The sequence below is a fragment of the Pyrus communis genome, chromosome 9 (genome assembly GCF_041283825.1).
Source record: "Pyrus communis isolate YQ-2024b chromosome 9, ASM4128382v1, whole genome shotgun sequence".
Lineage (NCBI taxonomy): Eukaryota > Viridiplantae > Streptophyta > Magnoliopsida > Rosales > Rosaceae > Pyrus > Pyrus communis.
This window is the reverse complement of record NC_142573.1, coordinates 22,674,741-22,746,829: the sequence shown is the minus strand read 5'-3', so window position 1 is coordinate 22,746,829 and position 72,089 is coordinate 22,674,741. Positions and strand designations below refer to the sequence as shown.

The following is a 72,089-nucleotide window of genomic DNA, read 5'->3' as shown; positions in this document are numbered from 1 at the left end:
CGTTCGCCTTCGATCTCTAACAACAACAATTCCAATCAAATTTTCCATGGGTTGAAAGAAGAAGATGAAAATTCGAATTCTTCTGGACAATTGAAAGCAAAATTAATGGGGTGGGATGGTAATTCGGTGGGCTTTGCAAAGGATGATGGGGACGAGGAAGAGGAAGGGAGCTTGACTGTACCTAATGAGGACGAAGATGTTTTGAGCCTGGGTTCGCATTTGTGGGGATTGATTTGGAATTGAAATTTGTGCTAGATGTTTGATCGATGTGTGGATTGTTTTTTGTTGATCTGTGTGTGGATTTGTTTTATAAGATCCTAAAAGTTGGATTTTACCTCAAATTTCTGTAATTTTTGGATTTTTTCCAGAAATTTTTGTATTAATTATATTCAAGCAATGTTGTATACCGGAAGAGGATCCTCTCCAAATTCACTTTGTGGGGATGCTAGGGGATCCTCACATCCTAGCTATTCATCATATATCGTGTGGCTAGTTTTCGTCAGCTACTACTTGTGTTTAATTTTAAATTAAAAAAGTCAAATGATTTATGATCGCATAATACACGATGAATGACTAAGATATGGGGATCCCTAGTACCCCCATAAAGTGGATACGGATGGGATCTAATCCCCTGTATAGCAAACACAATATAAATAATACGGTCCATAGTATGATATTGTACCTAGTGTCTGATTAATTTAGTCAGTACTATTCGATGACTATTTATTCTATTTGATTGAAATAGTCAGTACAGTTCGAACTATCAAACGAGACCTCCTTGTTTTTGAAGCTACAAAACATTTGCCCACTAGAAATTGTTCATTGTGATCGGAATACGAATGTTACACCATGTATTTTAATATAAGTGGTGAGAAATTTCATTTTTTATGTTATTAACTTTTTACATATATATCCCATAATTTGTATAATAACATATACTGTATCATTCTGTGTTTTAGTGACATTGAAAATTTTTTCCGACAAAGAACATCAACTAATTGCCTTCTTTTTCATTCTTCATTCTATGCACACAATTGTCAAAATATAATTAATGTGGGGAAAGCGAACCCCACTTTTATCGACCCATGTTTCCCTCGTGTTTCGCAATCCCACCGAAAGACTACAAAAAATGGTAAAGTGTTCGATCACATCGCACAACCAAAACCAGCCACTTCTTATCCCCTTCACAGTCCAACAATCCATCCATTCAAATGGTAGATATCCTAATCTGCTACAATTCCAAACTTGAAACAATGGGCAACCACAATGCTAAACATACAGAAACAGTAAGCCTCCCTCTCCCGCCCACGACGACCATGGCCACCGATCAAGCAGTTGATCATTCAGCATGGGCGCAACTTCTCGGCTCAAACAGCTGGGACGGCCTCTTGGACCCTCTAGACCTCAATCTCCTAACCCTCATCCTCCGGTGCGGCGACTTCTGCCAGGCCACCTACGACGCCTTCAACAACGACCAAAACTCGAAGTACTGCGGATCCAGCCGCTACGGAAAGCACTCCTTCTTCGACAAGGTCATGCTCCAAGACGCCGCCAACTACCAAGTCTACTGCTTCCTTTACGCCACCGCACAAGTCAGCGTCCCCGAAGCCTTGCTTCTCCACTCTCTGTCTCGCGAGTCGTGGGACCGCGAGTCTAACTGGATCGGCTACATCGCCGTAACTTCCGACCAAGTCAGCCAAGCCATTGGACGACGTGAAATTTACGTAGGATGGCGCGGCACCACCACAAACTACGAATGGGTTAACGTGTTAGGAGTTGAGCTCGAGTCCGCGGCGTCTCTGTTGCGGCCTGATCCCACATCGGCAAAAGATCAAACTGATGGTGGACGTAGTAGTACCAGCAGTAGTGACGACGACGACAATGAGAAAGTGCCCAAAGTCATGAGGGGTTGGCTTTCTATGTACACTTCCAACGACCCCAAATCGCTATTCACGAAATTAAGCGCCAGAGACCAACTCCGGGCTAAAATCAAAGATCTCCGGAAAAAATACAAGAACGAAAACCTCAGCATATCGATCACCGGCCACAGCCTTGGAGCAAGTCTAGCAATTTTAAGCGCTTTCGATCTGGTGGAAAACGGGGTTTCTGATATCCCAGTTGCTGCTTTCGTATTCGGGAGTCCACAAGTCGGAAACAAAGCATTCAAAGCAAGGATCGAGAAGTACCCAAATCTGAAGATTCTGCACACAAAGAACACCATCGATCTCATACCTCTTTACCCAAGTCCACTACTGGGGTACGTGGACGTGGGGACGGAACTGGTGATAGATTCGAGGAAGTCGCCGTTCTTGAAGGAGTCGAAGGATACGGGGGACTGGCACAATTTGCAGGGGATGCTGCATGTGGTGGCGGGGTGGAATGGGGAGGAGGGGGAGTTTAAGCTGAGGGTGAAGAGGAGCGTGGCGTTGGTGAACAAGTCGAGTAATTTTCTGAAGAAGGAGTGTTTTGTGCCGGCGAGCTGGTGGGTGGAGAAGAACAAAGGGATGGTGCTTGATGAGAACAGTGGAGAGTGGGTGTTGGCTCCGCCGTCAGATGAGGACTTACCAGTCCCCGAGTTCTGACTCGTTTATTTTCTTCTTACATTTTACATTTGTTTTTGTTTTTGTTTTTTTTATCATATTTTCATACCATCTTATGTAATATTTGATGTGGACAGTCACATAATTTGAATTAATTAGATTTTTAAATTTAGTTCATTGTTTAATAAATTAATAATTAAAAAAAAAAACTAATTAATTAAATGATGATTATGGTATACGATGAGTCTTTCTCCTTCATTTCCTTAGGTTTTGCAAATTTTTCAAATGATGTAGTATAGAAATATAGTATAAAAATATGGTATGAATAGCATTACTTATAAAAAATTACTTGTGGAGATTTCTCGTTTTTACTTTCAAAAAATAATAATAATAATAATAACTACGAATAAAAAATAAAAGTAAAAAGAAGCCGAGAAAAAGATGTTTTAATAAGAAAATGTTTTTATTACCGCTTAGTACTATATTTAAAGATATTTCTCTTTACTTGACGCAAAAATCAAAAGTTAAAACTAAAAACTAAAAATTCTTTTGCTCTATTTTTTTGTCCAAACCACAAAAAAGGAAGATGATTTCATCCAATGAATGGTTAATCAATTCGACATTATTCTTTTGCCTTTGGCAATCCTAGCGAATAAGTAAATTTTGGAATTGACCCTGAAATCCTATGCTACAAAAAAATCTAATAATTAAGGTCTTTATTTGTCAAAATGTAGAGTTTTAGTGCTATACATTATTCGTTGACAATTATGGTAGTTTAATTATGTGACATATATATGGATCTTACATGCTAATTCTAGAAGAATAATACTTGGCTACTTAAAAAATGAGTATGAGTTCCTATTAAAAAATATTCGTTGTTGGTTCATAGAACTTTGTTTTATGATCAAAACCAATCATATTATAAATCACTCTACAGAGATCGCTTCCGCAAAAAAGCAATTAAATCTAAGGCCGTTCAATCATGAACTATTGTTGACCTTAAAAATTACAAAGCCTACGTGGCGCGCAGGCCGAGTAACTAATAAGCTAACTACGTCCTTCGGTTGAATGCGGGGCGTGACAACTCGTCGACCGAGGAGTAAAATTTGTTGATGTTGCATTGAGCGCGTTGCTGACTTCTTTATCTTGCGACTGCAGCCGAGGAATGAACAAATCTCAACCTTTGGATTCTCGAGTTTGAAGACAAGGCTGCTAGTTCTGCGAAGTTCATGAATCGTCGGCGTCGGATTCAGTCACGGTGATTATATTCGTGAAAGTATAAGAACGTCGAATTGACACTAGATTGTATAGACACAAGTATTCAAAGGTGATGTATGTCTTGATGGTGAATGTGGTTCGGCCGTCAGAATGCCGAACTCTGAAACTCACTCGTGAGTATCCAATCATAAAATCACTCGGCGTTCAATGTGCCAAATGTCGTAACTCGTAACACCTTACTTCGCCGAGAAGGGTAATAAGATGACATCTGCCAATAAGGATTTGGAAACCCTTCTTGACCAAGACTTAGATAGGTAACCAGTCGGCCTCGACGCAGTGCTGTTTATCCAAACTGAAGGTGCTCCTCGATCGGCTGATTCTACGGCAACAGTGTTGTTTATCCAAACTGAAGGTGTTCGCCGGTTGCCTTCACAGTGCTGTTTATCCAAACTGAAGATGTGTCGGCGGAGAAAAGAAAATGAAAAATCTCAAGATGTTGAGAGGTTTTGCGCAGGGCAATTGTGTGTTGAATTAGTGGTCCCTCAATTGTTGCATGATATCTTGTATTTATAGCACCAAACCCTCATTGAGATCGAGTCAAAATCATATCTGGATTGGGACTTCTTGTTCTGTTCTGACTCTATTTTGACCAATCCTACCCCTATTAGTACTTTGAACTCACCCCTTTTTTGAGGCTATATTCATTGTTGGTTGAGAATCCAAACTGCATTAGGACTTTTTCGACCCCTTTGCTTTTCCGAACTACTCTTTCTTGCGATAAGACTCGACCATCCCTTCTGAATGGCCCGGGATCACCAAGCAGCCCATAGTATATTTGAAAGAGAAATACCAGCGGCAGTGATTGGGGGATTGAATGGCGATACCAACACCAGCCGAGGTTGAGGTGCTGAAGTCGTCAAAATGCATCGTCCAGTGGTTGTCGCGGGTGTTGACTAAGCCGATGTTGACTTCGCTGCCCCCAAAGTCATAAGGAGAGTAAAGCTATTGTCAGGTACGAACTCTGATAAAGCTATTGGGGTACGAACTCTGATAAAGCTATTGTTCATTTCCCAATTCGGCCTTTGATGATAGGCCGAGTAAGCATGTAACGAATAACATTTGTTTGGGCAATGACTTATGTAACTGATGGGAGCATGTAGTGTCGAAGTTTTGAAGCGACAAAAAACAAAGCTAAGCAAAGTTTCTCGACGAGTGAATAATTGATCTCTGATGAATTCAGATTTCGGCTGAGATAAAAGATAGTTTGTTCACGCCTAGTATCGTTATCTTGCGCGAGGAGGCAACCGATGGACTCGTCAGCTGCCGAAATGTACAGCTTGAGAAGCTTACCACGACGAGGCGGTACTACTACTGGTGGCGTGGTAAAGGAGACCTTGATTTGCGTGAAAGCCGTTTGATGTTCTTCGCGCCACTTAAACTTGTCGGAGTCCTTAAGTTTGAGAAGTGTAGAGAATGCTTTCATCTTGCCTGCCGAATTACCTATGAAACGAAGGAGAAAATTTATCTTCCAAGCAACGACTAGAGTTGCTTCTTGGTCGTTGGGGGTGGAGCGTTAATGATTGCGCAAGCTTTTTTTTTGTCAACCTCAATGCCATGATGGTGCACCAGAAAGCCCAAAAAATTACTGGTCGATACACCGAAGGCATATTTGGCCGGGTTCATTTTGAGATTATGTTGACGCATACGAATGAATGCTTGTTGAAGATCATCCAGGTGCGTTCGGCGGCATTTTGATTTCACAACCATATCATCGATATAAACTTCTACGACTGTACTGATCAAATCACAGAATATCGTATTCATAGCTCGCTAGTATGTGGCGCCGTAGTTCTTGAGGCCGAATGGCATGACGACCCATTCGTAGGTACCGAGTGCCCCCAGGCAACGGAATGCGGTCTTGTGAACATTGGCTTCAGCGATAAAGATCTGGTTATAACCGGCATGGCCATCCATGAAGGACAACATTTCATGATTGGCGGCGGCATCAATTAGTAAATCCGAGATTGGCATTGTGTATTCATCCTTGGGAGTGGCTAGATTTAAATTAGGGAAATCGATGCAAATGCGGAGGGCTCTACTTTTCTTTAACACCGGGACGATATTGGCCAACCATTTAATGTACCGAGCGGTCAGAATAGACCCTGCTTTCAAAAGCTGAACTAATTCATCCTTTATGCCGAGCTGTACTTCTATTGAGAATCGGCGTGGGGGTTGTCAGAAAGGCTTACACCCCTCTTTGATGACTAACTCATGTTCGACGAGGTTTCGGTCAAGGCTTGGCATCTCATGGTAATTCCACGCGAAACAATCTTTAAATTCATGGAGCAGTTTACAAAGCTCGACCTTCATGGGGGTGGCAATAACGCATTGATAAACAATGGTCGAGGCTCATCGGCTGTACAAACATTTATTTCTTCCAATGGGTCATTGACCTGAGGCCGATTGTCTTCGAATTCAGCCGGTGCGGCCTGAACTTTGTCGAACGATAAAATAGGGCCGTTATCCGCTTCGGCCAAAAATTCTATTAAGTTTGTGCCTGATTGTGATTGCTTGGCAATGGCATACCAATGAGCCAGCAGACGTTCCATGGTGGATAAAACAGCGGCTCGACGCCTTTCTTGTTTGGCGATGTCACTCATCGGCGTTGGCAATTAGATCTGCCAAGCCGAGTCTCACCGAATCCTCCAGTATAGTCTCGGCGTCTACCTCGATAGCTTTCTGAACTGAAATTCTGGTCAGCCGTCCATCCTTGTTAAAACCTTGGAAGGTGATGTAGCCGACGTGATTGTCATAGTAACGAGCCTGGATCATGTTGCTTTCAAACGGCTGATTATCGGCTAGATGAACTACGACCGATTTGCTGTCCTAAAAGATAAGAACTTGATATAGCGATGAAGGAATGCAACTTGTTTGATGGATTCAATCACAGTCGAGCAATGCATTGTAGTCAGTCTTTGAGTCAATTATAAAGAATGTCGTCATGTGGTTACGACCTGCAACGCTGACTTCTAACTGGAGCACTCCTTTGGTTTGAGACTTGTCGCCGATGAAGCTACTCATCATTATCCCTGACGGTATAAGCTCGTCATTGGAACGGCGTAATGTCTTCATGATGGAAATCGGCATAATGTTGACTGTGGCTCCACAGTCGACAAACATTTTGGAAATGGGATATCCTTCAATATGAGCCGTGACGTATAATGGCTTTAGATGGTGGAGATTAACAGAAGGGGAGCGGGGAAACAATTTGGCCATGGCTGCCTTAAGGTTGTTGCCTTTACTGATTTCCCCATATTCTTCAATAATGATGAAATCCACTTGTGTTGCTTCTTCGGCAACCATGTCCACATCCAAAAAATTTGACCGATGGGTTCTCGGTTGAAACTCGGCCGGTAGGACATGGACTATATTGATCTCCATATGTTCGAGGACCGAATGAACCTTCCGATCTTGGTCGACATCTTCTAGAGTAATAGATGTAGTATCAGTCGTTGGAGTGTCTTCAATTGGATTATTTAGCGCTTCGGTATGTACCTGCTCCTGAAGCGCGTAGATTGAATCTATTTTATTCTAGTCATCTTCCTCGAGCGTGTTTAGTGCCAAAGATTAATTTTGTTCTTGTAGTGCTTTACGGGCTCGTTCTTCGTAGGCGATTCGAGCGTTCTTTATGTCCAAGTATGCGTCTAAACGCACCACACGATTTTCCTTATCGGCCGTAAGGCCGAAAAGAGATAAGCCGAGAAAACTTCGAAATGATATCGCAAATACTGAAGGTCTTCGAGTGAAAAGGGTAACTCGGCGGTGTTTATATCTGTGTATGGGTCGACCTCAAAGCTGAGGACTCGAGCCTCACGTATATGCTGGAACCTAGCTTTCATTGCTGGATCGGAAGGTTTCTAGATTATTTGCTCAGCATCAGGGCAAGTTAGTGCTAGGCCGAAGGCTTCCTGACATGCCTTGGGTAGTCCGTATAAGTCATTGGCGGAATATTTCTTATGAAATTCCTGCATGTACTCCAGGGATTCACCGAGGAATGGAGGGTGTAGATTGTGCCGTACTTTTACTAACGGTTCCTACGGTGGTAGCGGGGGAAGTTTACTTTCAGCCTCTTGTCTAAAATGCTCGAGACGAGCTCTCATCTCTCTGGGCCGAAGAAAGAGCTTGATACGTTTCTCGGACTCCTCAATGGTGGTCTTAAAGTTGCAATCAACTGCCTTTTTCTCTTGAAGTAATTCGGCCATGATGGTCGGGCTAGGTCAATCGTCGCCGCTTCCTACTGCCTCTTTTGGCTACCACCGGGTAGTCGAATTAGCCTGTGCTTCTTGTCGTTGAGCCATGCAATCTATCCATTGGCGACGACGTTTTTGAGACTTAAATAACGCCGTATACAGGCCAATTGGAGAATTGTAATTGTACCAACGTTGGTCATGTGGCCTTGGTGGCTTAAAGGTTTTTCAACTTACTGATGAACTTGAGCTGCCTGAGTTGTGTGAGTAATAGTCTTCATTACAGAATGGCGCGTCAAAGTCAAGACATCGTCTGACTGGGGCTGGGTCTTTTGCTTATTCCTGTGGGCCGAGTCTCTCAAACACTTGCCGTCGTGGGCCAGCACCGAGTTCTTTCAGCGATTTTGTTGCGACTGTGGATGGCAGACATGAAGTTGGCGCCAGAGATGCTCTTTTTTTAGGTTCAATTCGTGTTTTACAGTGGTCGCATAAAACCATTGATTCATCAGTTTCTTCGGAACTATAACCTGACATGGGTTCAACGATGGCCGGCCCTGAAGACTCCGTGGGTGGTGCATTTGAAAATAAATCAATCTTCAGTCTCGGTTGACCATTCTACTTACGGACATGTTGCACCGGGACGAATTCGGCCTTCCCTTTTCCTTTGTTTTTAGGGAGATGAGCATCCACCATACCAATTGTAGTCGAGAGGAAGGGATTGACGTCGACCGCAATCTGTTTCTCTGGGAATTTTAACTTATCCTTCTCAATCCAACTTTGAATCGCGTCATGGAACATAACGCAATTATTGGTAGCATGCTTGTTTGAATTATGGTACTTGCAATATGTTTTGCCCTTCAATTCTTCGGCCTTAGGGATGTTTTGTCCTGGCCGAAGTTTGATGATTTTTGCTACCAACAATTGGTCGAAAATTGCATCGGCTTTGGTGATATCGAAGGTGAAAACTTTTGATGTTTTAATCATCTCCTCGGAGGCCGAGCGGGTCTTGACATCTTTAGGACTTACTTGAGCTAATGCCTTGCAAACGTATGGTTTATCTATCACTATTTCAGCCGCGTCCACATTGGCGTATTGGGGGTCCTCGCTTTTGGCTAATACGTAACTGACTGCAGGATTCTTGTATATTGTTCCCTGGGATAGGGACTTTGATATTTTTACCTCTCGGAGCAAATAATCGTACTGCTCAATGTGCTGAGCAAGTTTGTACATATGTCGAATATTTTCCCCCTGGAATTTCTTTTTGTATTCCACGTCCAGGCCGTTTAAGGCAATTCTGACGAATTCAACTTCAGGAAGAGGTACTCGGCACCAATTCCTGGCCGACTTGAACCTTGTTAAGTATTCCATTGGCAATTCGTCTAAAGCTTGAGCCATCCTAGCCAACGATGAAATGGACATTTCCATCCCTGGTCGATAGAATTGTTCATGGAAATTCTCGACCAATTCCTCCCAACTCTGGACAGAGTTTGGTGGGAGATTAATGTACCAAGCAAAAGCTGAACCTGTCAGTGAAAAGTTGAATAGCCGTAGTTTATGGAAGTCGCTATTGACATCCCCACATTGCGCCGTGAACTGAGCTACATGTTCTAACGAGGATAATGACGATTCTCCGGCGAACAGACTGAAGTCGGGGATCTTGAAGCCTTTAGGGTATTTGAACTTTTCCACATAAGCCGGGTACGGATGGATGAATTTTGGGAACTTTGGGCCTTTATTTTAAGGCCGAGTCGATCATTCTTTGGACCTCGGTCATATTGACAGATGCTGCTTCTACTCCCTGGTCAGGTCCATCAGATCTACTGCTTGATCCGCCTCTTTTCTCCAAGTCAATTGGTTGTAGCTGAGCGGATCCTTTCTCGGCTTGTAATGGAACATTCTTAAAAGAAGGCTGTCGAGGTTGGCCGACGTGGCCATCCTCGAAGGCTTTACTGACCAATAGTTCAAGCATCTTTGTCTGTGTATCACTATTGCTTCGTATTGCGTCTAGTAAATCATTCATTTTCTGGCCAATCGACTGCTCGACCTACCGAGATTGTTCATCAAGTCGTCTTCAAGGAAACGACCTAGTTGGCTGATCAGAACCTTCCCCATCATCTTCGTCGCAATCTTCCACTATTCCTTCGACGAAAATGCCTGCTGTTTGGTTGGGAATTTCTGGGTTGCGAGGCTGTCCGCCGAGACAAATTTCCTTTTCTCGGCGTGTTGCACTTGTAACCTCGGGTGGTGCAACAATGATCGGATTTTGTGCCTAAGATAAATCTTGTCCAGGGCCTTGCACTGGTAAGTTAGTTGTTGACTTTCCGATGATTGTTTTCTTCTTTACGGACCGTGTCTCAATGGTCATGAACTCCGAAGGTCTAGCACAAGGTCCCACTGGGCGTGCCAAAATATTGACCCTAAAAATTACAAAGCCTACATGGCGTGCAGGCCGAGTAACTAATAAACTAACTACGCCCTTCGGTTGAATGCGAGGCGTGCCAACTCGTCGGCCAAGGAGTAAAATTTGTTGATGTTACGTTGAGCGCGTTGCTGACTTCTTTATCTTAAGACAGCAGCCGAGGAATGAACAAATCTCGACCTTTGGATTCTCGAGCCTGAAGACAAGGCTGCTAGTTCTGCGAAGTTCACGAATCGTCGGCGTCGGATTCAATCACGGTGATTATATTCGTGAAAGTATAAGCACGTTGAATCAACACTAGACTGTATAGACAAAAGTATTCAAAGGTGATGTATGTCTTGATGGTGAATGTGGTTCGGCTGTCAGAATGCCGAACTCTGAAACTCACTCATGAGTATCCAATCATAAAATCACTCGGCGTTCAATGCGCCAAATGTCGTAACTCGTAACACCTTACTTCGCCGAGAAGGGTAATAAGATGACCTCTGCCAATAAGAATTCGGAAACCCTTCTTGACCGAGACTTGGATAGGTAACCAGTCGGCCTCAATGTAGTGCTGTTTATCCAAACTGAAGGTGCTCCTCGGTCGGCTGATTCTACGACAACAGTATTGTTTATCCAAACTGAAGGTGTTCGCCGGTTGCCTTCACAATGTTGTTTATCCAAACTGAAGATGTGTCGGCGGAGAAAAGAAAATGAAAAATCTCAAGATGTTGAGAGGTTTTGTGCAGGGCAATTGTGTGTTGAATTGGTGGTCCCTTAATTGTTGCATGATATCTTGTATTTATAGCACCAAACCCTCTTTGAGATTGAGTCAAAATCATATCTGGATTAGGACTTCTTGTTCTGTTCCGACTCTATTTCGACCAATCCTACCCCTATTAGGACTTTGAACTCACATCCTTTTTTAGGCTATATTCATTGTTGATCGAGAATCCAAACTGCACTAGGACTTCTTCGACCCCTCTGCTTATCCAAACTACTCTTTCTTGCAATAGGACTCGACTATCCCTTCTGAATGGCCCGGGATCACCAAGCAGCCCATAGTATATTTGAAACAGCTTTGGGCAGAGCATAAACCTACACTCGGCCCAACAATTATATAAAAACATATTAACGTAATTGGTAAAGCATTATGAATTGTATGTGTATTTGCTATAATAGATTAACTAAACAACCTTAGTTTTAATTCATCTTTTGCAGAGATGATCTTTAGAGAAAACAAGAAAGATGTGTGGAAAAAACAGCATTTCATATTCTAACACCATGTTGAAAATTAAACAAATGTTGGATATTTCTCAACAATCAATGACAAATATATATGTATATATAGAAATAGATTCAATCACCAATCTAATCCATTTGGACGAATCGATTTTTTTTTATGTTGGATTTGATCATATTAGATCTTAGCTGTTAGATTCAATGAATTTATAAATATAAAAAGAAAAAAGTATACATATATGGTAGGCCAACCTTACTGACCTGGGGGAATCTTGGGCTAAATTTGCCCTAGAAATAAGTTTTGGTCAAAACTCATATTTGCCCCAAGGGTTGGAGCAAGTTGGAGTAAGTTTAGAACCTAAAGTTTGAGTTTTACTCTAAGAGTTGGATGAGGCCTTAGTGTAAATAACATCGTTTGTTACATAAAAAATAATAGAGAATCCCCCAATTTTTTAGGAGGGGTGTAATCAAACTCGGATTTGAGAGGATTTTAAAAGACTATAAAATCCTAGTATAGTCAACTAAAAGATTTTAAAGGATTTTAAAATCCATGCAAATCTAGGTGTAGTCCATTGAGATTTTATTAGAGATTTTAAAGTCCATCCAAATCTAAGTGTATTAAAAAAATTAAGATTTTGTAGGATTTCAATAAGTGGTGGATTTTGTGGGATTTGAGAGTAAGAAGTATATATAACCAAGACCAAAAAGAATCCAACCTCAATTCCTAGGATTTCAAATCTTATTCCATATGGGCAATCCTCAAATGCCTACCAATCCCATCCAAACACATAGTGACAAACCGACGAACACCAAATGCTACTGAAGACGTATATGCAGAGAATACATGGCCACATTCATCTAATAAGAATTTCAAAAATACTCATTCCATCATAAGAAAAAGGACTTATCCTAATAAATTCCCTAATGTCAGTAGCTCAAACGCATGCTCTACATTGAATAGTGATGGTGCTTAGAAATTTGAGGTACCAACAACAGAGACTTTGCAAATGGGAAGTTTGTTTCATTTTCTTTCTATCATAGGCCTCAAAATTCAATGACTGTTAAATCTTTGGGACGATGCCTAGAACATGAATTCAATGCAGAAAAAGATTTGGGTAGCGATCAATGTGGCCATGTATTCTCTGCATATGCGTCTCCAGATGTCGGTGTTGGTGCATAACCAGTTTTTCATCTAAATCTCCAGATGTTGATGAGAATGGGTTCGGTGTTCCTCCAAATGCTGCCAGAATTGCTAATGAAACAGATTTTGGCGACGAGGCTGATGAGGATGATTTTTCGAAGGTTGCTTCAATTGCCTGTGAAATAGAATATCTACTAAATAAATAAAAAATCAAATGATCAAAAGGCTAGTCATTGATGAGGGTTGCTGGTGGCGTAGCAGTGCTCAATTGAGAGAGAAATGGAGTTGTGATGGTGTGAAAGGGGACACAAAATAAGGAGGGGATAAAGTGGCTATCAAGTGCAGTATGGCAAGGGAAAAGATTTTCTTTCTTTTTTTTTTAATAAAAAAATTATATGAAAATCCACCAAAATTCATCAAATCTACAAACCAAATCCATTCAAATTCTTTAAAATCCATAAGGATTTTGTAGAAGTCTTAAATCTTCTTAGGCTTAAATGTCAACATGATCCCTGCGTTTTACTCTATCGGCTAATTTAGTCACTATTTTTTTAATTTGGCTTATGTTTATATCTGTTAGCCAATTCAAGATAATCAGTTAAAAGAAAGTTAAAATTGACATGTGATTGGCACATGAGAGGACAAAAATGTAATTTTGTTGTACACCCACTAAACTTGGTCACAAGTACATAAATAGAGAAAGTCATTCATTTAAATTTAAAATATGAGATTATTGTTGACTTCTTGTTCGCTTTCAGTATAAATGAGACTACATTTGTTCCAATTAAATTTGCACATAAACTTGATCACAAGTATATTCCTATCTGCACAAACGAAAACAAAAAGCAATTTCATATTTAACTCTAGCAAGATCACAAAAAAAACTAATTCCATGCTTTTATAAACGTAAAAAATAAAACTCATGCTATAAAATGAAGTTGCTTTGAACTCCACCAAAAACAAGTACTACATGGTCTTTCTCGTCACATAGATAAAACTTAATAGAATCGCTACTGCCAAAGAAAAACTAAAACAACTCAAATTACCATCAAATATTCTTTTTCTTTGATCTTGTAGTTGCTTTCATTTTATAAACAACTTTGCCAGGTGGTATAGATTGTACATCATTGGTAATCAATCAAGCAACATAAAAGTTTTTCATATAACTTTATATATACAACTCTTAACGTCAATAAATGATATAACGTTTTTTCTTTGTTGATCTAAAATAAAGGTCCACCCATGTTCACTAACTGGACCAAGGTCTTTAATCAAAAGTTGAAGAAACCAACACCATGACTCTTTAGTCTCCAATTCAACAACCGCATAAGCATTGGGATACATGTTATCACTTGCATCAATTCCCACTGCCACAAGTAATTGTCCTGCCAAGGTATTGAATTAATATGCATGTATAGATATATAGATGTTATATTAAATTAATACCACATCTACATGAGTTGATGTCAAATAAAACTACAAATTAATTATTTACCTTGGAATATTCCCTTAAGGTGGCAGCCATCTACACCGATCAAAGGTCTGCAACCAAATCCAAACCCATGTTTGCATGCATCTAAGCACGCATAAAGTCTTTGGAAATAAGGAGGATCCACCTTCATCATCATAGTGTTGCCTATATTTGTCTTTCTAACCTCTTCGCAATAGTCCCATACCTTTTCATATTGTTGAGCATAAGTCCCCTCAATCATAGTTATAGCCTTCCTCTTAGCTTTGTAACATTGGTATGTTGAGACTTTATTTCCCAAGTCTCTATATATCTCTAATTGAAGTTTTGTCTTCTTAATCTTAGGATCATCTTTAATCCTACCCATATATCTTTCAAAAAGAAAAGTTAAAGTTATGTTTTTGTTATAGAAACCTTTTGAACATGAATGCCTAGGAGTTTAGCTCTTGATTTGAAAAATATTTTCACCCTGCATCACAGAAGCAAACAACCTCCAATTGCAACCTTACTTGCACTTAGCAGACAACCTGATCGTATTATTCTTCCCTATCTTACATTCATATGACCCTAGGACTCCATATTTTTGTATAGCATGCTTTAACATCTTTTTACTTCGAAATTTCATCTCAACATCAAATTGTGGGTTTTCTATATCAGAGTCAACATTAAACTCTTTGCATCTACGACCATGTCTTTCTTCATCAAAGTTCAATGGCGAATGTAATTCATCTGAGTTATACTACTTCTCATCCATGTTCAAATCCTTAACCTGTATATCTGATTCCCATTTGTTTTTTTGTTTCTTACTGCATCCAATGAAACTCTTTTGTGCATCTACATTGTCATTGAAATTGTCATCTTCAATCATTGCATCATTATCCTCATCATATAAGGAACTGTCTGTATCAGAATCACCAATGTCACCATTATTATCACTTTCCTCATAAAGGAAATTCTCTATATCAGATTTTTGCTCACCATCACCATTATATTTACACTCCTCGGTTTTGTGTCGGTACATCATAATGATATTGAGGCTCACCATGATACAAAGCACTTCTCTCTTCTTGAAATAAGAATTCATTGATAAAACCATTTGGGCAATACATGTTTTCATCAACCTGACTAAACAATTCCGTAGGGAATTCATTGAATAATTCTTCATAATTTATTTGAGCTTGTGATAATGGTTGGGTTAAATCCTCAATAACTTGAGGAAAATTTGCACACATAAAATGAAATATGCATTATTATTAAAGAAAGGCATATGCCGATTACACAATACTATGGTTATTAGAAAAAAAAGCATCTAAATTCAAAGGAGCTAACTTTGGTAGTCATGATTTTATACAACAAGTTGCAACCAATAAAAATCAAAGTAAAGTGATATCCTTATTTTCTTACCCAGCTGTTGACCTTAAAAATTACAAAGCCTACGTGGTGCACAGGCCGAGTAACTAATGAGCTAACTACGTCATTCGGTTGATGCGAGGCGTGCCAACTCGTCGGCCGAGCTCAGCCGAAGAGTAAAATTTGTTGATGTTGCGTTGAACGCACTACTGACTTCTTGATCTTGCAACTGCGACCAAGGAAAGAATATGTCTCGGCCTCCAGGTTCTCGAGCCTGAAGACAAGGCTGCTAGTTTTACGAAGTTCACGAATCATCGACGCCGAGTTCGGTCATAGTGATTATATTTGTAAGAGTATAAGCACGTCGAACCGGCTCCAAACTATACAGACACAGGTACTCAAAAGAGATGTATGTCTTGATGGTAAATGTGGTTCGGCCGTCAGAATGCCGAACTCTGAAACTCACTTGTGAGTATCCTATCATAAAATCACTCGGCGTTCAATGTGCCGAATGTAGTAGCTTGTAACACCTTACTACTTGCCGAGAATGCTAATGCTAATAAGATGACCTCTGCCAATAAGGATTTAGAAACCCTTCTTGACCGAGACTTGGATAGGTAACCAGTCGGCCTTGACGCAGTGCTGTTTATCCAAACTGAATGTGCTCCTCGAGAGGTTGATTATACGACAATAGTGATGTTTATCCAAACTGAAGATGTTCGCCGGTTGCCTTTACAGTGTTGTTTATCCAAACTGAAGGTGTGTTGGATGAAAAAGAAAATAAAAAATCTTAAGATGTTTGAGAGGTTTGCGCAGGGCAATTTGTGTGTTGAATTAGAAGGGTCATCAAATGTTGTATGTGACTCTGCATTTATAGTAGCTATCTTTTGCTTGGCATGGCTTGATAACTTTGTAGAGTCCAATTGTTGCTCTAACTTTGTAGAACATCACCTTAGCCGTCCAATATCTCCAAGATATGATAAAGGCTATCTCTTAATTTTCCTTGAAAAGATTACATATATCTTCCCACATACGTGGCCTGACCAAATCAATGCATCCTATTCCAACAAAAACTTCTCTTTCTTCACTATATTGGTCCATGTGCAACCATGCATGCATGATAACTAAAATACCATGGTTGATAGTTTTGCATTATCTGTAAAACCACCCTGATTCCATCACATCACCTCATTTTGACTAATCCAAAAGGCATATCCACATGTTGATCATCCAATATTAATTGCATCCTTGTGGTATTGTTCCATGTGGTCCTGCATGCAAGATAGGACTCTAATGTTGCACGGCATTTTACATAACCTCTTCTGCATAGAGCTTTACGTGTATTACAACTCTGTACACTTTAAGGATATTTTCAAGATAATTACTATGATAAAAAAACAATAGTAATGTTAAGAAAAATCTCTAATCATCCGACGACCTCGATTATTTGAGCCGATGGTGTAATTTTGGGTCCAAACACCAGTCTACCAAACCATCTCAATTGATTATAAAAGCACACAACAAATCCAACAAATCAAACCCTAGCCCCCAACAATATTGAAAACCAAAGACGATCGTCACCTTGGTTGTTTTGTTCAGTTTGTTTACTTGTCATCTTCTCTGCAGTAGACCAAAATCTCAATCGGCAACCCCACAACTTCTGACCTAATGGATGTTGAAACCCTAAATCGCATAGTATTCAAGTGAACTGAACAAACAAAGCATGAGTTCTTAAATATATGCATTGTATCTGTTTAGTGGGTGTACAATAAAATTACGTTTTTGTCCTCTCACGTGCTTAGCACATGTCAATTTTAACAGGCATTTAACGAATTGTTTCGAATTGGCTATCAAATATAAACACAGGGACCAATTTGGCTGAATTGCAAACACAGGGACTAAATTAGCCGACAAAGTAAAACACAGGTACCATGTTGACATTTAAGCCATCTTCTTAAATTCTATCAAACCCATCACTTAAAATCCTTTAAAATCTTTCTAATATTAGTTTGACCACACCCTCCTTAAATAAATAAAAAACGGTTAATCTCAGTTTACTACCTTGAAGTTTCTTGGTTTTCAACATTTGATATATGAAGTTTTTTTTCGTCCCAGAGTGACACCTAAAGTTATAATTTTGGGACACTTTCATACATCCGTTAAGTTTTCTGTTAGAATCTCTGTTAACTGATGATGTGGTGCTTACATAGACAATGACTGGGCACCACATGGATATTAAAATAAAAAAATTTAATTAAAAAAACTAATAAAAATTAAAAATCTTGGCCTATTCCTAACCATCACTCGCTTCCACCCAGCCATCAATCCCTTATCTTTTCTTTCCTCTACGCCCACCCACCTCTTGCCTCATCTTCTCCTTCTCCTGCCCCGTTAGGGTCGCGTTGTTCTCGATCTCTCAGATCGCCGATAGCAGACCACTATCCACGTCGGTGTTTACGGTAGGGACATGCGTAGGAGTGTCGCTGGAGATCGATGTACAGTCGAGGCACTCCCACTGGAGAGTGGCGGCCAGGGACTTGGGCTTGGCCAAGAGTAAGGCAGCGTGCCAAGAGGTCACGTAGGTCTTACAGGTAAGCTTCTCGGTGTCGGGCGAAGTCACCTTACAAAGCATGCAGACGCCGTCTCCATCCCAAGGAAGCTGGCTAACCTTTCCTTATTTCTCTTTTCGTGGCCGCTGCCCACCCCACCCATCACTTACCTGTTTCTCAAAACTATCTCCCCGGTGAATTTGCCTCCACCATCGTCATCACTCCCTGCCTCGCTTTTAGCCTCTCCTGCTCCATCATCGGGAGTTTGTTTCACTCCTGCTTCCATGCGCACGATACCCGTGACCCACCAGAAACCCTTGGTTTCATCTATGAAAAATATAAACCTTTTTCTCTACAAAAAAATTGGGGGAAAAAAAATCTTTTTCCATCTGTTTGTTTTTCCTAATTTTGGAAGTCGATATCGAAAAAATAAATTGAATTTGCATAAAATTGAAGAAATCATATTGGGGTTTTGGTTTAGCAGGAGCAGAATTGGGTAAATGTGCGGTTGCCTCCGATGAGGGCTGGTGGTTTTAAGAGAGAGTTGCAGATTTTGGAGTTGTGGGGGAAAGGAGATGCCATGGCAGGGTTTGGGGTGGGTGCAAGGGAGATGAGAGAAGAGAGAAGGATGCAAGGAGGCCTAAGTGGGGTGGGTAGGATTGGCCCAGATTTTTTTTTTAATTTTTTCAAAATTTTTAATTTTTTTAATTTTTTTAAGTTTTTTAATATTTACGTGGCGGTTCAGTCATTGTCTATATAGGTGCCACATCATTAGTTAACAGAGATTCTAATGGAAAATTTAACAGATATATAAAAGTGTCCCAAAATTATAATTTTAGGTATCATTCTGGATTGAAAAAAATTTCATATATATCAAATGTTGAAAATCAATAAACTTCAAGTAGAAATTAACCTAAAAAAAATAAAACAGACGAAATTTTGAAAGGAAATAAAAAAATGAAACAGAGGAGAAATGGGAATTAGGGTTTACAGTGATAATAACGGCACCGATTACCCAACTCAATCGCAAAGCCTTGGAAGGGAAGGAAGCCTTATGACTCTTGTTCAGCTGATTTTCTGCTTATTCATGTGAACTGAATCGAAACATGGCTGTCGTTGATGTCACCAAATCTTGCCTCGATTCCATTAGCCAGGTGATTATCGTTTGTATATGAATTTTCAATTGGATCATGTTCCTTCACTGCGTTTTCGTACGAAATCGAATTATGTTCTTTCACTGCAAATTACTGTAATCGTCAGGCTTTCAGATTCTACCCAGTTTTGGCAACTGCAAATCTAATGTTAGGGCTTAAATATGACTTCTTTTGAAAAAAAAAAAAAAAAAAAAAATTAGGGATTGGAGGATGAATTCTTGGCTCACAACTCCTAAATTTTGCTTGAATTATTGACAGGGATTCATCCTCTCTAGTTGTTAAAATCCTACTATCCTAGTCCTTCACCAATCAGTTGTCTGTATTTGATTTCCCATTTTGACTTATTAGCGATTTTTTTTGGGGGTTTGTTTTTTATGAATTCTTGTAAAATGAGAATGTCTTAGAAGTTTAATGAAAAAATTGACCATCAGTAGATTGGATTCTGCCCAAAATGTGATTTCTGCTATATATAGTCCATTTGAATCTAACTTTTATGGCTGAGCAAAGAAGCTTTCGTTTCCCCTCTTATTTCCTTACTCTACGTAGAATCATTATGGTACAAGTTCTTATTATACTTGAGTTTTGGAGTAGAGGGGTTCCCGTCGAATTAGTTTGAATTAATTGCTCTCGTACTAGACATGTTGATGTTCAGTTGAATTTTATGTATATTTGATTTATAAGATTGTTAATTCTTCATCTTCTCATTTTAGATATCGGACCACATTGAAGGTTCTGTTCTTTACTTAGATGCTGGATGTACACAGAGCTTCCAGTACACGGGAGCGTTTCCCCTGTTACTGAACCATGGAGTACGTGCTGTATGTAGTTTGGAAAACATTTCTTTTCTTGATACGGTAAGTTGGTTTTTACAGGGTTACTATGAGCTGTGTTTTTTTCATACATTTTGTTAAATGTGAACAAGTTCAACATTTGGACAGAGATGCCATATAACATTAAAACTTAAAAAGTGTGGTGAATTATCTTTTTTGGTTTTTGAAGTAGAAACTTTCTTCCGATGGTCACTATAAGAAAATTTTTGCCTTCGTGTGTTTCATGTAAACTCTCTTGTGTTGATGGAAAATGATATTATCTAAGAAACTGTTCTTGGGAAAAATTATAGTCTTGTTTTGTTTGGATAAAGCATTAAAAGACCATTTTGGTGTATTGGAGTGGAGAATCGGTGAAAATAATTAGTTATGTTCTTGTTTTCCTCTTTCTTTACAGTGGGTATATTGATCACATTACAACGATGGCCACCCCAAACTGATGCCCATGAGTCACAACACAACCCTAAACTCAAGGACACATTAGACTTTGTCCGTCTCTGATACCCTATCGGTTCATATATCTCCTTTGTCATCAAAATCTGCTTATCTACTAATCTATTAAAAACAGCTCGACTGCCAAAAAAAATAAAAACCATTTTTAACAGGCATAAATTCTCTAGAACTCTAGTAATTGTAGCTCGACTACTAATCTATTAACATTAACAAAGTGCTTTGTTGTCCTTGACATAAATTCTCGAGAACTCTAGTAACTGTAGCACTCTAGAGGAAGTGCTTCAATGTCTTTCCATGATGCCCCAAACTTCTAGTCCTCTATTTTGTTTTAATTATGATTATGAGATGTGGATTAACATTTATATTTAAATTATCATTTATCCTTTTTGTATTTAACTGCCTATATGCCTTATTTTTCAGGTGGTTGATTGGAATGCAAATTCTCATCCTGTAACGAAAGTTGTGGTGATCACTTCTCGTCTACTAAGTGATGCACATCGATATATTTTACGTTGTCTTAGCACACATCAAGCTGTAGATTGTTGTACTGTGTTCACATCTGTTTCAGAGGTACTTCTGTGGAATTACCACTTCTAAATGGAATTTTAATGTTCGCCCTTTTCTTTAGATAATCAGTTTTTTTTTTTTTTATATTTTTTATCTCTTCTCCCATGGCTACATACTCCGCCCCCCTCTCTCTCCCCTCCTCCTTTTATCAAATTCACTTCTATGCTCAGATGAGTAGATATGGTCAGAAGCTTGTGTAGTTGATCTCATTCTTCTTTATGAAAATGTGCCCTTCAAGAATTAAGTTCGTGATCTGTAATTGTTCCGTTACTTTTTAGGCAGAACACTGAAATGTTAAATTAGGTTGCAGATTATTAGTTTTGAAAACCGAAGGAAGGTGTTGCAGAACTAGAAGATTGTGGATATAGTTAATTTAGTTACATCCTTTCTAGTCTTCAAAAGTTTCAGCTGCCTTATCTGAGCCAAATTTTGTTGTTCATTTGATAATAAAGTGTCAAAACCTCTTTTTTCTTTTTGGGAGCGGTGTTGGTAGTACTATTGATACCAGCATCAGCATTAGTAGCAGTGATTTGAGTTATCTTCCCATCCTTTATTCTCTGGACAATTCGATGGATGTTTCATCATCACAGTATTATTACTTTAGCTTTCCTAAATGTTGAATGCTTTACTGATTGCAGATAGCTCATTCAGCGTATCCTGATTCACCTCTGGGACCAGATGCATTTCATGAATATCAGTCCTTGCTTGTCCAAGATTATGAGGAGCTTGTTAAGAAAGAGAAGAAAAATTCCAGACGGACAGAAGGCAGCAACTTAAAGGACATATCTCAACATGAAACTAGTTTAAGTGCAAGAGATTTCATTGAAGACAAGTCAGTAGCTGATACAGAAGATGTAGGGAAAAAACTGGTTGTTTCTGTGCATCACTTCCCCATGATTTTGTGCCCCTTTTCACCAAGAGTATTTGTTTTACCTTCAGAGGGATCAGTTGGTGATGCATACCTATCAGTTAAACATGAGGATGCTCTTAGTCCAGGGTTGCCTCCCTTAAGTACTGGATTGCTTTCTGATGGTGACGATATTCCTGCCGGGGCAACGCTTACAGCAAATTTTCTTTATCATCTTGCTGCAAAGGTGCTCTACATGCTACCCTTTCCCCCAAGTCCAATTTTAGTTCTTTGCATTCATTTCTTTAGTTTTCAGCATATTTGAAATTTGATTATTTTCAAAAGTCTAGATTGCACTTATATTGTCATAGAGTTGGAAATGATAGCTTACTGTTTACAAGGTTGTACATGTAGAACAATCCAAAACCCTTGTATTTATGTTATCTAAAAGCTTTAGAAATTCCCAAAATTTCTACACTGTCGTTTTCCATGATATAGGCAGCACTTTAGACTCCGACAATGGTTCTTGCCAAAGTTCAGTTCCATTTCCTGTAAATGTATTTGATCTGTCGCATGGGAGTTGGGATACAATTGTTCTACGTTGTGTGGTGATATAATGTCAAGGCAAGGGAACATATGAAGGAATATGAAATAAAAAATACAAGAAGAATTTGAAATGTGTTGGTAGTTATTACCGCCAAGGTTAATTTGTTATGTTGTCCGTTCAGAGTGCTTTGTTTGATTAGTATACCCTGACTATGGTGTGTTTTATTTAATTATGCAGATGGACTTGAAGATGGAAATATTTTCACTTGGTGATCTCTCAAAAACTGTGGGGAAAATTATGACAGACATGTCAAGTCTTTATGATGTAGGTCGCCGTAAACGATCTGCAGGGCTATTACTCATTGATCGTACACTGGATCTTCTTACTCCATGCTGTCATGGAGATTCACTTGTTGATTGTATGTTTTCATCCCTGCCCCGCAGGGAAAAAACAACATCCTCCGCCCACCTAAAAAGCTCACAAAACCAACTCAAGCATGGCCCTTCTAACCTGGAACGTGCTTCTCTTGATGTTCAAATACCACTTGCCCTAGTTCTACGTGAAGAAGATAACAACACAGATAACTTTAGGCTTTTAGAAAGCATTGAAGCTTTTCTGTGCGGGTGGGATTCTGGGAACTCTGCCTCTCAGGTTTTGGATTTGATGAACCTAAAGAACAAAGTTCATAATGAGAAGCCACTTGAGTTCGAGAATGAGCTTCTTAGTGGGTCTTTTGTTTCTACAGAAAGTTTTCGTGGAACACCATACATGGAAGCTATACTAGACAGGAGAACGAAAGATGGAGCCGTACTGGTGAAGAAGTGGCTTCAAGAAGCTCTTCGTCGGGAAAATATAACTGTGAATGTCAAATCGCGTCCTGGTTTTGTTACAAAGTCAGAGTTGCAACTTATGGTAAAAGCCCTAGCTAAAACGCAGTCATCTTTACTGAGAAATAAGGGAATTATTCAATTAGCAGCAGCTGCTCTGGTTGCCCTTGACGAATCTAATTCGGCCAGATGGGAAGCATTTATGAGTGCAGAGAGAATATTGAGTGTTGTAAGTGCTGGAGACACAACCCAGAGTCTTTCTGCTCAAATTGATGATCTTATCAATAAGACGGCTCTGATGGGATTGCATGGACAGAAGAACAAGAAGTCGGAGGCCTCAAAAGGACAACTTTCTTTTCAGGATGCTTTGCTCCTTATGATTTCTGGATATATATTAGCAGGTGAGAATTTTCCGACATCTGGGTCTGATGGCCCTTTTTCTTGGCAAGAGGAGAAATTGTTGAAGGATTCTATTGTTGAAGCAATTCTTGAAAACCCATCAATAGCAAAACTCAAGTTTCTTCATGGTCTAATGGAAGAGCTCGAGACCAACTTAAGCAAAGAAACGTCTTCAGATCAAATAGACATCGATGATTTTGATGACGATCAGTGGGGTAAATGGGGTGATGAAGAAGTTGATAATAAAAATAACAGTAAAGAGCAAGTGTATAGTGACATGCAGCTGAAGTTGGAGCTGCGTGATAGGGTGGATAATCTTTTCAAATTCCTTCACAAGCTATCTAGTTTGAAGAGTAGGAACATACCATTGAAGGACGGGTCATTGTCTTCAGAAAATAATTTCAGCGGAGATCCATATGCAAGCAGAGGACTGCTCTATAAGCTTCTAACAAGGGTTTTGGCGAAGAACGACGTACCTGGTCTGGAGTATCACTCGTCTACTGTGGGACAACTTTTTAAAAGTGGTTTCAGAAGATTTGGCCTTGGGCAGGTAAGTTCCCATGTCCAGATTTTGGTTCAATGGGTCCATATATGCTTGATAACCAACCTTTTTTTTTTTTTTATTTCCGATTTTCAGGCGAAACCAAGTTTAGCCGACCAAAATATCATCCTGGTTTTTGTCATTGGAGGAATCAATAGTGTCGAGGTATGCATTTCTCAGATTCTCTTCCCCGTATGTTAACATTTCGCATGAAAACTGGTAGTTCCTTGGGAAAAAATTACTTATATTCACTTGCAAAAGAAACTTAACCCTGTTGTTTTTTATGTGTAATAAGGTTCGTGAAGCTCAAGAGGCATTATCCGAGAGTGGAAGGCCGGATATTGAATTGGTTCTTGGAGGAACAACTCTCCTTACTCCTGACGACATGCTCGACTTACTACTGGGCAAGTCTAGTTACTTCTGATTGTTTAACGATTGACAGTGGCCAATAGGTGAATCTCAAATATGTTTTGGTTAGCATTCAATTTACTCTCCGTGTCCCTGAATGCTTAACTGTGCTGAAACTTTCAGCCCCACTTTATGTACGCGTTTGATGAATGTAAGATCAAGGACTTGAGATCGTACAAATTAGGGTTTTGAATTTATCTCAAAGAGGGTGGGATGGAATTTGGCATGGAGATTTCGGTGCTTTGAGATCAAATTGGTTTGGGGGGAAAAGAGGTTGAGGGGTGGAGAATGACCAACGGTGGTTGGGGTTGGGGCATGTGAGTGGAGAGTTGGGTGCAACTTAGGTTGGGTCAACCCGAATTTGTCCATGTCCGATTAGATTTTAAACTTGATCGAGTGGGTCATTATGAAGTAAAAGGCCCGCTCATGTTAACCCAAATCCAACTCGAATTCTCTCATGCACATATTGAAGTTTGTTGTTAATTATTGTTTTGAACAATGAATAATAATGTTGCGTTCAGTTTCTTTGGATTGAAACTTTAGTATTCTCTTGTAATTTTATCAACTTTGCATAATTGAAACATTAGAAGTGGTCTCCCACCCTAACACTTGGTTTAAACTTTTGCGTGGATACTAACGTGTAAAATTGAATTTTAACGAATATATATTAACATTATTTGGTACAAAATTTGAAAAATCTTACAAAATAAGGTGTTATAAGATTGAACTCAATAAAGTGAGATAAACTCAAACACAACCCATGTAACTCCGAATTCAATTTACACCCGAACTTGAATAAACATGCATGAACTTGAACCTAACCCTAACTCGAATTGTGAATGTTGAGTTAAAGTTGGGTTGACCATCTAACATGCCTGAGTTCCACCTTTAGAAGAGAGAGAGAGAGTCCAATGGCTTGATATTACTTCAACAAAATTCTAAAACCTGTCAAATTTTAAACATAAAATTTAGATTTTACGGCCTATGTGGCACTTTGACATCTTTCAAAGTTTTGCTGTGCACCTGATATATCAAATTAAATATTATATTATTATATTATTCCTTTTCATACTTTATGTTTTATAATTTTAAATTTGGTTACATTATTTTCTTTTCATAATTTCCTAGTTGTACACCAGAATGAGTATCTGAATTAATACCCAAGGGATAAAATACCGAGGCTTCTGAGCTGCAAAGTAATTTAAATCAGCTCTATAAGTTTCATACCTATATAACTTCAAGCCGTATTTTTATTCTTCTTTTCTTTTAAATTGGATTCGAAGCAAATTGAATCGATACAATATCGCTTAGCCTGTTCCTTTTGATTCAAATGCATTACAATATTCAATGGTCAAATATTCAGTACTCAAATACAAACCAAATCCTAAAATCTATTTGTGACAAAGCTCAAGAAGAAGAAAATGAGAAATTACTGACTGGAGAGAACGCCAAGCTTCCAAGATGTAGCGGCGAAGTTGAATTTTCTCTGAACCAAGAAGCTGGGTTTGCCTTCAATCTAATATTTTCAGACCTGGGTTTGCGGTTTGTAGACTGATATTTGCGATTTGGTAATTAATCAAAAAAATTTTGACGCTGCCGTCAATTTTGACAACAAAGGTAAGGGTTGTCAAATTCATGTTATACCACATTAGATCTGCCTTTTTGGATGAAAAACATTATTGCTGTCTTTTTTTTACTGTTAACAATGATTTGGACAATTTAACATCTCATTTAGAGATTATAAGGATGTTTTTGTCCGGTTATAGATTTCATTAATGTGCCAAACAAATTGCTCTCAAATCTAATTTGAGAGTTTATCAAACAGTTCAGGGATTGTTTGATAACAATTTTGTTTTTCAGTTTTTATTTTTCACCTTTTTGAAAACTAAAATTTTGTTTGGTAATTACTTTCAGTTTTCATAAAAAAAAATGAAAACTCAATAGAGTAGTTTTTAGTTTTCATTTTTTTTTAGAAACTTGAAATAGTTACCGGACAATATTTCAGTTTTCTAAAAAGTGAAAAGTGAAAAGTGAAAATGAAATGATTATCAAACAACAAACTTAGAGAGCTCACAACATTGACAAAAAGCTAAAATCTGACGCTAAAAGCTCTACCAAGTGGTACTTAGACGTACAACTCTTTGAGTTTTGTTGTGTATGAAAAACAGTGTAAAATCTTATGAGGTTTCAAAACCACATATGTTAAAATTCCATTAAAAAATTGGGGTTGTTATAAACATTGTTTAAAGTGTGATTGTGTAAATCCTAGGTTATATTTGATACTAGTTATTCTTCCTATTAGACTTGTATTCATTGGAGGAGAAAGATTCTTCCCTCTCTTATTACTATAAATAAAGGTACTACGTAAGGGGAATCACACATCCTCTACACAACCCTACAAACACATCTTTCTCTAATCTCTCTCTGCTGCAGTACCTCCCTTTCTCCCTATCAGATTAAAATAAGCCACAACACAATATTAGCATGCTCCTATCGTTGCGCTTAGGAATTTGATGTGGAAGTTTTCTGCATCAAACCAATTCATCAATATCATTAAGCAATCAGGTTCTTCCAAAACAATAGTTTTTATCTAGATATTTTTGTAGCCCTAATAGCATGAACATTCACCATAATGCATGACCCAACTTTACATTTTTTAAATTTTAGATTCTACATAAATTGTGTATGCATTATATCCATAATTGTTAAATTATGTGAATTGACATTGTCATGAATTGCATTGAAACATGTCCATGCATTGAATTATATGTGAAAATGCATAAAAATTGAATTAATTTATAATCTAAAATTGAAAAAAAAATTAAAGAAACAAATTAGGGTTTTAGCACCGCAAGTTTCAAGTCGCACCGCCAGTTTCGAGGCGCACCGCCGTGCATGATCGCCAACAGCCTACATCGGTTTGGTGAGCCCAGCTCAATCCCAAGGCTACAAGCCTAGAGAACCCAAACAGTGAGTTTTGGCACCATCATCCCTAACCCAAACCTTCGGCTTGAAGCTGAGACCTTCCCGTCGATTTTTTTTTATGAAACCACAACTGTTAGTCATGTGCATAAGACGAAACTCATCGTTTTCAACAACGATCTTCGAAAATTCCACAAGAATTTCTTGAGTTTTTCCACAGGATTCACTCGAATCCCTTCGATTCTCACATCATTAAAGTTGAGGCTTTACCTTCGTCGCTAAAAACTTGGTTCTCAGATGAACCATGGCTTGCCTCAACCACAAAAAACCGCCTGAAGTGGTGCCATTGACTATCTCCGGTGGATTCACACACCCAACGTTGCTGGGGTGGCCTGTAGATCCAACCTTAGCCTTAACGGGCATCGGTTTCCTTTGGTCCATATCGCATAACCCTTCTTTTGGGTTTGCTTGTGTTTATTGCCTTGACCTACATCACCAACCCTTTGGGCTTTAGTGATCATCGGCCCAAGAAACAGTTGAGCCCTTCTAGGCTCCTGCCTTCTCCCATGCACCGCGCCACACACAATCACAGCCTTCTGCTAGTGTATGTGTGTTTGTGTTACACTGGAACAAACCTCATACTAGGACCTCCGTGCTTAGGCCTATGTGTACTCACCCACACCGAATCCATGCCCATCTGGGCCTTTGGTTTATTAGGCTTGCAACCCACCTGTGCCTATTCTAGCCTATTTTTGGGCTAGACTTCATGGCCTCAAATTTACTCAACCCACCCGTGGCTTTGGTCCATATTTTTGGGCCCCGAGTTTTAATTGTCTATTTTTTTAGACAATTTGGGTTTTATAACTTTTTGAGCCACACTTTAATTTTGGCCCGAAGTCCAAATAATTAATTACATTTTAATTATTGACCCCGAAGATCTATTTGCATATTTTCTTGTTGCATATTTCTGTATATATATATTTGTGTTTGTCTACAGGAACATATGAACTTAAAGTTCATAATTCTTTCAAAACCTGAAGTTTCTAGAAACATGCCTTGTTTGAAAATCTGAAGCTTTCCTTAAAACATCACTCATGAAAACCTGAAACTTTTTCATGTAACTTTAAACCAATATATGTCTAACCACATTCTTGTCCATTTATTTTGTGATAGGGATATGTTGAATTTGAACAAACTCGACTTCACCGCTTTAGAGATTTTCGGAAGAAACTACCTCAAGTGGGTTTAAAATGTGAAGCTCCACCTCATTGCAAAGAATTTGCGCCCCATTATTAAAGTTGAGACTGATGACCAGGTTGGCAAAGTTGAGAAAGCTACTATTATGATTTTCATCCGAAGACACATTCATGATGCATTGCAAACCAAGTACTTTGCTGAGGAAGATCCACGAGCACTTTAGGTCGCTTTGGCTGATTAGTTCGATCACCAAAATGACATCTTCTTGCCTGAAGCAAGACATGATTGGCATCATCTGTGAATGAATATAATTATGAAGTTTGTCGAATCCAATCACTTCTCAAGTTCTATAAAGAGACCTTGATCGAAGAAAATCTTCTGGAGAAGACCTATTTGACTTTTTCTGCTACCAATATTGTTTTGCAGCAACAACATAGGGTTTAAAAGTTCACTAAGTTTTTAGATTTGATCTCTATTTTACTTATCGTTGAAAAGCAGAATCAGCTGTTGATGAAAAATCATCAAGCTCGACATATTGGGGCGACTAATGTTCTTGAAACACATCATAGCACAAACAAATGCCCAAAATGCCAACATAGGCATGGTAGGGGCGGCTAAAAGCCACCCTATCAAGGTCAACAAAGCCAAGGCTTATCTAAAGGAGGAAACCGAGCTCATAAGCATTCTACCCTCGCTCCCAAGGCCTCAAACTTCAAGAATAAAGGCAAAACACCTAATACCATGGATGTAGATTTAGTGTTATCGCTGTGGTTCAAATGACCATTGGTCCCGTGTTTGTCGTGCTCCCCTAAAGGTTGTAGATGAATATCATTCTCGTCGTAAGAAGTTTGAATCAAACTTTATGCAAGTGGATGAACCGGAGAGTACCAAGATGAATGTTTTTGAATTTCAAAAGGCCATTAACCTTATGGAAGATTAGAATCTTAGAAATAAATTATTTTTATTTGAATTTTAGACCCCTAGGGCTGAATTCCACTAAGTGGCCGAACCCCCTTTGTTTTTGGTTTAAGTTTGAACAATTTTCCTTTTATGTTTGGATTATTTGTTGGCAATTTATTTTTGGATATGAAGTTTTTTTAATTACCATCCTCGAATACTCAAATTATTGTGAACATATATTTGTTTTTTAGAACTTTTATGCATGTGACTGATTCAAATTAATTTTTATTTTTAGGTGTGACTGGTGGGAAAATTAGTTGTCTGGTAGATAGTGCAACCACACACATCGTTTTGTGTGAACACATCTATTTCACTAACTTCATACCTACGAATGCACCTTCGACAACCCTCTCAGGCCCATCCAACCTGATTGAAGGACGTAGTAAGACACGTATAATGTTGTCCAATGGTACAATCGTGATCATTGATGAGGCACTTTATTCTCCATGTTCCGGAAGAACGTTGTTGAGTTTCAAGGACATTCAAGACAATAATTACCACACTGAAACCTATGTAGAAAACGGAGTTGAATTTTTGTGCATCACTTTCTACAAATATGGCCAAAAGCGTATTTTAGAGAAGATGGAACGTATCTTGAGTGGTTTGTATACTACAACCATGCACCCTATAGAGAGCCACTACATGGCCAGCCCTACCTAAGGGACTAAGCACGAAATTACACTTTGGCATGATCGTTTGGGACACCCTGGATGAACAGCGATGTGTCGTATCCTCAAATCTTCACACGGGCATCCACTAACCCAAAGTTTAGGTTCGATTCAAGGAATTGCATGTCCAACTTGTTCTATGGGAAAACTTATTATTAAGCCTTCTTATGAAAAAATTCGTTCGAATTCTCCTATTTTTCTATAAAGAATTCAGGGGACATTTGTAGACCAATTCACCCTTTATGCGGACCATTTAGATATTTTGTGGTATTGGTTGACGTTTCCACACGTTGGTCACACATGTGCTTGTTGTCCACAAAGAACGCTGCCTTTTCCAAATTGTTGGCTCAAGTTATCAAGCTTAGGGCTCACCACCATAATTATCCGATCAAATTTATTTCAATTGGATAATGCTAGAGAATTCACATCTAAAACTTTTGATGACTATTGCATGTCGGTCGGGGTTGAAGTTGAACATCATGTACCTTATGGTCACACCTAGAACGGCTTGGCAGAGGCATTCATTAAGAGCTTACAAATGATTGCTTGATCGTTGGTCATACGTACCAAGCTTCCAATCACTGCTTAGGGCTATGCAATATTGCATGCAACCATGTTGGTTCGCCTGAGGCCTGTTACAACCCAACCATATAGCGTCTTTCAGTTGGTTACCAGATACGAACCTGACATATCGCATTTGCGTGTTTTTGGTTGTGCGGTCTATATGCTTATTTCACCGCCCTTACGTACAAAAATGGGGCCTCGGCGAAGGATGAGAATCTACGTCGGAATATGATTTTTTTTCAATTATTCGTTACTTAGAACCTTTGACAGACGATCTTTTTACCGTTCGTTTCACAGATTGTCACTTCTATGAGACAACCTTCCCATCGATAGGGGAAATAAGAACGTCACCGTTCCTGTAGAATGACACAAATTATCGTGGACGACTCACACTTTGTCTCATTTAGATCATTCACTGCTTAATCTAAAACTAAAGTGCAACACATATTAGATCTTTAGAGTGTAGCTCAAAGCGTGCCAAATGCTTTCACAAATTTAGCGCGAGTGACAAGATGACATATTCTAGTTGCAAATGTGCCTGTAAAGATGGATGTAGCAAATGTACGACGAACTTCCCTCTTGGAGGCCCGGGATGTCACTTTGGCCAATCTATTTACATTAGCGACTAGCCAATCCTCTGTCCCTACACAATAGCGTGGCAGACCTCTTGGTTCAAAGGATCCAAACCTCTGGAAGAAGAAACCCACGACACAGGCTATTGAGCTTACCATGAATCCAATTGTCGCCTACTCATTCTATCTAACTCATGAGGTAAATTCTAGATTACAGAACCGTTCTTGAAGAGGCGAATTGATAGGAGCATATTTAGGCGACTTACTTAGCTTGTTTTCGTGCATCTATGTTGTTAATTCATAGTTGTTTTAGTAGTTTAAGCCATTTTCGTGTGTTTTTAGGTTCATATGGCTAAGGAAGCAAAAAGATGCATTTTGGAGCATTTTGGAGCAAAATTGGGCTTGGAATGGATAGCATATGCTTGGAGCCAAAGTGTTGGACGAATTTGAAAGCCTTGTATGCACTTTGGACATAAAACAAAGGGCCTAGCCCAATCAAACAATCCTTTGAGCCATGCAAAACCTCTAGCCCAATCAACAACCCTTAGCCACATGCATTCACACACACATGCACTTACTCTTTCATCATTGCACCACCATTCACACACACATGCACTTACTCTTTCATCATTGCACCACCAATTCAACACATGCATTTCCACCTTCCTACTTCATCATTTCAACCACATATTCACCCACATGCACTCTAATCATTCAACACATGCATTCACACACCAACAACCTAGCTCTTTTTCCATCATTATTTCATCCACATGCACTCTCAATCATAACAACCACATTCACTCTTAAACAATCACCCACTTATTCTCCCATTCCCCCTATAAAAACCCATGCATTCATACACAAAAAAGACATCTCATTTTCATACACAACACATCACAAACACATCCAATCTTCCCTCATTGCCGTGAGCTACCATTCCCTTATAATCCAAACACCACTCCTCATCCATTTCCATAATTCCCCAATCCATTCAACACACCAACAACATCCCTTAGACCTTGTGCTACGACGAAGAGGAAGATAAGAGGGCCTAAACGTTCATACAATTCAAGTTTGAGTTGTTGGAATGTTTAGGTGTTTCTTTGATTCTCTTTGTTTTGGTACCATGAGGAACTTCCTCTCGGCTTCATTCCATTAGATACACTCTCCCATTTCTTAAAGGATTTCGACATCAGTTTTGCTTCAAGGGTTCTTTCTTCTTAATCCTATGTTCACTCATGTTATATATTTTTATGTCAAACCTTTTGTAAACATGAAGTGTAACTAATCTCTCTCTAGGGATTCGATGTAGCCTTGCAAGATTGCCATGTAGTTAATTTGGAATTCTCATTTAATCTATCTATTTCTTGTTTCATTCTCCGATTTAATTGTGACTTAGTGTGTTGATTTTAATGCTTGATCATCATTTGAATTAACCACAGGTTGTTTAGCCAAGATTAAAGCACACATCATGCATAATCTTGGTAGATATGTGAATGAATGAAGGGAATGTTTTGCAAACATCCTGCCGAGTGTTCCCTTTGGTTTTGTGAAAGTTTCTTGTGCACTACATAGTCTTGATTAGGAACCAAAGTTGCACATCACAATTAGGCTCATGATTAGAGACATTTGATCAAATCCACACATCATATGGCTGATCATATCTAAGTGAAACAAACCCAAGAAATAAGTAGAGGGATGAGTATAATCTGACTTAACAAGCATGGACTTGGCTTAGCAATGGTGAAATCGAATCTCTAGCTTCATCTCCATTTGTGCTATCTCTTTTTATTAGCTGTTGATTCATTCATTTTGTGTTTACTTCATTTCCTTATGCTTTAATTTACAATCTGTCATTTAGTTTAATCAAAACCTAAATCCCCCTTTACCTTATTGTTCAATTTAGTTAGAAATCAATTTAGTTTATGCTTTAAAGCATTTTGAGTCTTTGGTTTGTCTTAGTGTTTTAAAGTTTAGTTTTGCATTCTTTGAGTCTAGTATAGTGTTTTAGATTGTGTTTTTAGCGTTTTTGAGTCAAATCCAAGTGATTAGCAATCCCTCATAATCCCCGGTCCAGAACGATCCCTACTTACATACTTACTACAATTGTCAAAAAGAGGGTTTAATTTGTGTGCGTATAATTTTCGCATCACGAATCCACCTCCCAAGAATCATGAGATTTCAGTCCATTATGCAAGTTTGGATGATGTCTGGTGTAGAAATGAGATGATAATTGACGATGCATTAGCATATGCAATAACTACTGAGATCATGTTGTGCAATGACATTAAACTCTATTTCGTTGATAAATGTCGACGTAGAACTGAGTGGTCAAACTAGAAACAAGCAATCTAAGTCAAAATCGATTCATTTGTGAAAAGTAAGGTGTTTGGACTTGTAGCTTCTACTCCTACACATATAAAGCTCGTTGACTATAAGTGGGTTTTCGTTTCGGAAGCATAATGAGAAGAATGAAATTGTGCGTTACAAAGCTTGTCTTGTTGCGCAAGGCTTCTCATATCGCTGCGAGATCGACTATGACGAAACTTATTCATCCATTATGGATGTGATTACTTTTCGCTACTTTATTAGTTTGGTAGTTTCTGAAAAACTGAGTATGTAGCTGATGGATGTAGTAACTGCATATCTCTATGAGGATCTTGATACGGAAATTTATATGAAAGTTCCTGAAGGACTTACTTTGACTGGATTAAAAAGTTCCAGACCTCGGAACATGTTCTCAATTCAGCTGAGGCGTTCATTATACGGTTTGAAGCAATCCAGAAGAATGTGGTATAACCACTTGAGTGAGTATTTGACTAGTCAGGGATATGTGAACAATGAACTATGCCCTTGCGTGTTCATTAAGAAGTCACATTTCGGTTTTGCAATTGTTGCAGTTTATATCGATGACATGAACCTCATTGGAACTCCTAAAGAGATCGAGAAAACTGCTGCGCACCTGAAGTCAAAATTTGAGATGAAAGATCTGAGAAAGACTTGATACTGTCTTGGTCTCGAAATAAAATATCATTTGGATGGAATCTTAGTACATCAATCGAACTACACCCAGAAGGTGTTCTGCCGCTTTAACGAAGACAAAGTGAAGCCTTCGAGTACTTCTATGGTCGTACGATCGCTATATGCAAAACGAGATCCCTTCCATTCGAAGGAGGATGATGAATAGACTTTGGAACCTGAAGTTCCTTATCTAAGTACGATAGATGCTTTATTGTACTTAACTTAATGCACTAGACCTGACATTTGATTCACTATTAATCTTTTGGCAAGATACAGTAATGCACTAACACGTAGACACTAGACCAGTGTTAAAGACATCTTCCTTACCTTAAGGGTACTACGAATTTGGGCTTGTTCTATCCTTATGAATCCTCGAGTGATGTCGTAACCCCCCTCGATTCTCGAGTCGATTCTAGCCTTGTTGGTTATGCCGATGCAGGTCACTTATCTGACCCACACAAAGCACACTCTTAAACAGGTTATGTCTTTACTGTTAAAGGCATCGCAATATCTTAGAGATAAACTAAACATGCCTTAGTTGCCACTTCGTTTAACCATGCTGAAATACTCGCCTTACACGAAGCTACTCGGGAATGCTTCTGGCCGAGGCCAGTTGTGGGTTATATTCGAAGCTCTTGCAATCTTTATCCTGTTGTTGACCTCCCGACGACTATCTATGAAGATAATGCAGCATGCATTGAACAACTCAAAAAGGGTTACATTAAAAGAGACAACACCAAGCACATTGCGCCGAAGTTCTTTTCATCAAACCACTACTGAAGGCAACATTTCAGAAGCTTGTTCAAGGAATAGGTATGAGTAAACTTTCTGAGTTATAACATTGTTAGTTCTCTTTGGAATTATGTCAAACTCCGGGGGAGTATCTTGAAGTATACTTGCTTGATCTTAATGTACTATTTTTCCTACGATCAGGAGCTTTTTTCCACTGATTTTTTGCTACCTAATGAGATTTTGACGAGGCACCCACCTTGGTTTGATCATACCCTTGATGACGTCCCACAGACGGTTCATCTGACTTTGCTCTAGCCATTGGGATTTTTGTGAGACTTAGTTCCATTTGCAAGTTCTTTCTTTATTTTGAGACTAACGTGTTCCCAGAATCAGCGTCGACGAGTCAGCTTCCTCAACTCTATATGATGCCGAATCTACTTGAGTATTTACACACACAAGGAAGAGTGTTATAAACATTGTATTAAACTGTGATTGTGTAAATTCTAGATTAGATTTGATACTTGTTATTCTTCGCTATTAAGACTTGTATTTCTTGGAGGAGAATAATATTTTCTCTCTCTTTTATTATTTGAAAAAACAAAAAGAACAGAAAAATAAAATAATAATCTATGTCAAAAAAATAATAATATATCTCAAACAAAAAGAACCGAATTTATTTGAATTTAATGGAAGAGGGCAATTTTGATATTATGAATGTTTCATCATTTTTGAATACATTCTCTACACAACCCTACAAACATATTCCTTACACAACCTTACAAACATATATCTCTCTAATCTTTGTCTGTACCTCCCTTTCTCTTATCAGATTAAAATAAGCCACAACAAGGATTGTTTTCTTGGCAATTGTTTTTTTCAAATTTATAAATTTAACCTCAAAAATTAAAGTGGGCGTACACCACCTCAGTTTTTTTTTTTTTTTTTTTTTTTCATATTTTTAAATAATTCAAAAAACTTGTTTTTTCATCTTTGAAAAAATCGGTGTCAACTAATTTATTCGAAGTGTATGTTATAAACATTTTTTACACGTCTCTCAATTTAGGCGGATGTTATTGATTCATAAACATCTTATTAATCTTGACCGTTAGTCCATTTTCTTTTTTGAACAAGCGATAGTACATTAAGAAAGAGGATGTGAGTTTAGTCTCATAATGAGAATGAGTTACCAATAATGTGGTTAAAATTTGCATTTAAACGCTAGTCCATTATTATTCCATCTTATGTTTGAATCATTTTTTTTTTTTTAATACATCGAAATTTTTACAATAGGAGGAGGGGGAGTTTAACTCATCATACAATGAACAACCTAATTTAATATCAAATTCGTCATCCATGAGTTTGAACTTAAAACATCTCACTTTTAAATAAAGAAAATACTGCTAGACTGTAGTACTGAATAACTCTTATATTCGATTCTTAAAAATAGAAAATTCGCAACTAGTTTAGTTACTGAGTATGTCGTTATATAAATAAAAATAAATAAATAAATGAAAAATGCAATTAACCATTTTTTGATTTTTGGGTTGTACTTACTGGTTACAGCTTACTCGTCCAAACTGAAAGCGGGGCACATTTTTCTGAAGAAAACGGTGTTTGGCTTAAGGCTTAAACCTCGTAAACCCTTTCCATGGCCGCCCTGAAGCTCCTCCTCTCCTCCGCTCGCCGTCACTGCCTCTCAAACCCTCACTCCCGTCTCCACCCATCTCCATTTCTAAGCTACCACAGATCCCTAAGCTCCGAATCCGACCCAAACCCGAATCAGAACCCTCCGCAGCCTCCTAGACGCCAACCCGTGCCGGTCGAACCCGTTTCTTACACTCTCAAACCCAAAGAGCAATCCCTACCCGATCCAGATGCGACTCCCCAAGCAGAACCAACATTACCGCCGCCTCCACAAAGCCCCGGTGACTCGGCCAACTCATCGAGTCAGGACACTCGCGTCACCTGGACCCGTGAAGAGGCGCGTTTCATCAGGGACGTTCCATCTATATCTCCGGTATCGTACCCGGTGAAAGTTGCTCCCTTACCGGAAGATAGGGTCGCGGAGGAGAGCGGAGGTGGCGAAGGCGGAGCTGAAAAGGATGTGGATGGCGTGAAGGACTTGGAGAGAGAGAAGAGGAGGATCGAGGCCGATGGTCGGATGAGGAGGAGGCTTTTTAGGGTTCCTGAGGAGGAGGTGGTGGTTCCTTTTCCCGCGTTGATTAAGGTTGAGAAGAAGGAGAGCAAATCTATTCTCGAGGTCATGGATGCAATTCGCCAAGTCAAGGTCAGTGTAACGTTTCCTCTCTCTGATAAACTGATTGCTGTTTGGTTGCTGAGAAAATGTGGGAAAGTTAAAGGAATTTAAGTTTTACTGTTTTGTTAGATAATTTTGGATTTGGGATATCAAATTACTTCTACTTAATCGAACTAATATACTGTTTATTTGGCTTGGTTGCAATGCGCTTTCCTTCTCTGTTTTGATTTTGTTTCTCAGAGATTAAAAGGTAGTAATGTGTTGATTGGCAGAACAAAATGTAGGTTATTAATAAGCAAAATGAAGTTTATCTTTTTAAATTTATCTTACGAGCTGTGATTGTGATCGAGTTTTAAGACTAAGTTAAGTAGGAGCATATAGAGATCATGCTTGTTTTTCACATGCATATTGCGCTAACCGGTGTTCTTGCTCTTTTAATATAGTTGGATGCCGCCGGGCCACACACCCACCCCCCCCCCCCCCCCCCCCCCCCCCCCCCCGGAAAGGACTTTGTTTTGTTATTGTTTACTTAGAAGTGTTATGTTTTATTTCAAAGTATTTCTCATTTCTAATCTCTTTTTCACATGGTTAGTTGTTTTACAGGCTAATGCCCAGTGCAAATTTGATGAAACTGTTGAAGCTCATGTACAATTGGGTATTGATGCGAAGCGAAATGTAATTTGTCAACTCATCTGAGTAAAATCTTCTCTTATCTCAAGCATATGTTTTTGTGTGTCAATATAGATATGTTGACTTTTACTTTAGATATGTGAATATATAATAGCAAGTCCTGAGTTTAGATTTTCATTTCATTTCACAGTCCAACAACATCTAGATTTAAACGATTGCCCACATGTGTTTCTAGCTAGTCGTGTCCGTTTTGAATAAGGTGAAATCATTTGTGTGAGTGAGTGTGAGATGGCTGTTGGGTATTAACTGTAGGGCAGAATTCTTGAAACAATGACGTAAAGGAAATATTAACAAATGTTTATAAAGGTTGGACCCAAGATGTTTCATTGGCATTTCAGGATTTGAATCAACTCAATGGTTTGGACTCCAGATGTTATTCTTTGAAAAAAGTTATTACGTGACTAAGCTGTAACCATTATTCGTAAGTTCCTTGTATTTGTTGTTTGAAGAATTATCAACGCACACCTTCCATGCACCCAAATATGGTTAGCCTTGACTGAGAAATATTGTCACTTTTTTTACTGTACTTTGTGAGCATAACGTTGCTCATTTTAGCGTATTAATTGCATGTTTTCAGTAGGGTTGTCATGGCATGCTTCTCAAAAGAGTGATAAAGAAGATATTGTTTCTGCTTTCTACTTTATGCTTCAAATTTCTTATGGCACAATTATTTTTAATATTCCAAACTCCTGTTTAAAAGATTCAATTTACATGGACTACCTGATTGAAGTGCAGGCGGTTCGTGGTAACATGACTTTGCCGCATGGTAGTGGGAAGGTAGTTATCTTTACTTTGGTAAATCAATCTTTCTCATCAACTTTCTAGTTGGTTACTGTATTATGTCATTTTTCAGGTTGTCAGGGTTGCTTTCTTTGCTGAAGGCTCAGATGCAGAAGAAGCTAGAGCTGCAGGAGCAGATATTGTTGGCGGTGTTGAACTGGTTGAGGAAATTGCAAGTAATGAGCTAACCATTGTTGCTACTAAATAATATGCTGAAAAAGAAACTCCTGTCCACTAGATATACTATACAATGATATTGCCATTCTAACTTTTTTGAGTTGTGGTTTTGCAAAAAAAAAAAAAAAAAAAACATGAAGTTTGTATTTTAAATTTGTGTTTATATGGGTTTATGTGAATCTTGCATTGATTGAGTTCAAGGAAATCAAACAATTTATCGTCTGCCTTTTATCATGCAGGCAGTCATAAGCTCAATGTTGACAAGTGTTTTGCTACAAATGAAATGATTATGCGCCTGGCAAAGGTTTTTGAGTTGTAATTCTTTACTTGTGGGATTAGTCAACTTTATTATGTTTTTAATCAAAAGTGGGTGTTTGATGTTTAACAGATTGCAAGAATTCTTAGAGAGCGTGGTTTGATGCCTGACCGTAAAGTGAGTTTATATTGTTATAATTTTTGTTCAGTTTGCAGATCTATGGGAAATTACTAATTTTTGTTATACTATGTATTGTATAGCTAGGTACTGTCACCAATGACATTACTGGAGCACTGCAGAAGGTAAGACAAGGTCATATTGAGTATAGAATGGACAGAACATCAATTGTACATGTGGGACTTGGAAAGGTACCATAATTACAAACACAATGTTTTCATTTCTTCAAATGTTTGTTTGCTGGAGACATGGATATCACTTTCTTTCTTTCTTTTCAGGTGAGCTTCACAGAGGAATATCTGCAAGAGAACATTGGTGCATTTATGAGTTCTCTTTTGCTGGCAAAGCCTACAGGTTTAAAAAAGTGTAAGTGGCGCAAATGACTCGTGTGTTTCCTATATTGTTGTTTTTGGGCTAAACTAAGTAAAGGTGAAGTTTGATCTGGATGTTCACCTTTAATTTTACACATTGGTTTTTTTATCTGGCATCTGTGCAATTAGATACACCTCTCAGTATCGCTGAGGGTTGAGCCTTTTTAGCCATGTTGATTGCTGAACCATTTATGAAATATTTGGCTCTACTCAACTAGCAGTTCAGCTCGATTTTCTTGTTTCATATATTAACCAAACTTGATAGTCAGTTCAGGTCCCAAAAAAAGAAAATCCTCATGCTTTTAAAAGGCCACTCAAGGTGGCAGTATTATCTTATAGAATTCTATCGATTATTTATTTTTTTTCAGATGAATGCTGTTATCCTGATCCATATTGGTGGCCTCTACCCTAATAATATAAGTTTTTGGCATAAAATGATTGTCTAACATGGTATCTGAGATTTCATTGAATTGTTCCAGGAGATCTTAGTTTTGAACCCTCTCCTCCAACTCTCTGATTTTTAGTTCACTTGCATGGTGCACTTCACCTATATATTTCTCCACTTATAGGAGGATCATGGTGCACGTGTTAAAGGGTGTCGTGTTAGCTTTGATATATGTCGTTGATGACCTAAGTTGTTGAAAGCGCAATACTTTGCTAGGAGTTGTAAATGATCAATTTCCATAAATGAAGTGCAGGTGCATGACTCTGCATAATTGTGTTTTGTTAACACTACTATGCATAACAAATCTTTGTGTTGCATTTGAGTCTTTGACCCACCTTCATGGTTATGCGGTAAAATTTGTTTGTCACCCTTTGATCGCATGAAGCACCTTGTAGTATTATAGTCGTTTCTTTTAAGGCCAAGCTGAGAATGGCCTTATATCTGTCGCCCACCGCTGAGCCAGACCTGAGCTCAACTTTGTTCAGCTAGGTTAAGACTCTGAGCCACTTGAATCCACATAACTTCCCTATTCAATCTAGAAAATCTTAGAGCTCAGTTTGGCTTAGCTCAACCGTTAACCTATACATTCTGCGCAAGCAATTGCAGTGTTAACTCCAGGGTACACTTATGATCTTGGTTAAATCTAATTATAGCATATTCTGTGAAATCCTGGATGGAAGATAATTAGCTCAATGTGTTAGCTGTATATAATATTTTCTGTTATGCCCACCTATGTATCATTAAGAAGAAAATTGAAGAGATGTTTAGGACACTGCAAATAATAGTTGTGGAAGGACGTCCCTCAGTTTACTAGATTGTGCACTTTTAATGAATTGATGAGAATTTTTGTTGCAAGCTTTTCACTGAGTATCGGATTGGACTTTTTCTTTTGCTTAAATATGTACATATTCTTTTCACGTTTATTAAAATCATTCACAATTTTCATTTTCACAGCTTCCAAATATGCGGGGTATATTAACTCGTTCCATATATGTAGCACGGTGAGCTCTTAACCCTTGTTTTTGTATACTTTAGTTAAATGCGGTCTTGTAAAATTGAAACTAATCCAGTCCATTATTATGTGCAGATGGGTCCAGGATTCCCGGTTTCAATACAGTCATTGTCCAAAGCTGCAGATCACTACAATAAAGTGCACCTCAAGGCTTAAGTGACGTGATTTGTTGACATTTCCAACCAAGCTCAAAAGGTTCAGCATTTACTCTGTTAGTCTTTTACTCTTTTAGGTAGCGACGGCTCTCCTTGTCTCTCTCGGAGCGGGATGTGGATTGACTAAATTGGAATACTAGATTGACGGGTTTCCGTGAATCTGCAAGTCGTCCGAGTGTTTTTGCAAATGGCATTTCGCTCTACTGCTTCACATCATCACGATCTTCGTGTTTCCCTGCAATGTGTTTTTTTTTTTGATTTTTTTTTTTATTTTTTGAATTCTCTTCGTTATTTATTTGTATAAATTTTACCGTTGCAATCTTCTAAAATAGATGTTCCATGATTTTGATGTGCGGCACATTATCGCAACTTCTCGATTTGGACGAGGATGTTCAGCATACTCCTCTGTGTAAATGCAATAATGTTCTGTGACTATATGGAAAACGTGGAGGCGAGACGGGTCCTCATTCGTCACTAGGAACTTGCTACCTGACCCGAACTTGATCTGTTAAATTTAATGGGTAGTATGAAACAATCCACTACCCGTTAAAGAAAGTATATTTTACTTCAATAAATAATAAAATGAAAAACATTAATACTAACTCTGTATTTATATACAAAGTTGTCAATACATTAGTATCTACCTACCTAAACTTTAAAAGTCCAAAACGCGCGCGCGCACACACACTATATTCGTTATATAAATTATATTATATCTATAATATGTACTATTGGGGTCAAATATGGAATGAATATAGATCGGGGACCCTTACAACCATATCCGAATAATATTTATGGTTTTCCCCAATCCTAAATATAACCGAATTTTCATCCTCAAATCTGTTTAGGTGGTTATATATTGTTATCGAGTTTAACGGTTTGAATTGCCATACTTAGTTGGAAGGACTAATACAAACTTTTAAAAAATATTAAATTATAATTTTTAGATATATTATAAATTAGTATAAAATATAATAATGTTTACAATTTTTTTTCCATAGGTGCCTAGATCGCTTGATGACTACCGCATAAGGGATGACGAAAGAATGAATGTTGAATACAACTAAAGAACATGTGTATCAGTTCATGCAATATTGAATCACTTGATAGGAGCCCTCATCCGCATGAGGTGCCCCATGACTATAGATAGAAGGAGGAATATCCCCTTCGAAGTGAAGCAGGCGCTGATGGCAGAGTTATCAATACATGTGGTTTTTTTTTTTAGTTTAATATTTCTAATAATTTAATTATCCTAGATAATTACTTAATGTGTCACATCCCAGCTCAACTCTGCTGTAGCACGATATTGTCCGCTTTGGGTCACATCCTCACGGATTTGTTTTTGGGTTTTGGCACGAGAACCTCCCAGGGGGGTCACCCATCCTAGGGCTGCTCTTGCACAAACTCGCTTAACTTTGGAGATCTTATGGGATCCAGAGCCAGTGAGTTTCCAAAAGGCCTAGTGCTATAGGGAGGGGAGCATGTACATATAAGGCACATCACCCCCTCTCCGTTGGTCGATGTGGGATCTTACAATCCACCCCACTTAAGGGGAACCTAGTGTCCCCGTCGGCACATCCGCACCAAACGGTAGAGTGACTTTGATACCAAATTGTCACATCCCAGCTCGACTCTGTCGTAGCACCATATTGTCCACTTTGGGCAACGCCCTCACGGATTTGTTTTTGGGTTTCGGCACGAGAACTTCCCAGTGAGGTCACCCATCCTAGGACTGCTCCCACCCAGACTTGCTTAACTTTGAAGATCTTATAGGATCCGGAGCCAGTGAGTTCCCAAAAGGCTTGGTGCTATAAGGAGGGGAGCATGTACATATAAGGCACATCACCATCTCTTCGTTGGTCAATGTGCGATCTTACAATCCACCCCACTTAAGGGGAACCTGGCGTCCTTGCCGGCACATCTGCACCGAATGGCATAGTGGCTCTGATACCAAATTGTCACATCCCAGCTCGACTCTGCCGTAACACGATATTGTCCGCTTTGAGCTTACCAATCCCTCACGGTTTTGTTTTTGGGTTTTGGCACGAGAACTTCCCCGGGGGTCACCCATCCTAGGACTACTTTCGCCCAAACTCGCTTAACTTTGGAGATCTTATGGGATCCGAAGCCAGTGAGTTCCCAAAAGGCTTGGTGCTATAAGGAAGGGAGCATGTACATATAAGGCACATCACCATCTCTCCGTTGGTCGATGTGGGATCTTACAATCCGCCCCACTTAAGGAGAACCTAGCGTCCTCGCTGACACATTCGCACCGAATGACATAGTGACTCTAATACCAAATTGTCACATCCCAGCTCGACTTCGTTGTAGCACGATATTGTCCGTTTTGGGCCACGCCCTCATGGATTTGTTTTTGAGTTTCAGCACAAGAACTTCCCAAGGGGTCACCCATCCTAGGACTGCTCTTGCCCAAACTCGTTTAACTTTGGAGATCTTATGGGATTCGGAGTCAGTGAGTTCCCAAAAGGCTTGGTGCTATAGGGAGGGGAGCATGTACATAAAAAGCACATTACCCTCTCTCCGTTGGTCAATGTGGGATCTTACAATCCACCCCACTTAAGGGGAACCCGACATCCTCGCTGGCACATCCGCATCGAACAGCAGAATGGCTTTGATACCAAATTGTCACATTCTAGCTTGACTCTGCCGTAGCACGATATTGTCTGCTCTGGGCTTACCATCCCTCACGGTTTTGCTTTTGGGTTTCGTCATGAGAACTTCTCAGGGGGGTCAGCCATCCTAGTACTGCTTTCGCCCAAACTTGCTTAACTTCGGAGATTTTATGGGATCTGGAGCCAATAAGTTCCCAAAAGGCCTCGTGTTACAGGGAGGGGAGCATGTACATATAAGGCACATCACCCCCTCTCCGTTGGTCGATGTGGGATCTTACATAATGTATTTGTATAACTAACACTTTTTTTTTTTTTTTTTTTTTTTTCAAATAACTTCGAGATCAACATGCCAGAGCCGGGTTTGTCAGACTACATAACCCGATTGTTAAATTATTGGTTCAGGGAGTGGAAGTACAATACATAACCCGATTGTTAAATTATTGGTTCAGGGAGTGGAAGTACAAGTTGCACAACCCTTTGAAAGTCATGAAGAAGCTTTGACATATCCGCCCACTGAATTTAAGCATAGGATGGACAAGTAGCACTGGCTCTATGGTTATTTTCAGAATTTATAAATTATGGAAATGGACGTTTTTCAGGATGAAGCAGTTAAATGGGTGAAGTAGTTTCCCATTGAGAATAAATTTCTTTTCAATTTCAATATAATTGTACGAACATTGTGGTTTTATTGATGAAATAAATTTGTTTAATATAATGAGATTAATGTAATAAAAATTAATTAATTAAATATAAACATGTTTTAATATATATTTTTAATAATAATTACACTTTGCCAGACAAATTAAATCGTCGGGTTAAGTTTTTAAATTTATATATTTTTTGGTTTATAAAGCTTATCCGATGAATGTTTCGTTGGCAAAAATCAATAAGGTTTTTTTTTTTTTTTTGGGTACTGGCCGTATACGAACAATGATTTTTTGGGCTGTCAAAGGATTTAGTCAATCATTCTGCTTTCTTGATCATTACACTATATATCAACTTATTGAAAACGAAAGCAAAAAACCAAATTATCGTTCAGAAAAAGAGGGAAATTATCAACTGGCTCAAGCTCAGCATGGGAGTAGTTGAGTTGAACACAAGGAAAAGTAAACCATCCTTTCCTCCCACTTGGAGTTCATTTTTGTCAATATGCATGGAGCAAAATTGACTTCATTCAAACTATTACAAAATGGATATATGCATGCCTCTCTTGACTTTTTCCCTTCCTTTAGCTATTTTTAGAAAAGAGAAGACATGCACGCAATATTTATTAATTACATTTCTAGATATATTTGTGAGTATGACTTATACTGAAGTTGATCAAATTCAAACACAAAACAGTATTTTATAATAAGTTGTTCAAAAACAAAACAGCAATCTATAATTATTCAACAAAAAGTCACCTATACGAATTTGTATATCTAATTCAAAAAAAAAAAAAAAAACCAATTTAATTTTAAATTGTATTATCAAAGTTATATCGGGCAACGTTCATGAAGGTATCATAATGTTATGGTATACAAGGAGAAATGATAACCACACATCCTCTCTTGCTCACTTATGTTAAATCTAGTTTGTTGTTTCCATTTAATTATTCAATCTAAATGTCAAATCTAAAGACGTGTGTAAAAGAGAAAAAATGTGTGTAGTTGTCATTTCTCTTTTATACTTTAATAACATAGGAGTGCAGTATGAAACATTTTGAAATGCCAATATAAGTTCTTATTACTTAGGGCTTGTTTGGTATATATGACTGTATTATAATGGATAAGACACTATTTTTAAGGCATGTTTAAAGAAGAAATAAAAAATTGTGACCAACTTAGAGGTAGGAGATGAACTCAAGAATAAACTTATCTATTCCAACTGTGACCCATCCCAAATTATTATATATATATATTTTCTCCCTAGTGTGTAAAGTAACGATATTGCCCTCATTGGTTTAGTGACGTGGATGTACATATGTAGATTTAAATTATTTCCTCGCCGTCATAATTAAATCGTACTTGACGTCACGAGCACGTCGACGCGAGTTAGGGCTGAATCGGATATGTAACGAAAAAGTTACGATTATTTAGGTGTGTAAATGGGCAAATTGTGGACCAATTATATGGGCTCCTATTTCTTTTAGCTCAATCAGATAATTTATTTTTCTTCTTTTGTGCCAAATAAAATTAGCTCTCTCTCTCTCTCTCTCTTCGCCAATCAGAACACCCCCCCCCCCCCCACACACACACACACACACTCACTTTTCCTTCTCTCTCCCCTTCTCGAGACTTCATTTTCCTTCTTCTTCTTGCACCCGAGACACCCCCAACTCACTTACACCTCGAATCAACACGGATCGAATTGGAAATCACCACCATCACTATCCTTTCGACTTCACAAACCCAGTGGTACCCTTAGTTTCCGAGTTGGTGAGCTGTAACCCGTTAACTCGCGAGATCTGACAAGGAGCAAAGTTTCTTTGACGTGATCCCATTAAGATTAAGAGGTTTTAGGACTTGGAAAGGTTCCCACACAACTTCCCTAGCACTCTAGTGTAGGTTTGAGGTTGCGTTGACATTGGATCACACGGTTTCGAGGAACTCCAGTTTTGGCTGGAGTTGTCGAGGGATTTTCCGACCATCTTTCGTTGGATTTTGGACTTCTAATATTATGAATGTGTTATACTCTTCAAGACCTTCAAATTCATATAGATTTCATGGATTTTGGTTGAGAAATGAAGTAGATATTAAGCTTTGAAAAATTTTCAGAAACCGGCGAACCAGACGGCGGAGTCTGACTAGGTCCACCGGAGAAGAAGAAGAAGAAGAATATTCTGTCAAAGTTGACGGAATATCCTAATGGTGTCAGGTAACATCGTTAGAATTTAACGGAATATTCTTCTATTTTAACAGAATATCCCTAACGGCGTTAGGGTTTCTGTCTTGTGTGCCAGGCACATACCTACGCGTGGCCGGTGCGTTCGACATCCAAAATTTTTTGTAAAAATATGGGGATGTTTGTGTTGTCGAGTAGATCACGTTGGTATATTCAAACATCCCATTTGAGCAATGTATGAGGACTTAATCCTAGGCCTTGTTTATGTGCTATCGAATTAACATTAAAATAGTTGTATCACATATAGGTGAGACGTACCCAGAGGACGAGCGTGGACAAGCGAAGCAAGGGGGCTACGATCTTGCTACTTATCAGTCAGTGGGCATTTGTTTTATATATATATATATATATATATATATATATATTATGATTTCCAGAAAACGTTTTTAAATGAATTTATGCCTTGTATGCCATCTCTATATCGCTTATTACTATATTGTTGCATTAGTATGAATTGTGAATTATACTAATTGATGTTGCGGAGGCTCAGGTAAGCTTCATGTGAGTTAGCATGTGATTGGTCTTGTTGCATTGCATGTTGCTATGCATTTATGCATTTAGAGCTTATTATGCTGCACCCCGGTGTTAGTGCTCCCGCCCGAGGCCAGGGCACAACTTTCATGTGATTGTTCACCTCCTGCACCGCATGCTCACCTTGGATCCAAGTTTTGGTGCTAGCCTGTCGTACAGACCACAATAGGTGGTTCCAACTTGTAGGTGACCCGCGATCTATCGCACAGCTTTCACTTGATCTTAGCACTTTAACGTATTTATTTACACCCAGCCTGTTGTACAGGTCACAATAGGTGACTCTGACTCTTGTGCAGACATATGTTGATGAGCTATAGGCCCAGTCATACCGATCACGTTAGGTGACTTTGACTAGCATACTACTTTATATTGGTTTTACTCCTGGCTTACATCTGTTAGTGCCGAAATATTATGACATGGCATACTTTAGTTTTCGTTGGCCTTGTGCATTGATTTTTCGTACCTACGTAGTAGTATATTCTAGAAACTATACGGTTTTACGGAGAGAGGTTATTATGTTCATAAAGCTAAACATGTTTTCCAACGCTTTGTTTTTGCCCACTCACCCTTCTGTTTTGCGCCCCTCTAGGTTCTAGGTAGCTGATCATCTTTGGTGGCTCACGAGGACTACACGGTGGTTCTCACGGTTCCATAAATAAAAGTAGGGATGTTCTCCCGGTTTGTATAATTAGTACTTAGTTAGTTTGACTGCACTTTCTTTTTAACTATGCTCTGATATGCGTGTATCTTATAATTGATCACCTTCACATACTTACATAGTATCTCTAGTTAAATAAGTTTAGTTTTGGTTTTTATTTATTCACATTTTTCTTATCATTATCACTTTTGTTGTGCACTTGGCTACATCACCCTCACATGATGGCCATCATGCCTCGACTCCGGTCGGTGTGCATCAGTTTGGTATCAGAGCCTAGATTAGGCAGTCCTGTATTTTTGCTTAAGTCCTAATCATTTTGGTCTCTTATGTCAGAACTGTGCCACTTCGTAGAGAGCCACGTATTTTCTTTAAGTCTAATTTTCCAGATATTAGACAACTTGGTGCAGCTATTGCTAGTGCTATTCAGTCCTCACTCCGTCCTCCCTAGAGGACCCCCTTGGAGATTGTATATAACTTGAAGCTAAAGGATTTCTTTGGCAAGGAGGGGGTCCAAGGGAGTTGAGCGTTGGCTCGATCATGTTGAGAAAACCTTTCAAGTGATATAGTGACAGGGAAATCTTTCAGAGGACAGATGGGTCAAGACAGCCACTTGGTTCTTGCGTTTTGAGGCTGCATCATGGTGGAAACAAGAATCCTATCCATTGTCAGTTTAAGATGATTCGAACTGGGAGGTGTTTAAACAGAAGTTTCAGAAGAGATTTATACCTCCGGAGTATTTGGATCATAAGAGGGATGAATTCTCAAAATTGAAGCAGGGGAAAATGTTAGCCACTGAGTATCACAGAAAGTTTACTGATTTATCCCGGTATTGTCTAGAGATTGTTGAAAATCCTGCTGAGATGCTTCAACATTTTAAGAAGGACATTCGTAAGAAGTTGTGTTCTATGGCGACTTTGACTCCCTGTTCCACATATCAAGAATTTTTCAAGGTATTACTTCAGGTTGAAGACTCCAAGAATGCTCCGGACTATAGTGATGAGGAGGAAGAAAAAGGTAATGCTTAGAAAAATAATACTAATAAGGATAAAGGGCAGTCATCATACAGTCCTCGTAAAACACATAATTTTAAGCGAAGTGGCAACAGTTCTGGTTCATCCAGTGGTGGTTCGAATTCTACTACGCTTCGGAGGGGCGGTAGGTTCATAGGTGGTTCCCGATTCTAGTGGCAGAGAAATCCTAACAGTTATGGTGCTCCACTTTGTCGTAGGTGTAATAATCATCTTTTTGGGAAGTGTAGACATGGTGGTAGTGGTAGATGTTTCACTTGTGGTTAGACGGGGCATAGGGCTAACCAGTGTTTGCAGAATCAGCAAAAACCTCAGCCCCCTGCATTACCACCAGCTATGCCCCTTTAGCAAATTCAGGGGCCTAGTGGCTATACTCCGACAGGTTATGGTGGTGCTTACCACTATCAAAGAGATATAGCTTCGTATTCCAGAGGAGCATACCGGTAACCAGCTGATCCATATTATTAGGGTAGTTATCCATCACATCAGGGATGTTATGCTCCATATGCACCGTATCAGGGTGGTGGACCACAATGGTATACTAGAGGACAGTCTTAGAACCTTGATGTTGCCTCTAGTAGTGCTGGTTCATCGAGGCAGCCTAATCAGTCCAGTCAAGGACGAGGTAATCAAGGAAATAGAGGTCGTGGAGGTCGGCAGCAAACACAGGGCCGTGTTCATCACATCACTCTGCAAGATGCTCAGCGTAACCCTGATCTGATTATAGGTACGTTAAATATTCTTGGTCATTTTGCTAGAGTATTAATTTATTCAGTGCCACACATTCTGTTATTTCTCATATGTTTACTCTAAAGACTCAACCACACCCTACTTCCCTCGGTTATGAATTGGAGTTTTCCATGCCTAGAGGTGAGACTTGTTATGTTAGCTGGGAGTATCAAGGATGTCCTCTTTTTGTTGAGGATGTCATCATGCCAACTAATCTTGTTCCTTTGGATATTGTCGATGTAGATGTTATTCTAGGCATGGATGAGTTACATTACAATCATGCCAAGTTGGATTGTTGCGAGAAGGTTGTCACTTTCCATTGGCCGAGCTTGCCTGTGGTCACTTTTATTGGTGAGCGTTGTGGATTGAGACAGGGCGTTATCTTGGCCATGAGTGTGAAATGATTGTTGAGGAAAGGATGTCAAGGCTATCTAGCTTATGTGGTGCTGAATGAGGATACTTCTACTCATGTGGAGGATGTTCGAGTAGTTAGGCATTTTCCTGATGTTTTTCCTGATGATTTAGTTGGACTACCACCAGATCGTGAGGTGGAATTCGCTATAGATTTAATTCCAGGTACATATCCTATTTCTTTAACCCCTTATCGAATGGCTCTTGCTGAGTTAAGAGAATTGAAAACCCAATTACAAGAACTTGTTGATAAGGGTTTTATTCAGCCCAGTACTTCTTCTTAGGGAGCCCTAATTTTGTTCGTACAAAAGAAAGATGGAACTTTGAGGCTATGTGTTGACTATCGACAGTTGAACCGGGTAACGATTAAAAACCATTATTCGTTGCCTCATATTGATGACCTTTTTGACCATCTTCGGGGTGCCTATGTGTTCTCAAAGATTGGATTTAAAATTAGGGTACTATCAGCTAAAAATCAAGCATGAGGATGTTCCGAAGATAGCATTTCGAACTCGTTATGGTTATTATGAGTTTCTGGTGATGCCATTCGGGTTAACTAATGCTCTAGCAGCCTTTATGAACCTGATGAATTGGGTATTTCACCCGTATCTCGACAGGTTCGTTATTGTCTTCATTGATGATATTTTGGTACATTCTAAATCTAAGGTGGAACATACTAGACATCTCACCCTAGTTCTGAAGAAGTTGAGGGAACATCAGTTGTATGCTAAATTTAGTAAATGTCAAGTTTTGCTGGATCAAGTGTCGTTCTTAGGACATGTGATATCAGCTCAGGATATTCTGGTAGCCCCTCAAAAGGTAGCTACAGTAGAGAATTGGGAACAACCTCATATTGTCACGGAAGTACGAAGTTTTCTTGGTCTAGCATGCTATTATCGATGTTTTGTGAAAGATTTCTCAGCTATAGCTCTGCCATTGACGAGGTTAACCTGGAAATGAGTTAAATTTGAGTGGAGTGATGGTTGTGAGCGAAGTTTTCAGCAATTGAAGTATTGTCTCACTCATGCACCTGTTCTGGCGCTTCGTGATGATAATGGGAACTTTGAGATTTATAGTGATGCTTCTTTGAATGGTTTGGGCTGTGTGCTAATGCAGTATGGTAGAGTGATCATGTATCCCTCACGACAATTAAAGCCCTATGAAATGAATTATCCTACTCATGATCTTGAGTTAGCTGCTATTATTTTTGCATTATTTGTACAGGGAAACGTGTTGGATCTTTATTAACCATAAAAGCCTCAAATACATTTTTACTCAGAAATATCTTAATCTCAGGCAGCGGAGATGGGTTGAGTTACTCACTGATTATGACTGCACGATTGAGTATCATCCTGGTTGTGCAAACTCCGTAGCTAATGCTTTAAGCAGGAAATCCCAGGGTCGACTCAACACACTTTATGCACGCAGTGTTCCACTCTTGACTAAATTGTGATCTATTGGAGTCACATTAGGTGAAAATTATCAAGGAGCTCTACTTGCTAAAGTTAGGCTAATTTTGCTGGATTGTGTACTCGAAGCTCAGGCGAATGATTCGGAATCTCAGGAGTTAATACAAGCAGTGTCTAAAGGGAAAAAAGAAAGACCTCAGGATTCAGAGACCTGATGGTATACTTATGCAGGGTGATCGGATGTATGTACCTAACATAGCAGAATTAAAGAAAGAGATACTTGATGAGGCGCGTGTTTCGGCTTATGCGATGTATCTTGGGAGTACCAAGATGTATAATACCATCCATCCTTTCTATTATTGGCCTAGTATGAAAAGAGAAATTGCTGAGTATGTGAGTTGTTGTGTAGTTTGTCAACAAGTTAAGGTAGAAAGGAAGAAACCTTTTTGGGTTATTACAGCCACTTCCCGTACCTCAGTGGAAATGGGAAGATATTACCATGGATTTCGTGTACAAGTTACCTTGTACCGGAATGGTTATGATGGTATTTGGGTGATAGTTGATCGACTCACCAAGTCAGCATACTTCATACCTGTTCGAAAAAATTACTCTTCAAGTCAGTTAGTAGAATAATTTAGTTCAGAAATTGTCAAATATCATGGTGTTCTGATGAGTATCAATTCTGATCGGGACCCCAGGTTCACTTCTAAATTTTGGGTAGCTTTCCAGGAAGCTTTCGGTTCGAGATTACTTTATAGTACGGCTTATCACCCTCAGACAGATGGACAATCTGAGAGAACCATTCAGACGCTATAAGATATGCTGACATCCTTAGTTTTGCAGTTTGGCGATGCTTGGCATAAACGTTTAGCTTTGATTGAGTTTGCTTACAATAACAAATATTATTCTAGCATTGGCATGTCACCTTTTGAGGCGCTTTATGGTAAACCATGCCGTACCCCATTATGTTGGTTTGAAGTTGGTGAGAGAGTGCTAGTGGGACCTGAGATTGTGGATGAGACCACGCAGAATATTTAGGTGATTAAAGCTAACCTAAAAACGGCCCAGGATCGACAGAAGAGTATCGCCGATAAACATGCCACTGACAGAGTATATAAAGTTGGAGATTGGGTATCTCTAAAGTTATCTCCATGGAAATGCGTGGTACAGTTTGGTAAGAAAGGTAAGTTAAATCCTCGCTATATTGGACCTTATTAGATCACCGAGTGAGTTGGTGAAGTTGCCTACATGCTTAAGCTACCTCCAGAGTTATCAAAGGTACACGACATTTTCCATGTGTCTATGCTTTGTCACTATGTCTCTGATCCATTGCATGTAATTCCTCCTCAGCTGCTGGAGATTAATCCGGATTTGACCTACGATGAAGAACCGATGATGATCTTGGATTGGAAACATAAGGTTCTTCGAAACAAGACCGTTCGTATGGTGAAAGTTTGGTGGAGGAAGCATTCAGTCGAGGAAGCCACCTGGGAAACTGAAGAGCGTATACGAGACCTGTATCCACATCTGTTTTATGGTTATTGATGTGTAGAAATTTCGAGGATGAAATTTTCTTAAGAGGGGGTAGACTGTGACGACCTGTCCCAAATTATTATATATATTTTCTCTCCTTATGTGTAAAGTAACGATATTGCCCTCGTTGGTTTAGTGACGTGGATGTACATATGTAGTTTTAAATTATTTTCTCGCTGTTGTAATTAAATCGTACTCGATGTCACGAGCGCATTAACATGAGTTAGGGCTGAATCAGATTTGTAAGCAAAAGGTAATGATTATTTAGGTGCGCAAATGAGCAAATTGTGGACCAATTATATGGGCTCTTATTTCTTTTAGCCCAATCAGATAATTTTTTTTTCTTCTTTTGGGCCAATTAAAATTAGCTCTCTCTCTCTCTCTTAGCCAATCAAAATACACACACACACACACACACACACACACACACACACACACACACACACACACACACACACACACACACACACACACTCACTTTTCCTTCTATCTCTCATTCTCAAGACTTCATATTCCTTCTTTTTCTTGCACCCGAGACACCCCCCCAGCTCACTTACACCTTGAATCAGTACGGATCAAACTGGAAATCACCACGGATCGAACTGGAAATCACCACCAACACTATCATTTTGACTTCACGAACCTAGTGGTACCCTTAGTTTCTAAGTTGGTGAGCTAACCTGTTAACTCACGAGATCCGACGAGGATCAAAGTTTCTCCGACGTGATCCCGGTAAGATTAAGAGGTTTTAGGACTTGGAAAGGTTCCCACGCAACTTCCCTAGAACTCTAGTGTAGGTTTGAGGTTGTGTTGACATTGGATCACACGGTTTCAAGGAACTCCAGTTTTGGCCGGAGCTGTTGAGGGATTTTTCGACCATTTTTTGTTGGATTTTGGACTTCTAATAGGTACGAACGTGTCCTACTCTTCAAGACCTTCAAATTCATATAGATTTCATAAATTTTGGTTGAGAAATGAAGTAGATATTAAGCTTTGAAAATTTTCTAGAAACCGGTGAACCATATGGTAGTGGACGGCGGAGTTCGGCGAGGTCCACAGGAGAAGAAAGAATATTTCGTCAAAATTGACGGAATATCCTAGTGACGTCAGGTCACACCGTTAGAATTTAACAGAATATTCTGCTATTTTAACGAAATATCCCTAACGGCGTTAGGGTTTCTGTCTTGTGTGCTAAACACGTGCCTATGCATGGCCGGCGCGTGAGGGCGCGTCCGATTTCCAAACTTTTTTGTAAAAATATGGAGGTGTTCGTGTTGTCGAGTAGATCATATTGGTATATTCAAACACCCCATTTGAGCAATGTATGAGGAATTAATGCTAGGCTTTGTTTATGTGCTATCGAATTAACAATAACATAGTTGTATTGCATATAGGTGAGACGTACCTTTAGGATGAGCGTGGACAAGCGAAGCAAAGGGGCTATGATCTTGCTATTTATCAGTGAGTGGGCATTTGTATTATATATATATATATATATATATATATGCTTTAGGATTTTTAGAAAATATTTTTAAATGAATTTATGCCTTGTATGCCATGTCTATACCGCTTATTACCATATTGTTGCATTAGTATGAATTGTGAATTATATTATTTGATGTTGTGGAGGCTCAGGTAAGCTTCAGGTGAGTTAGCATGTGATTGGTCTTGTTGCATTGCATGTTGCTATGCATTTATGCATTTAGAGCTTATTATGCTACTCCCCGGTGTTTGTGCTCTCGCCCGAGGTCAGGGCACAGGTTTCACGTGATTGCTCACCTCCCGTATCGCACGCTCACCTTGGATCCAAGTTTTGGTGCTAGCCTGTCGTACATACCACAATAGGTGGTTCCAACTCGTGGGTGACTCACGATCTATTGCACAACTTTCACGTGATCGTAGCACTTGAGCGTACTTATTTACACCCAGCCTGTCTTATAGGTCATAATAGGTGACTCCGACTCGTGTGCAGACATATGTTGATGAACTATAGGCCCAGTCGTACAGGTCACGTTAGGTGACTCCGGCTGACATACTACTTTATATTGGTTTCACACCTAACTTACATTTGTTAGTGCTGAAATATTATGACATGGCATACTTCAGTTTTCACTAGCCTTGTGCATTGATTTTTCGTACCTATGTAGTAGTATTTTCTGGAAACTATAAGGGTTTTACGGAGAGGGGTTATTATGTTCATAAAGCTAAATATGTTTTCCAACGCTTTGTTTTTGCCCACTCACCCTTCTGTTTTGCTTCCTTCCAGGTTCTAGGTAGCTGATCATCTTTGGTGGCTCACGAGGACTACACGGTGGTTCTGACGGTTCCATAAATAAAAGTAGGGATCTTCTCCCTGTTTGTATAATTAGTACTTAGTTAGTTTGACTGCACTTTCGTTTTACCTATGCTCTGATATGCATGTATCTTATAATTGATCACTTCACACTTACATAGTATCTCTAGTTAAATAAGTTTAGTTTTGGTTTTTATTTATTCACATTTTTCTTATCATTATCACTTATGTTGCGCACTTGGCAACGCCACCCTCACATGATGGCCAGCATGCCTCGATTCCGATCATGGTGTGTCAGTCCAACCGTCCTCAAAATAGATGGATTAAATGTTCATGCCTAATCCTCTTTTAATCTCCCAAAATAAAAAATCATACTCTTCTATCTTCAACATGCCTTGAATTTGGAGAGGTCAATTCCAATTTAATCCTTTGTACCAAACAAACCCATAATTATTGAAAAATATTGTTTATTTATTTATTTTTATAAAAAAGTAGCGTGTTTAAGTAGGTGTCGACTTCAAATCTTGTATTTGATCATGTTCAATGAAATTCACTGTTTTCCAAACAAATTTAATAATAATAACAATAGGTATCAACTTGAGAATAAGTGACCATGGACTCGGTAAGTACCTCTACAGAAATGGATTTAATCCATGAGGCAGCAACTTCCTGTCTCATAATAATTAGGAAACTTTAACAAAAAGCTCCTGATATTGTTCATTTTAACGAAAAGTCATATTTTTACACTAAAATGTCAATCCTGATACTATTCACTTTACCTTTTGTTTTGTCCTTATCGTTAAAACTCAAAGTTTTCAAACCATTTTCATTAATTTTGCTTAATAATTAAGCTACCTAGAGAAGAGAGGCACTGAATTTTAAGCTTGATATTGATGAACGGTACTTAGCTACTCAAAGATGAGTAGGAACTCCTACTCAAAATTCGTAGTGTTTTAATCACAGAGCTTTGTGCTTATGGTCAGAATCGTTCATATTGTGAATAATACTGTAAATATCATCTATGTAAAAAATAAATTAAAACTAAGGTCGTTTCATCAATTTATTGTAGCAATTACATAAACGGTTCATAATGCTTTTACCAATACCGTTCATTTGTTTTTAAACAGTTTGATGACTAAGCGACTTTAGTTTTAATTGACTTTTTGCAGATGTGATATTTATAAGGTGATTTATAATATGAACTGTTCTAATTATAAACACGAAGTCTATAAATTGACTATGAACAATTTTGAGTAGGAGTTTCTACTATTTTTAAGTAGCCAAATATTGTTCGATATTGATATCCATTGGTGGGTCAATATTTGGTTTATCCTATTTTGCTTGCTCGTTGCTGAAATGGCTGTCATCCATTTGCCAATTTAATAAAAAAAGGTCATACATTTCTGATTAACCAAAAAAAAAAAAAAAAAAGTGTATATTTTCCATAAAAAATTAAAAATTAGAAAAAAAAAAAAAAAGAAAAGAAAAATCTCTCTTCAAAATATATTGAAGGTACACATTGAGTCCTAATGATTATTTAATCATCGTAGTTTGCTTTTTGTCTTCATGTTTTACATGCATTTGGATCATCGGTGTAAAGAAGTCAACCCTGCTTTATTGGTCGGATGCTTTCTTTTTTGTATTGGAGCTAGCTCGATGCTGTTCCTCCATACCCCAGCAAGTAGACGCGTTAATCAAGCAGCAAAATTTGAATTTCCAACTTCACCAGAAACGAAACGGCCTCTCTCTCATGCATGCAATGCACAATTTCTTACTCTATATATAAAGTGCGTCCTCAAACCACCTTCTCACACCGCAAAGCAAGCTGCTTCATATATTCAGCTCTAATATTGAAGCTCATATCATATAATATAATGGCCTCTCTATCCCATTTCCTCATCATTACAGTACTCTTCATCGTCCCTTTCTTTAGCTGTTGTGTCAATGCACAGCTCTCGGCCAATTTTTATGCAAGAACTTGCCCAACTCTTCCAACCATCGTTCGCAATGCTATGAGGCAAGCTGTTTCTAGAGAGGGTCGGATGGCTGCCTCTATCCTTCGTTTATTTTTCCACGACTGCTTCGTAAATGTGAGAATATATAGTACAAAAATATTTTCTTGTCACGCAACGTATATATGCTGATTAATTACAGGACTCATATTCAGCTATATGCAGTTTAATTTGATTCACAACTTTCTGATTCTGCCTATTAATTGTAGGGTTGCGACGCTTCCATACTGTTGGATGACACGACCACCTTCACAGGCGAAAAGAATGCATTCCCAAACCGGAACTCAGCTAGGGGCTTTGAAGTCATTGACACCATTAAAACTCGCGTTGAAGCTGCTTGTAATGCTACTGTGTCATGTGCAGATATTTTAGCACTTGCAGCAAGAGACGGTGTTGTCTTGGTTAGCAACTGCAACGATGCTAATTTTGCATGCTTTCTTTTGCAGAAAATTAGCCATATTTAGTTTTCTATTGCTATTCTACAAACTATTTTTCCCTACAAAACCTATAAAAACCCTTGTGAAGTATTACTCAAGCTATCTACTTTCATTGTATGTGTGTGTGTCTATATATATATATATAAAAACAACTATATATAGTAATACTCGATCTGCACATATCAATTATCAAATAGACCAATTAAGACTTTATGCTTAATATGGTCTATAAATCACAATATTAGTTTAACCACAACTGATACAATCAATTTTAACTTATGACTTTAACCCCCCAAAAAAAAAAAAAAAAAAAAAAGAAAAAAATCTTATGACTACATTGCAAGTGCGTTGCTAATAGCTAAAACAGTGTGTCCGTCACATTCACGCTACTTGAGTTTGATCCAACTTTATTAAAATTAGAGTTGTCTTATATATTTTATTTATTTATATATTTATTTTTGAAGAAGAAGAGTAACTTGATAAAAAAAAAAGTTAATGATTCTTGAAAATTATTTAATTTTTTTTTTCTTCTCTTTTTGAACGAGTGTGGAACTTTCAACTATGGCCCCAATTTTCTTGCTTTTAGTCTGATATAGCTGCAACTCGTCATGCATGGGGACAAATTAACCAGCTGCTACGTACATTTTTTAAAATTTCAGATAGTCAATGATTGACCCACCCATTTTTGCATAGATACAATGCACTCCACATCGTAATCACATACCTTCAAAAATATATTCAATTCTCTCTGGGGTTATCTGATATTGATCACGTGATAATATTGACATGAGGACTTGTCGTTTGTTTCTGTGTGCAGCTTGGAGGAACCTCATGGACGGTAGCCCTAGGCCGAAGAGATGCCAGAACCGCAAGCCAAACTGACGCCAACAACCAGCTCCCCTCCCCATTCGCTAACCTCGCAACCCTAATCTCAAACTTTGCAGCTAAAGGTTTAACCGCCACAGACATGACCGTGCTCTCTGGCGGCCACACATTAGGCCAGTCTCAGTGTTCATCCTTCAAAACCCGCATATACAACGAGACCAACATCGACCCTGCCTTTGCAACTACTCGTAAGCGTACTTGTCCAGCTTCCGGTGGCGATACGAATCTAGCTCCTTTTGATATAACTCCGAATCGCTTTGATAATGAATACTACAAGGCCCTTGTGGCTCGCCGTGGTCTTCTCCATTCGGACCAGGAACTCTTCAATGGTGGGAGTCAGGATGCCTTGGTTAGAACTTATAGCAACAACGTTGCGGCTTTTACAAGAGATTTTGCTGCAGCCATGGTGAAGATGAGCGCTATTAGTCCTCTAACAGGGACAAATGGAGAGATCAGGAAAAATTGCAGGCTAGTCAACTAAGTTTTTGAGATTTACTGTAATACGGTGATATTTATATAATTTACCTAGAAATATGAACAAGTATGGGGTATGTAGCTAGGAAGTGGGCAAGAAAGTGCTGTTAACCAAATTAATCTGTGATAAAGTTAATTTCATGCGCACTGAAGAAGTATTGCAATGAAAGCATTATTATTATTATTATTATTTTTTATTTTTATTTTTTATTCAGAAAGCATTATATATTATAGAAAACTTTATTTGTGTTAATAGTGTATTGTTCAGAATTTCGAATTTGCAACTTGGCATGCTAATATGCAACAACAATCTCCAGGTCAAAGCATGGAAGCTCATCCTTTTTTATTTATTTATTTTAGAGTGCATTTTTGTTCACCTCTAAAGTGAGGGTTATGCTTATACTCTCGTTGATTGTCGTTAGATTAGTTTAAATTTCGAAATTCATGTCTTAAATCAACTAGATCAAACTAATTTAACCGCAATTAATGAGGGGGTGAGCATCCCCACCACTTTTGGGAGGGAGCAAATCCAACAGAGCAAAGGCCCTGCCAACAAGCTCAACATCGAACGCTATGCGTTGATAGGAGCATATTCATGCGACTTAAATAGCTTGTTCTCGTACATTTACGTTATGTTTCTTTAGTTATTTTAGTACTTTAAGCTATTTTCGTGTGTTTGTAGGTCCAAAGGGCTAAAGGAGCAAAAAGATGCATTTTGGAGACTTTTGGAGCACTTTTGGGCTAAGGACGGATAGCTTATGCTTGAAGCCAAAGTGTTGGACGAAATTGAAGACCTAATTGGAGCCAAAGTGTTGGAACCTTGTTCTCTTTAGTTTTAGGACATTTAAACCTTTCCTAATCCCAATCATGCCATGCATAACACACATCCATTCTAACACATTGTCATTGAACATGCATTTCCTTCATTAGTTAACCCACATGCACTTATCACTTATCATCACCACATATCATATCACTTAATCACTTATCACTTATCATCACCACTTAACCACTTATCATATCATAACCACATATCATATCACTTATCACTTATCACTTAACATAACATCCACCTACTTCACCTACAACATCCACTTCACCTACAACATCCACCTACTTCACCTACAACATCCACCCACTTCACCTACAACATCCACCTACTTCACCTACAACATCCACTTCACCTACAACATCCACCTACTTCACCTACAACATCCACCTACTTCACCTACAAATGACATAGCCATATGTTCCCTCCACTACTCCTATAAATACCCTTGCATTCATTCATTCATAAACATCTCATTTCATACACAACAAACCATCTTTCCATTTCCATCACTCCTCACTCCATTCCACACTTCCATTCCCCCAAACCAACTATCCTTAGACCTTATGCTACAATAAAGAGGAAGAGAAGAGGGCCTAAACGTTCATACAATTCAAGTTTGAGTTGTTGGAATGTTTAGGTGTTTCTTTGATTTCAATGTTTAATTTTAATTCTCTTTGTTTTGTATGAGGAACTAAACCCCCCCTTAGCTAGGGGGTGATTCGAAATATATGTTTATGCTTGCATTTTGATTTGATTACTTCTAATTGCATTTCATAAGTTGTTGATTCAATTTGTTTAACCGTTTGATTGATAACTTATTTATGTATGTTTATTAAGAATGCGCGCTTAATTTTCATGCATGAATATGACGCTAGAATATAAGTGATTTTCACCTAATCGTTATGAACTTATATTCACAAGTAGTGGAGGTTGCTTATAAACAATCGCGTTAAATGAATTCTTGGCAGGAGTTTCATGCTCATCATAGTAACGAATGCCTCGTCAACACTTATAGTTTTCATAATGCTTAATGATCTTTGATTGTATCTTTATTGTGCTGTTCACGTAAAGGACTTTTGGAGAATGTTGTGAATTGCGTTGCGCTAACCCATCCAATTCATTAACTTAAGGAAAACTTGACGGTTAATTTAAGCGGACCTAATTAACTTGGGGTGATGAGAATTCATAATTTATTGAAATGCAATTGGAAATCTTTTTATTATGCAAGTGTAACATATGTGGAGATGACCCCCTTAGCTATTCTATCATCCATTCATTCCATTTCATCAATTTCATATTTACATTCTGTCTAGTTTATTAACTTGTTTCGTTATTTCAATTTTCGTAAAAACCTCAATCCCCCTTTTGCTTTAATGTTCATTTTAGTTAGAATTCAATTTAGTTTGTGTTTTTAAAGTATTTTTTTGTTTTTTGGTTTGTCTTAGTGTTTTAAACTTTAATTTTGCATTCTTTGAGTCTAGTTTAGTGTTTTAAACTTTATTTTACGTTTTTGAGTCAGTTTCCAAGAGATTTGCAATCCCTCCTAATCCCCGGTCCAGAACGATCCCTACTTATACTTATACTACAAATCGACAAAAAGAGGGTTTAATTTGTGCGCGTATAAATCTCGCATCAAATTTTGGCGCCGTTGCCGGGGATTAGAAAATTTGCTAATCCCTTGGATTGTTTGTTTCTGTATTGTCTTTTAGATTTAGTTTTTATTTGTGTTTTGTTTGTTAAGAACAACATGGCACTTGATAACGCTTCTCTTTTGTCACAGCTCATGGAAAGGTCCCAAATGCAAAGAGTTGATATATCTAATCTTCAATCAAGGAATAACGTGTTTTCCAATACTTACAATTCGGATTGGAGTGATCATTCAAACTCTATGTGGTGGGAACCTCAAAATGCTCAACAAGGAGGATATTGGCAGCCACCACAACCTCATATTCAATATGCCCAACCAAACTCAAGTTCGTCAATAGATTATAATCAAAAGCTTAATGAATTAATTTGTTTGGTGCAGGGCTCACAAATTCAAGACAATGAGGCTCAACAAGAAGGATATTGGCAGCCATATGAGGAGTTCTATTCAACGCCTATGCAGCCACCACAAAGGTTGGACCACTTGGATAAGCAAATTGGGCAGATCGCGGAGTTCGTAGGACAGTTTCGAGACCAAGGCGAACTCCCTAGTTCAACCATTGCAAATCCGAAGGGAGAATTTGAAACTGCCAAGGAAATCATGTTGAGAAGTGACAAGGAGGTTGGAACGGACCCTCAACCATCAAAATCAAATCACAAGGAAGAGGAATACACCCAACCCACGGAAAGGGTGGAAACACCTTTACCGGAGGCACCTATTGCTCCTATGCCATCTAATACAGGTATGGTTGTTCCAAATTTCATTATTTTTAACCCTGTTCCAAGATTCATGACTTCCAAGGAAGAAGAAGGTGAAAAAGACATCTTGGAAGCCCTTTCAAAGGTGACAAGTAGGGAATGTCATGAATTCATCAAAGAGGACGTTCTTGAAACCACAAAATCCAAAGAAGTTAAATTTGATGACATTGGACAAGTCATAACCATCACTTGCAATCTGGCCAAGTCCAATATCCCTGAAACTTTCAAAGGAGTGGTGTTTGTCATTGAGTTCTTGTCGGACAAAACAAGTAAGTTTTTTTCAAATTCCTTTACATTTTATACTAACTTGCTGTTTTTTATGAATCAGGCACCTACACTAGAATTCAAACCATTGCCGGTTCACTTCAAGTATCACCTTCCATTCAAGGACCAATTCCATGCCGTTTGATTTTATTTATGTTAATTAAAAAAAAAATAAAAAAAAAAATAAAAAAATAAAAAATAAAAAAAAGAGAAAGAAAGATACTAAACATGGAGAAAGGTGGAGCTTCACAAAGGTTGTTTGCGTGAAGCCCCACTACGAGGCGCAGAAGCGGAAGGCATAGAAGCGGGAGGCATAGAAGCGGGAGGCATCGGAGCGGAAGCCATCGGAGCGGGAGGCATCGGAGCTAGAGCATTCCAGGCCTCAATACTTGGCCAAGCGCTGGATGACCCAGGAAAAAGGTGCCTCTGGAGATAAGACGCAAGCCTTTGACGGTCACTGTGAATTCGACCCTCAGATTCTTGCAGCTCATCAAGCTTCCTCTTCATCCCCGACGAATAGTTATTTGCAAGCACATGCAAACTTCTATTCTCGTACTTAAGCTGCTGGATCTCTTGCTTAAGTCTTTCCACCTCTGCCATCAACGATTCCACTTGGCGGGACCGAGCAAGCAGGCGTTGGCCCATGTTGGACACAGAACTCGCACACTGAACACTAAGTGCGAGGGACTCTTGAACGGCCAACTCATCGGACCGTCCTGACAGCAGCCTACTATCTTTTGGAGTGAGGAGGTTTTTAGCTACTATTGTAGCTGTTGTGGCGTCCTGCATCACAGAGTCTTCACCTGAAAGAGGACCGTTAGAAGATAAAAAAGAAGGGCGCCATACATTACCTTGACGGGGCGCAACCGGATCGCTGCTGAGACTCAAATCTAAGCTAAGGTTCGATGAGTTTGCCATTTTTTTCAAAAGTGTTCAAAGAGAAGGGGTGGATGGAGTTAAAATTTCACAAAGGGCCGGAGTCGAGTTTCAGGAATGGGAAATCTTCAGAGTGTGTGTGTTGGGGTGATTGATAGCTCTATAAAAAGCCAAGACGACGCGTCAACCGATTCAAAGAGCCGGATTTTCCGGCGTAATTTAGGCGACGCTCCCTCGGCTTTTCAGAAAACGCGTTCAACTTTGTCAAAAGATTTCTGACAAAGCTGAAAACACGTGGAGGCCATCATCGCATCTACACATCTTTAGCCGACAAGCGCAAAGTTCGGCGACGCTTTCTCTGCTTTTCAGAAGACGCGTGCAGCTTTGTCAAAAGGAGCCGCATCTGTACTACCACGTGTCGTTCAGAAAGCGAAGGGGCGTCGTTCAGAAATCGAAGGGGCGCCTGCTCAGAAATCGAAGAGGCGTATTCAAAGATCGAAGAGGCGCCACTATTTCAAAGAGCCGGATTTGCGGGATCAAAACGTTTGTCGACAAGGGTAAAAAGTACCACCACTTGATATTATCTCTATATATGTCGACCTTCGTCTTTTATGGCAGGGCAAACCAGAAGAAAATGCCCAACTCTCCCTCACCTCTGAGGGCGCACTCCCAGCAAAGCCTTTCAAAATACTCAATTCTTTCTTCTTCCCCAAAGATGATACCAAATGCCTGGAGTACATATGACCCAGGAGGAAACGGCGGATTGAAGCATGTGCTGATTCATTCACCGCTTCTTCAAAGCAAAGGTATCTCATATCATCAAGGTCAAAAGCAAATGTATCTCATATCATGCTCTTTCCCTGTCTTTTTCTTTGTCCTTGTTCTTACTTGCATGGCAAAGTAAAAGAAGCAATCAGCCGGCACTTGGAGTCAGTCTTCCGATCTGGAGCCAACTGCCTGGAATCTATTCCTGATTGCTTACCTAGCGTTGCTCTCGAGTAGTCATCTTCAACGGTTGTTACACTTCCAGAGAATGGACCACTCCTGCAAAGATTGAACAAAGAAACAGATAACAGGAGGAAGCTCAGACCTTCGGGGGAAACCAAAAGAACCATCCTGCTGCCCAGTTCAAGAAGTAGCACAAAGGAAAATCAACGATGGGCAGAAACCAGTTCAAGAGTAAGCCTGTGGAATCACAAAGATCAAAGCCTCAATGCAATCACCAAGGAGAAGAGGGAATTTACACTCCATAACCAGATTTGCGTCCCTAAACTCTTCTCTTTGTTAATTACATTATGCCATGTTTAATATGTTTAGTTGCTTTTTGTGTGTTTACTTATGTTTTGTGTGAATCTATGCTTAAAACATTGAGGACAATGTTTGATTTAAGTGTGGGGGGGTAACTAAAGTGTTTTGATGCAAATTCGTAGGGTTTTATCCACCATAACTTCTAATGTTGTTCCTTGCTATTTTAAGGTGTTTTTAAGTTGTTTTAGAGTGTTTTAGTGTGTTTTGTTTTATAATTCGAAAATCCCATAAAAATTTGAAAAATTGTTTTGAAAAACCCAAAAAGAGTTGTTTTAAAGTTGTTTTTGTGTGTGTGTTTGTGTCTTAGGGTACCTTCCAACACAACGATAAGGATTTGGTTTATAATTGCATGACGGTTAGAAAGAGTTATAAACATAGAGAAAAGTTTGATTTACTCTTGGTATATGCTTGGTTATGGTTATAATGTATGACTTCACATGCAATCATAAAAGAAAAAAAAATTCGTTTTTGTAACATGCTTGAAGGAAGAAACTCAAACAAACGCTACATCCCTGTGAGACTCGAGCCATTACTTTCTTTGGAGAGTTATTTTCTGTGATTCTTTATTTTCTAAAGTTGTTGCATGATCTCATTATTCCTTGCTTGGTTGCTACTTAGAATGCAATTGTATCATGATAGAACTAAATGCTAGAACTCATGCCCATTTCATTCAAAGCATGTTATTGATTTGCATAACACATATTCAAGAAGAAGTTGTGTAGTGACCACCACCATAGCCAAATAGCCTTACTTCCCATACTTCATATATGTTGTAAGTTTTAACCCCGTTGAGCCTTGTTTAGCCTTTATTCTTTGTTTACCCACATTTTCCTCACCTAGCCTAGTTTAGGACAATCCCCACCCTTGTTCTTAAAAGATAGTGAGCATGACTTAATTGAATTCCTTTTGAGTTACATTATGAAAGAAAATAAGTGTGGGGGAGAGAATGTTTAAGTGTTGATGTTTTGAGATTCAAAAGAAAAGAAAAAAAAAAAGAGAAAAGAAAGAAAGAAAGAAAAAAAAAAAGAGCTTGAAAAAAAAAAAAAAAAAAAAAAAAAAAAAATGAAAGAATAAGTGATTGAAGAAAGGTTCCAAAACACCAATTCTGGGCGTAAATTGTCTAAATTCTCCCTTTTTGTTCAAAAGTTGAGTTTTCATTCAAAAGTGAATTCTAAGTTGATTCAAATGCTTTGCTCACTATTTCTTTAAAAACCTTTGTTTTCCATATCCCTTCTTTGTTATCCACATACCCCAAGCCCCGTTACAACCCTTGACTTCTATCTTCAGTGTTGTGTATTTCAATTTGTGGAGTTTGAACTTGGTATGAGCATATGATATCACTGGTTCTCGCGTCTAAGTAGTAGCATTCCATTCATGAGATCATATCTAAACATGCTTATTAACTCCAGAAATTGCTTCCTTTGAAATACATATATGTGAGTGTTCGTTTTTATGATTACATCAATCTTCTCACATATAACTAGTTTAGGGTGTGTAGTCAGAAAATCTGTGTGAAAAACGAGAGCATATCTTGTAAGGAATTGAGCAAATTCTCTAAGGCATGTTACTACATTCAAAATATAGTTTTAAATGCTTAATTGTGAATTAGTATGTGGTGACTATGATTAAGAATGTACTTAAGTGTCAAGATGGCTAAAATCTGTGGGAATAATGATTTTTAACTTGTCTTGTGCATTGGAAATCCGTGAGACGATTGTTGGAAGGTGTAGGTTGTGTTTTGTTCGTTTTGTCTAGTTTCGTGTTCTTTTGTTTTGTTTTGCTCGAGGACTAGAAAAAGATAAGTGTGGGGGTATTTGATAGGAGCATATTCATGCGACTTAAATAGCTTGTTCTCGTACATTTACGTTATGTTTCTTTAGTTATTTTAGTACTTTAAGCTATTTTCGTGTGTTTGTAGGTCCAAAGGGCTAAAGGAGCAAAAAGATGCATTTTGGAGACTTTTGGAGCACTTTTGGGCTAAGGACGGATAGCTTATGCTTGAAGCCAAAGTGTTGGACGAAATTGAAGACCTAATTGGAGCCAAAGTGTTGGAACCTTGTTCTCTTTAGTTTTAGGACATTTAAACCTTTCCTAATCCCAATCATGCCATGCATAACACACATCCATTCTAACACATTGTCATTGAACATGCATTTCCTTCATTAGTTAACCCACATGCACTTATCACTTATCATCACCACATATCATATCACTTAATCACTTATCACTTATCATCACCACTTAACCACTTATCATATCATAACCACATATCATATCACTTATCACTTATCACTTAACATAACATCCACCTACTTCACCTACAACATCCACTTCACCTACAACATCCACCTACTTCACCTACAACATCCACCCACTTCACCTACAACATCCACCTACTTCACCTACAACATCCACTTCACCTACAACATCCACCTACTTCACCTACAACATCCACCTACTTCACCTACAAATGACATAGCCATATGTTCCCTCCACTACTCCTATAAATACCCTTGCATTCATTCATTCATAAACATCTCATTTCATACACAACAAACCATCTTTCCATTTCCATCACTCCTCACTCCATTCCACACTTCCATTCCCCCAAACCAACTATCCTTAGACCTTATGCTACAATAAAGAGGAAGAGAAGAGGGCCTAAACGTTCATACAATTCAAGTTTGAGTTGTTGGAATGTTTAGGTGTTTCTTTGATTTCAATGTTTAATTTTAATTCTCTTTGTTTTGTATGAGGAACTAAACCCCCCCTTAGCTAGGGGGTGATTCGAAATATATGTTTATGCTTGCATTTTGATTTGATTACTTCTAATTGCATTTCATAAGTTGTTGATTCAATTTGTTTAACCGTTTGATTGATAACTTATTTATGTATGTTTATTAAGAATGCGCGCTTAATTTTCATGCATGAATATGACGCTAGAATATAAGTGATTTTCACCTAATCGTTATGAACTTATATTCACAAGTAGTGGAGGTTGCTTATAAACAATCGCGTTAAATGAATTCTTGGCAGGAGTTTCATGCTCATCATAGTAACGAATGCCTCGTCAACACTTATAGTTTTCATAATGCTTAATGATCTTTGATTGTATCTTTATTGTGCTGTTCACGTAAAGGACTTTTGGAGAATGTTGTGAATTGCGTTGCGCTAACCCATCCAATTCATTAACTTAAGGAAAACTTGACGGTTAATTTAAGCGGACCTAATTAACTTGGGGTGATGAGAATTCATAATTTATTGAAATGCAATTGGAAATCTTTTTATTATGCAAGTGTAACATATGTGGAGATGACCCCCTTAGCTATTCTATCATCCATTCATTCCATTTCATCAATTTCATATTTACATTCTGTCTAGTTTATTAACTTGTTTCGTTATTTCAATTTTCGTAAAAACCTCAATCCCCCTTTTGCTTTAATGTTCATTTTAGTTAGAATTCAATTTAGTTTGTGTTTTTAAAGTATTTTTTTGTTTTTTGGTTTGTCTTAGTGTTTTAAACTTTAATTTTGCATTCTTTGAGTCTAGTTTAGTGTTTTAAACTTTATTTTACGTTTTTGAGTCAGTTTCCAAGAGATTTGCAATCCCTCCTAATCCCCGGTCCAGAACGATCCCTACTTATACTTATACTACAAATCGACAAAAAGAGGGTTTAATTTGTGCGCGTATAAATCTCGCATCATGCGTGAAGCGCATACGACTAATTCTACCAGTCACAAATGATAGAATAACCATTGTGGCCGTGGAAATGGGAAGCAATCCCAGCCACGAGCTCAAGGTCAACAGAGCAAAGGCCTTGCCAAGGGAGGAAATTCGACCCATAAGAGCAATGCCCTTGTCCCTAAGGCCCCTAACTTCAAGAACAAAGGAAAAGATACCGTTCAATCAGCTTCCACTGAATTGGACATGTGCTATTGTTGTGGATCAAGGGAACATTGGTCACGCATGTGCCGAGCTAATCTTGAGGTCATTACCAAGTATTATTCCCATCGGGAGACTAACTTTGCACATGTGGAAAATTCCCACCACCACCATGGAGATTTCAGATTTTTAGGAGGCATCCGTTCTTATGGAAGAATAAGTCTATTTTTCGAGACATGTTTGGGAGGGATTCCCCCTAGTGGCCAAAAACCCCCTCCCCCCAAGAGGCCCTCTATTCTCCCGATTCCAGAAGAACGTTATTGAGCTTTAGAGATATTTGGATAATAAAATTATATTGAAACCATTGGAGAAAATGGTTCTGAATTTCTTTGTATCACTTCTTATGAATATGGCTAGAAGCATATTCACGAGAAGCTGGAACGTCTCCTAAGTGGGTTGTACATAACAACCATTCGAGCCATTGAGACCCATCATGTGGCCGGCTATGTGTTCGAGTTCCAGAGCACTTCGTTGCTTTGGTATGACTATTTAGGACATCCATGATGAGATATGATGCAACGTATCCTCAAAGTATCACACGGGCATCCTCTAACTCAAAGTTTGAACTCTTATCCTGGACATCTTTCCTGCAAAGCATGCTCACTGGGGAAGTTGATTACTCAACCCTCTGCTACAAAGATCATTCACAACGCTTCTAAGTTTCTTTCGAGGATTCAAGGGGATATTTGTGGACATATCCAACCAACATGCGGACCTTCAGATACTTTATGGTGTTGTTTAATACATTGGCACGTTGGTCACATATCTACTTACTGTCCACATGCAATGCTACCCTTGCGAAACTAATACCTCAAATCAATAAGCTTAGGGCTCACCACCCTGATTATCCTATTAATTCGATTCGAATGGTGATGAGTCGATTTCATATTATATATTTTACCTTATTCTTAGCATATTTTAGTAATTATTTTTGTATAATTTTAATACTTTGCTTTATATTCTCAACATAGGACATTCGACTTCTTCCGGAGCGACAAACGAATTTTGGAGTAATTCAAATTGGAGGACATTCCTGCGTTCCTTAGCTTGTCTGTAACAAAAGTTCAGCAATTTCTACCAAGCAGTTATTTTTTGACGATTAAATAAAGGAGCAGTGCGCGTTGTTGGAAAGTGACTTTTTGGGCTTAATTGCGATTTTTGGAGCCCAAGATGACTTCTGATGGGTTTGTGGCCTTTTAGAGAAGTGTTTAGAATATTCCAAACTTTAAATCCAACTATTTTGGTCCGGTTTTGGAGCAGATATGCATCTAAAACGTGGCTGTGCAAATTTTAAGTTGATTATCCTAGTCAATTTAGGATTATGTTACCTAATTTATTTGGTTTCCTAGTTTTATTCTAAGTTCTTTTCTAGGAAGGATTGGATTTTCTATGTAGTATAAATAAGCCTCTTGGTCGGCCCTAGTTTTTCTTCTTTTACCTGATATTGGAGAGAAGAATTTGGCAAAAGCTTAGAGATTTCCAAACTTTATTCTCCAGGGTGTTTTCACTCTTTTTCTGTTTTAATAAAAAATTTTTGATTTTAATTATGAATATGCATAACTAACTTTTTTTGGCTAGGATGAGGCCATGAGCCTTAGCATGAATATGCAGTCTTTATCTAATTGCTTATGATATTATATAAGTATACTTTGAATTATTAATCACTGTGTTTAAACTGTCTTTGTGTCTTAATGCTTAGCTACCATTAGGATGTTTAGTTAAGTAATTGGACGCAATTTCTGTTGGAATGTCACCTTGAAATTGAGGAATGCTTTTTGTGGTTAATAATTGTTCACTTAGAACGACTGCCACATCTTAAGGGTTACATGGATTTTTAAAGGGTTTTCACAAAACATAATGAGTCATGCATGTTTGATATACGTTCTATCTTGAATGCCACAAGTAGAATATACACTAGGAAAACCTAACCTTCAAAGTTGCATGGATAATTCATAAGTAATTAATAAATCTACATAGGATTGTTAAGGGGACATCTGAACCCTAGTGCTTTTCCAAATTTATTTCTCTAAACCTTTTCTTTTTATCTGATTTCTTCTTAATTGATTACTAGTTGTTTTTCCTAAATTACTTTTCTTCAATTCACTTTTATTATATTTAAATTCAAAATTAATCCTTTCAAATCTTTGTTTTCAAATAATTAACTAAGATTTTGGTTTTGCATAAATTGTTTTAAATAATCCATGTGGGAATGACTTTGCATGAGCATTTTTACTACAATTACTTAGTTCTTTTGCAAGTATTTTGTATGATTTTAACCCTCTTTGTGCAGGTACTAAAAATCCTATCAAGAAATTGGTGCCGCTACCGGGGATTTTTTTAAACAATTTGTGCTAATCATAATTTTTTGTTAATTATTGTTGTCTAAAAAAAAAAAAAATTTCATTTATTGATGTGGAAGCTGGTACTTTGACACTAAGGGTTCATGATCAATTAGTAGTTTTCAGTTTGTTTGAAGTAGCCAGAAACCCAGCAAAATAGCTTGATTATATACGTATTGACGTTTTAGATGGGTTTGTTCATGCAAATTTTTTGGCTCATTCAATAGAGGATCCACTGCAGTAGATTTTATATGGGGATTTTGATGCAGAAACATATGATGAAGAGGTCATGGAAGTTATTCAAGCTTTAGACAATGTGCCTACATTTTTGCCTAAATGGAGACATGTTTACAAGAGTTTAGGAGAACCTAAACAACCACTAAAATTGTCTAAAATTCAGCCACCCAAATTGGAGTTGAGCCTTTGCCTGAACACTTGAAATATGCACTTTTATTGGCTGACCAGATGTTGACAGTTATAGTTACAACAGATTTAACACATTGTGAAGTGGAAAAATTGCCTAA

The 72,089-nt window shown here is 38.5% G+C and overlaps 4 protein-coding genes and 1 long non-coding RNA gene across 5 annotated transcripts; 4 read left to right on the top strand and 1 right to left on the bottom strand.

Annotated features, from left to right (window-relative positions):
* Positions 1 to 1,030: 1,030 nt before the first annotated feature.
* LOC137739939 (alpha/beta-Hydrolases superfamily protein) lies at positions 1,031 to 2,712 on the top strand. The gene has a single exon (XM_068479694.2). It carries the CDS (start codon positions 1,212 to 1,214, stop codon positions 2,580 to 2,582), a length of 1,371 nt encoding a protein of 456 aa, XP_068335795.2. The 5' UTR covers positions 1,031 to 1,211; the 3' UTR covers positions 2,583 to 2,712.
* Positions 2,713 to 13,670: 10,958 nt separating this feature from the next.
* LOC148694420 (uncharacterized) lies at positions 13,671 to 14,681 on the bottom strand. The gene is made up of 2 exons (XR_015967007.1): positions 14,285 to 14,681; positions 13,671 to 14,174 (listed from the first exon to the last, which is right to left on the bottom strand). It is a non-coding gene; the product is annotated as an uncharacterized LOC148694420 (long non-coding RNA).
* A 3,225-nt stretch (positions 14,682 to 17,906) lies between these two features.
* Positions 17,907 to 25,263, top strand: LOC137740021 (vesicle docking protein). Its single transcript, XM_068479806.2, has 7 exons — positions 17,907 to 19,310; positions 20,021 to 20,164; positions 21,011 to 21,160; positions 21,796 to 22,251; positions 22,789 to 24,327; positions 24,415 to 24,483; positions 24,614 to 25,263. The coding sequence occupies exons 1-7, from the start codon at positions 19,263 to 19,265 to the stop codon at positions 24,740 to 24,742; spliced, it is 2,535 nt and encodes an 844-aa protein (XP_068335907.2). The 5' UTR covers positions 17,907 to 19,262; the 3' UTR covers positions 24,743 to 25,263.
* An 11,651-nt stretch (positions 25,264 to 36,914) lies between these two features.
* LOC137739794 (uncharacterized) lies at positions 36,915 to 42,028 on the top strand. Its single transcript, XM_068479506.2, has 10 exons — positions 36,915 to 37,652; positions 38,226 to 38,297; positions 39,048 to 39,089; positions 39,166 to 39,268; positions 39,509 to 39,573; positions 39,658 to 39,702; positions 39,786 to 39,893; positions 39,981 to 40,068; positions 41,473 to 41,519; positions 41,606 to 42,028. Exons 1-10 carry the CDS (start codon positions 37,014 to 37,016, stop codon positions 41,684 to 41,686), a joined length of 1,290 nt encoding a protein of 429 aa, XP_068335607.2. The 5' UTR covers positions 36,915 to 37,013; the 3' UTR covers positions 41,687 to 42,028.
* Positions 42,029 to 57,588: 15,560 nt separating this feature from the next.
* Positions 57,589 to 59,788, top strand: LOC137740973 (peroxidase P7). Its single transcript, XM_068480778.2, has 3 exons — positions 57,589 to 57,883; positions 58,015 to 58,206; positions 59,060 to 59,788. The coding sequence occupies exons 1-3, from the start codon at positions 57,668 to 57,670 to the stop codon at positions 59,606 to 59,608; spliced, it is 957 nt and encodes a 318-aa protein (XP_068336879.1). The 5' UTR covers positions 57,589 to 57,667; the 3' UTR covers positions 59,609 to 59,788.
* Positions 59,789 to 72,089: the final 12,301 nt, after the last annotated feature.

What these genes read in the sequence shown, in the direction of transcription:
- LOC137739794 (XM_068479506.2), top strand. Translation starts at nt 37,014, where the DNA reads ATGGCCGCCCTGAAGCTCCTCCTCTCCTCCGCTCGCCGTCACTGCCTC. An exon ending in ACTGGTTGAGGAAATTGCAA is followed by an intron (nt 39,269 to 39,508) that starts GTAATGAGCTAA and finishes TTTATCATGCAG; the next exon opens with GCAGTCATAAGCTCAATGTT. An exon ending in GCCTACAGGTTTAAAAAAGT is followed by an intron (nt 40,069 to 41,472) that starts GTAAGTGGCGCA and finishes TCATTTTCACAG; the next exon opens with CTTCCAAATATGCGGGGTAT.
- LOC137739939 (XM_068479694.2), top strand. Translation starts at nt 1,212, where the DNA reads ATGGTAGATATCCTAATCTGCTACAATTCCAAACTTGAAACAATGGGC.
- LOC137740973 (XM_068480778.2), top strand. Translation starts at nt 57,668, where the DNA reads ATGGCCTCTCTATCCCATTTCCTCATCATTACAGTACTCTTCATCGTC. An exon ending in TCCACGACTGCTTCGTAAAT is followed by an intron (nt 57,884 to 58,014) that starts GTGAGAATATAT and finishes TATTAATTGTAG; the next exon opens with GGTTGCGACGCTTCCATACT. An exon ending in CAAGAGACGGTGTTGTCTTG is followed by an intron (nt 58,207 to 59,059) that starts GTTAGCAACTGC and finishes TTCTGTGTGCAG; the next exon opens with CTTGGAGGAACCTCATGGAC.
- LOC137740021 (XM_068479806.2), top strand. Translation starts at nt 19,263, where the DNA reads ATGGCTGTCGTTGATGTCACCAAATCTTGCCTCGATTCCATTAGCCAG. An exon ending in TGTTCACATCTGTTTCAGAG is followed by an intron (nt 21,161 to 21,795) that starts GTACTTCTGTGG and finishes TACTGATTGCAG; the next exon opens with ATAGCTCATTCAGCGTATCC. An exon ending in GAGGAATCAATAGTGTCGAG is followed by an intron (nt 24,484 to 24,613) that starts GTATGCATTTCT and finishes ATGTGTAATAAG; the next exon opens with GTTCGTGAAGCTCAAGAGGC.